Here is a 72,089-nt window from a genome sequence, read left to right on the forward strand (position 1 = left end):
TTTCCAAGATCTTAGCTGGTTTGTAATTAGCACACCAGCCGCTATACAGATTTGTGTGGTTTTCGTTGCATTTCGCGATGTTTAGATTATGTAGATATTTTTAAATTAATTTATAGGTAGCAAATATGTGGGATAATAATAAATATTATTAGTAATATTAAACCAGTAAGAAAACGACACATATTGGATGGAGTCAACTATATGATTCCGCACACCACTTTGGAAGCATACAAGAGCTGCAATATGAATCCCTTCTTTGGTAAATCATTTACATAAAATCGGAAAAAATTACATATGAAATTTAGTACGAGTGGATGATGTGGATTTACGAAATTCTAAAAATAATTTAAGGTTATTTACACCGGTTTTGACATAATTGCAAATGACTGTCAGCTGTTATTTGTTTACAAATTGTTACCACGAATTTTAAAACAAAAAATAAAATTTTAACTCAAATTTGTATTTGAAATAATTTGACATTTATTTTCCCAAATTTGTTTTCAATTAAGAAATTGAAAAATCAGCTGAAAAATGAAAAATTATTTCAGGCACTTAGTACACACATCGATTAACTCCATAAAAGGGAAAGTTGAGAAACACGATATTTGAAATTGTTTTTAAAATCCGTTTGATTATGTGAATTCAAATACATAATGTGAAGTGCATAACGGTGATAATCTTTATCTTAGTTGTTTACACATACCTTTATTCAGAATTTAAGTGCCAATCAGCTGGTGCATGTACACACACAAAATTTTAAATTTGTGCCAAAAATATTTGTTTGAAACAAAAACAATTGAAATATTCCCGAAATGATTTGATTGCTTGAAAAATATGCGCTAAACACTATGATTCTATTAATAATTGTTGTTTTCTTTCCTTATTGCATTTGGCAACTATTGAATATATAAAACCAAGATCTATTAATAAGGTCACCCAGCTAGCGAAAGTCAGTTGTTAATTGTCAAGTCTAATGTCAAAAATATGGACTTCGTTTATGTTTTCATAATGGAAGTAATTCACAATAACGGATTTTGACAGCAAACTTGAGAAGCAGCTGTTGTCCAGCTGGACTCCATGAATGACGTTATTAACATGTGAAAACAGTTCAAAATTTTGGTTCATTGTGAGAGAGATTTATTTTTTCATACAAAATCTGCGTTGTACCTCATTGGTATCATGATTTCGATTATGATTTAAAAAAACCCCTGATTAAAATGTGTATGATAAATTATGGTAATGACTTGTATTGCGTGTATTGTTGTAATGATCCTTATTAGATGAAATTTGGCATAATGTTCCAAAGTCCCAAAAAAGGTGTACAAAGTTTTGTCGAAATCGCTTCGGATTAGGTTATATATATTTGTCGGACTTGAAATCATTTTAGAGTTAGATATAGCTCCCATATATATTTTTATCCGATTTTATCTAAATGGTGCACCAAAATTTTTTTTCAATTGAAACAACATTTTGCACAGCGTATCGAATTAGGTCCATATTGTGTGCACGAAGTTTTGTGAAAATCGATTCAGATTTAGCTCCCATATATACTTTCATCCGATTTTTGGTAAAGGATGCACCAGCATACTGATTTCAATCCAGTTTGATGTCCATGAAGTTTTGTGGAAATCGGTTCCGATTTAGATATAGCTCCCATATATAGTTTCGTCGACATATAATATTTGTCCGATCGAGACAATATTTTGCACAGCGTACTGAACCAGGCCCAGTTTAATGTCTTTGGAGTTTGTTTTATTTCTTTTTAAAGGTTTAGATTTAAATATAGCTCTCATATATAGTTTCGTCCGATTTTATGTAAATGATGCACCAAACTCCCAAGTATTGTCCGACTGATACAAAATTTTGCAAAAGGTATTGAAATAGGTCCATATTGATGCATTTTTATTGATGTTCAGATTTAGATATTGCTCCCGTGTATAGAGTTTGGTCCGATTTTATGTAAATGGTGCAGCGAAGAGCCTGTGTTTATTTGATTTACACGAAATTTGGGAGAGGTGAGTTTAGAGTGATGTTTGGGTTTTTTAATTGGTTCAAATATCGATGTAGATCACACATTTTGTTTCGTCCGATTCCGTTTCAATGATCTTCTAAAGATTATATGTCTGTTCTATTGACAGGATATTGTATATATTAGCATGTCTTGTATGTATCCAAAGTGTATCATATAGTCGATCCCGTCCGACTTTTGAGCTTTCCTTACTGGCTTTAATTAGGTTTGAGGCTAAAAAAATACCGAACCCAACTGGTCTGTTCCCGTACTGCAAGAATCTACTAGATTTTACTATTTTCTTCGATATCAAATTATTATACCATGCTCTTAAATATTCCACCCTTATATCTTAAATCAATTTATTGAAATATATTTACAACCGACGTAAAGTAGCGTGTTCAATACAAGACCACTATCTGTTACTCAAGCCAATTGATAAGACCCGCAGCTACGCAATGAAAGAGTATTGTTTCGAAGTTAATATATGATACTCAACAGGAGCTGGCAAAGTAGAAATTGCTAACTGTCTCAACTACCAAAATTTTCTAATAAGAAACAGTATATCGCGAGCTGTCGCTCTTAACGGTTCTACGGAGATTCGGAAAGTTAAACGAAACGCAAAGAGAAAAGCATTTCCGCCATTTGCCATAGCGTCGTTAATTGTGTGTGAACGAAAACGTAAAGATAATTCCAATATCAGCCTATTTTTCTTTAAAAAATTTCAAATATTTTCAACCACTACAATAATAATAGCAATAATAACAAAAACAACAACAAGAATTCAAACAGAAAATTTATAACCGCTCTCAGTTAATGCATATCGCTTATCAGTTCCGATACAAAAATTGATGAGTAATTAAAATCGTAGCCAGCCAGCCGTTCGTTGTTGGTCTCGTCAATTACAAATGTAAAGAAGTGTAAAAAGAATGAAAAAAAAAACTTATTACGAAGTAGATTCACAATAAATCCCCCGATGATCTAAATTCAATGGAAATGCCCTCTCTACTCGCATTATTGAAGTGATGTTTGAGTGCGTGAGTCGAGACTGTCGATAATGCAACATGTGATGGCTTGAATGTCCGCAATGCTATTTAATCGAAAGAAAGTAATCAATTCGTTCGAAAACAATCTGAAAACAATATCTATATACATGTCAGATACGAGTGGGCCAACGAGGGCGGTGTGAAAAGTGTTGAATTATTGTGTGCTCTTGAAGGGATATATTAGCAAATCAATTCGTGTGTGTACAATTTTCAGAAATTTGCGATTTTTTATATTTAAATAAAATTTTAAAAATTTTAGTGCACATTTACAGTAAATTGGATGAAATTATATATGAGGCCAATATTTAAATCTGTAGTGGATTTTTTTCTATACTTTTCTATACAAACTAATTATTGTTAATTTTAATGGAACAATCTTTTTTCAAGTTATTAGAATTAATGTATTAATTCATGATAATCCTTCTATTACATTAGGGAATCAAAAATGGAATGGACCTGACCTTCTTTTTAATAATAAGGCAGAAAAAAATAATTATTTCTTTCAAAATTTTCCTGTGGTTAGTAAAAATGAAATTACTGCGAATAATAAAAGGAAGAAATTAATGCTTGGGTTAAAAAATATTTTAAAGATGCTTCTGTTTTTTATTATTTATGTTTGTAGCCTCCACCTTAAGGTGGGGTGTACTGAATCGGAAAGTCCCGAGGAAAGTTTCGTATATATTTGATGTCGTTTCTAAGGACATACCGCTAATAGCAACTAATTTCGAAAGTATTAAAAATTTAGTACTTTTCGTATTCATAAGTACAAATTTCCAAATGTACCTCAATCCTTCTTTCAAAAAGTAATCGTAAGTCCAAATTTGAGCATTCCAGCTCTGTCTGTTTATAAAAAAAAAACAAATTATACCAGATTTGGACCCATTCTGTACATTTCGTACCCAAATTACAAACCTATCTCAATATTCCAAACCTGCTTTCAAATAGCAATCATAAGTTCAAATTTAAGATTTCAGCTCTGTCTGTTCTCGAAATTGTACCAGATTTGGTACCATTCTGTACTTTTCCTACACTCCCAGAGTAACCTAAGTGACAACTTTCAGAAGTCGAGTTCCAAATTTGTGCTTTTCGTACTCATAAGACGAATTTCCAAAACTACCTCAGTCATGCACTCCAATAATAACCTTAAGTGCACATTTAAGGATCCCAGCTCTATCCGTTCACCAACATCCAAATTGTATCAAATTTAGTATCATTTATTACTTTTCGTAGACGTTAGTACGAGTTTCTAAAACTTCTCAATTTCACACTCCAAAACTATTTCTAATGACAAATTTCAGGATTCCAGCCCTATCCGTTCACATAGATCCATATTTAGTACTTTTCGTACTTATGAGTTCGAATTTCCAACACTTTTCGTACTTATGAGTTCGAATTTCCAACACTGTCTCAATCCTGTACTCTAACAGTAATTTTATTTTTAAATATACGTTTTCCATTTCTATCCTTTTACTCAAACCTAAACCATTTTTAAAATTAACTCCATGTCTCAATTCAATTCAAAATTTTATGATTCCCGCTCACACAAAAGAAATTGCACCATATTCCGTAATCTTTCATTCCAAATTTAAGTTTTCCATCTCTATCCGTTCACTCAAATCTAAATTGTACCAAATTTAATATCATTTAGTAGTAGTAGTAGTAGTTTTGAATACGTGTAGTATTACGAATATTCAAAACTACGGACATATCTCAATCCTGCACTCAAACTGTTATATTAACTCAAAATTTCAGGATCTCAGCCCTATCCGTTCACACAAAAACAATTGATAAACCCGTTGGTACCAGTTAGTACTTTTTTCCTACACTCCAACAGGAATTTTTATTCGAAAATTCTGGAGTTCAGCTCTATCCGATCACACATAATTAAGTTGTACCAAATATATTACCATTTAGTACACATAAGTACTATGCTTCCATATCTCAATTCTATATTCCAAAAGCAACGATTATTCCAAACTTTAGGTTTCCAAACCTCTCCATTCACCCAAATCCAAATTGTACCAAATTTAGCTCTGTTTAGTACTTTTCTTACACATAAATACGAATTTCCAAAGATGTGTCTATAGCTCAATCTTCAACAGTAATCTTACTTCCAAATTTCAAGTTTTCAGCTTTATCCTTGCAAGCAAAATCCAAATTGTACTAAATTTAGTACCATATAGAACTTTTCGTAGCAGTAAGTACGAATTTCTTAAAACTACCTCAATCCTACTCTCCAACAGTCATTTTAATTCTCAATTTGAAGACTTCAGCTCTATCCGATCACCTAAATCCAACTTGCACCAAATTTAGTACCATTTAGTACATTTCGTACACACATGTACGATTTTTTAAAGCTACCTCAATCCTGTACTACAATAGTATTCCTAATTCCGGTTTTTTGGCTTTCATCTCTATACATTCATTTAAACGCAAATAGTACTAAATTTAGTACCTTATATAAATATGTACTAATTTCATAAACCATTTCCATACATCAATACCATTTCCCAACCTTTATTCCATATAACATTTCAAGATTCTAGCTATGTATTTTCAATACATATACAATTAGAACTGAATTTAGTATAGTACTTTTAGTACACTTAATGGTCGAATTTCCAAAAACCCTTTTGTACATCTTTCTAACTTTCCATCAGTGATCCACATGCCAAATTTCAGAATTCTAGCTCTTACCGATCGCCTAATACAATGGGTACCATATTTGGTACATTTTAGTACTTTTTGTACCCTTCTAGTTCGAATTTCCAAAAACCCAGCCTTTTTGATTTTCTTTGAGTATAAAAATCTCCCTTTCAAATATTATCAATATTGATCGAAGTTTTTTTATTTTTCGGGTGGTGGATATAAGCCCAAATTACGCAAAATGTACACATTTCAGAACTTTATTTTGTCGGTTAACAGCAATTCATATTAAAAAAAAAAACTTAGTCGATTTTGCATTAGTCGCTAAAAGTCGAAAATCGATTTTGAACAGATTTGACAAAATCGAAAGATCGAAGAGTCGACTTTTTAATCAAAGGGAAAAATCGAAAAGTCTTAAAATCGACTTTTGATCAGAAGCAAAAATTGAAAAGTCTTAAAATCGACTTTTGGTCAGAAGCAAAAATTGAAAAGCCTAATAACATCAAAATATGATATGGGGGTACGAATTTGCAAAAGAATATAAAAAATAGCGGGTATACACAATAAGTTATTTCGATCAAAATATGGATCAATATTTTTTGAAAGTAAAATTTTTTATAAGTCGCTAAAATTGGAATATACACTTTGAACAGGTTTGACAAAATCGAAAGGTCTAAAAGTCGACTTTTGTGCTCGTCTATGTATCCCTATGTCACATATGCCGCGAAAGTTTGCCCAGACTCTGAATGTTATGAGTTATGGATCAGTGGAAATTGTATATGCCTCGTTTAGGGATAAGTTTGTGTTGAAACGTCTAAAAGTCGAAGTTGACTTTAGATCTATGAAGAAATCGCAAAATCGACTTTTCATGGTCGACTTTCGATTTTCTTCATAAATACTAGGTTAACTATTAAATTTTTTTATCGAATTTGAATTATTCGATAAAATTGGAAAGTCGATTTTGAGCAGGTTTGTCAGGACTATCGGAGAGTCCAAAAATCGACTTTTGGTCAGTGGCAAACATCGAAAAATCTAAAAGTCGACTTCTACCTCAACTACGTATCTCTAGTCCCGTTCGACTATTCTTCTTTGCTTACTGCTTTGGTGCACGCTGATTAAATAAAAATTAAAATAAAAACATGCTGTAGCTCGAACCCTATGTAACCAAATCCACATTTTCCAGAATATACATGCATGACATTTAATCTTAAAGCATTATATTCATATTTCAGACCTCCTTATCGATAAATGTCTGATAAACAGATCGATGGATATCACAATTTGCCTGTCAATTAAATCAGTCACTCACTGCTTTGATAATTACTGCTTACAGATAAAATGTGCCATGATTAATAAATTTCGTATTCGGTCAAAAACGTTGTTTAATTATGATTGCCTTGAATTCTCGACCTTCAACTAAAAATGTGATGTCATTTTGTGCTAAATATTTGCAAATAATATAAAATATCACAATGCAGTTTCGAAATTAATTTACTATTTTAGTCGACTTGAGGTTAAGAGATACAGGAGAAATTTAGAAATAATGTTATGTCTCCGTTAAGGGGACGAAGGTAGTATTTTAGATTTAAACCAAAAAATAAGAAACGTCAATGTCAAATTATGTTGGTAGCATGTGGATAATATCCTCTCTGTAGAACGCATACCTTTGATGGACCATTGAGATGAAATCAAACAAAATTAATCATAAAATCTATTAAGATATGAATTATTTTGAAATTGGTTTAAGTTCATTTTTATACCCTCAGTCATATGGCTAATGAGGGTATATACACTTTGATACGGTGAAAATGTGTTTCATCGGAATATTGGTGTTAGACCCCATGTTTCTTTAGACCAAATCCTTTTCAGTCAATTTGGAGTCGATTAACAAATCGGTAACTCATCATAATCATTCTATCAAACTTAGTTCAAGCTCGAAGATGGAGAATATCGGTCAAATGGTCAAAACTGTGCAAAAAATTTATTTTATATGTATGCGAACGGACGATCCGATATTAAGCAAACTTTATACAACCTATTATCTTTACCAGGCCTAAATCGTGTCCGCAGATAGGACCCATTGGTCCACTCCTAGTACCTCTCCCACAAATGGTCCAAATGTTTAGTATTTATAAATTCAACATAAGGCGAAAGGAATGTCCGATTTGAATTAAACTTTGCATAATCTATAATCTTTACGAATCCTAGATCAAGTCCGAAGGTGGGACTTGTCAGCGCTCTCCTTCTGGTACCTCCCCTACCGAGGGCAAATATTTTATAAAATTATACATTTCATTCGAAGAGAATTGAATAACCGATTTGGTCAACTTTAAATCCAAAACCACTTTGATAGAAACATTTACCGTATATAAATCGAATAATAAAACCTGTGCGTAATTTCGAAGACCTCCACATATCATAGGCTGAGGGTATATATCTGTCGGCAACATCGACTAACGTTTTTTTACTTGTTTAGTTTTTAGATAATCTTCCTAATAAAAATATTGGAGCAAATTTCCTGGTAGCCGTCATATAATGGCACCCCACATTATTCGGCATTTTATTAAGGATTTTAGCATGTTTTTCAGGTTATCTATAAAAATCTACTTCCAAAAATTATCAATATCGATTTACGTTTTGGCATAGCCTCCATAGTACTCCATTTTCGGCAATTAACCCAAAATTTGTTTATTAGCTCAAATTTTCTTTTCGAAGCGACTATAGTTTCCAGAAATCGTTCAATATATGTGTTTTAAAATAGCCACCACAATCCGAACCGGAGTGTCTTTAATTTGGAATGTTATGTTTTAAGAAATAAACATCCTATTTCCATGTAATATATGTATCGTGATTTTAGGATGGGACAGGGATAGGATGGTCCCTGCTTTTCCTCACTAGGGATTATTATAAATAGGGCTTCTATAAAACCTTCTCAAATAGTATGTATATCAATTTTTTTTTAATTGATTGAGTTGGGAAAATTTATGCCTCTTAATATCTATTCCGCATCATAGAGCAATCACGGAAGTTCACCTTGCAAATATGTGTAACCGTCACTACAGCAAACCTACTTCATATTGGAAATTTTTAACAAATTAATTACATTCATATAATTTCAAATACTTGAATTAAATTTTATATAAAAAAATAATAACAACAAAAATAATAACTGAAAAATTATCTTCATTCATGTGGCTGCCTAACAAAAAACAACAACAACAAAAAACTACACCTTTCATTTTGCTCTTTATCAGTGAACGACAGTTGTGAAAAACAATTGATTTGATTATTGTCGATTTGATGCGTTGTTTACTTCATGGGCGGACAGACATTTCAAAAAAAAGTATTGCCATATTCGCGTTTCATTAACTTTTGTCATGGATATCGACGTACTGATGAAATCGCCTATACGATCAAAGGCAAAATTGGTAGCAATGAACAATATTAAAAACAATGAGCGATTGTCGGACGTGACGGACTTTGGGTACATACAAGAGATGATCCTAAGGTTTTTATTGTAGCCCACAATAATAGTTAAAACAAGCATAACAAATGCCATCACAAACAATTTGGGTTGTATGTGTACCCTATCATTGGATGTCATGAATCGGACATTGCCGTGGAATCGGACGAAATTATTATTCGATGTATATAAATATATGAACCGGTTTTAAGCAATCCATATACAGGGTGAGATGAAACAAGTAAAAAAGCGTTAAGTTCGGCCGGGCCGAACTTTGGATACCCTCCACCATAGATATAATGACAGGTACTAGAAATGAAAATAATGGGAACATACCAAAAAGTGGACCTATACCGACATTTATATTATGTAAACCATAATAAAGAATTCAGTAATTTTTAATGGTTAATACACTGTGGCTAATTGAAATATCGATTCTAGACCCCATGTATCTTTGGACCAAATGCGCTTCAAAAAATTTAGATTTCATCCAAACTTTGTCCATCTTATTATTTCTTCCTATCTTGGTTCAAATTCGAAGATGGGGAATATCGGTCAACTTTGTCTGGAACCTCCATACAGGGATTAGGTCTTAATGCGGGTTATAGTTCATTATCGAACTGTAATTTAGATTAGAAAGTTATATGAGGCTATGCCTAAAGGGGGCCTAATATTGATTACATAGTATAGGAAAATGGTGAATATTTGGGGATATCATTATATGAGGGCTATGCCTAATTAATGACCGGTATATGCCAATATTGAACTCAATATTTTAATTGTTTATCTCAATTCTTTCCTTCAGGAGGTATCACTATATTGAGGAGATGCCTAAATGTCTGCCGATATATTTCATTATCGTCATGTTTGAGGTTTCTTTTATCACAATACCTTTAGAAGGCGGAATGCTTGCAACAGTTGGCAAAATAGTCTTTGTAGGGTAAAAATTGACTATTCCCCGTAACGACTACCCAACTGCAACACACGGAACAAATCATATAACTATTTTAATATAAACAAGTGAAAAAGCGTTAAGTTCGGCCGGGCCGAACTTTGGATACCCTCCACCATAGATATACTGACAGGTACTAGAAATGGAAATATAGAGAACATACCAAAAAGTGGACCTATACCGACATTTCTAAAAAGGGATTATGTAAACAAAAATAAAAAAATCAGACTGGTATATACCAATTTTGAACACAATATTTGAATTATTTATCTGAATTCTTTCCAGGAAGTATCACTATGTTGAGGAGATGCCTAAATGTCTACCGATATATTTCATTATCGTCATATTTGAGTTTTTTTATCACAATATCTTCAGAAGGCGGAATGCTTACAACAGATGGCTAAATAGTCTTTGTAGGGTAAAAATTGACTACTCCCCGTAACGACTACCCAACCGCAACACACAGAATAAATCAGATAACTATTTTAATATAAAACCAGTAAGGAAAGTAGTAAAGTTGGACGGGGTCCGACTATATGATACCCTTCACCACTTTGGGTATGTTCAACAGATGAATCTTAACAGACGTCGCATTTTTGAAGGGCAGTAAAATGAAATTGGGCCCATAAACATATCTTTCTGCAACCTATACTAATTTTTTCAGTTCAGATATAGAGTTGCTTCTTACAATGAGACAAAATTATGTACATCAATTTAAAGCATATGTCAGTCGGATACCCGTTGATTATTTAGATACATATCTGATAAACAGGAGGAGTTTGGTGCACTATTTACTTCAAATCGGACGAAAATATTTATAAACCAGTAAGGAAAGTAGTAAAGTCGGACGGGGCCGACTATATGAAACCCTTCACCACTATGGGCATATTAAACAGGATTATTAACATGAAATTGGATGAAATAAAATATGTGATATTTATCTAAATGTGAATCTACCTAGATCTATCCATAAAGTATGTAAATCGACTTCAAACAAATATAAATAGGTCATCCGTTGGGCTATGTCTGTACTTCTAGAAAACGCAACTACGTAATTCTATGCTCAATTTTGTACCTTGTGCAAAATTTTATGTCAATCTGACTAACATGAAGAGTTTGATGCACAATTTACTTGAAATCGGGCGAAAATATATATGGAAGCTCTATCCAAATATAGAGCAATTTCAAACAAACTTGCCACAGGTTAGGTTATAGTAATTTCAGAACGTTTTGTTCCTATTGGTTCCTTGGTGCGTCAATTACTTAAAATCAATCTATAATAAAATGGAGCTATATCTAAATCAGGACCGATTTTTATGAAACTTGGCAGACATCATTCTAGGTTCAATTAGGTACGTTATGCCAAATTTCCTGCAAATCGAAGGATATATAGGGACATTGGGGCACCATTTACATGAAATCGGACGAAACTATATATATGGGAGCTATATCTAAATCTTGACCGATTTTCACGAAACTTGGCAGACATCATTCTAGGCTCAATTAAGTACGTTATGCATCATTCTAGGCTCAATTAAGTACGTTTTGCAAAATTTCCTGCAAATCGAAGGATATATAGGGACATTGGAGGCACCATTTACATGAAATCGGACGAAGCTATATATGGGAGCTATATCTAAATCTGGACCGATTTTCTTGAAACTTGGCAGACATCATTCTAGGCTCAATTAAGTACGTTTTGCCAAATTTCCTGCAAATCGAAGGATATATAGGGACATTGGAGGCACCATTTACATGAAATCGGACGAAGCTATATATGGGAGCTATATCTAAATCTGGACCGATTTTCTTGAAACTTGGCAGACATCACTCTAGGCTTAATTCAGTACGTTATGCCAAATTTCGTGCAAATCGAAAGATATATAGCGACTGTGGGGCACCATTTACCTGAAATCGGACGAAACTATGTATGGTAGCTATATCTAAATCTGGACCGATTTTCCTGAAACTTGGCAGACATCATTCTAGGCTCAATTAAGTACGTTATGCTAAATTTGGTGCACCATTTACATGAAATCGGGCGAAACTGTATATGCGAGCTATATCTAAATCTGGACCGATTTTCACGAAACTTGGCAGACATCATTCTAGACCTAAATGATTAGGCTGTACCAAATTTCGTGCAAATCGAAAGATATATAGGGACCGTATACATTAAATCGGTTAAATATATATATGGGAGCTATATCTAAATCTAAACCGATTTTTCCCAATTTCAATAGGGTTCGTCCTTGGGCCGAATAAGTGACCTATGCCAAATTTCATCCAATTCGGATCATAAATGCGACCTGTACTTTGTTTACAATTTAACATGGACAGACAGACGGACGGACGGACATGCATAAATCGACTTAGAAAGTGATTCTATGCATATTCTCAAACGAAACTATGTGTCTATCTCGTTTCCTTTTGCCTGTTACAAACATATGCACAAAGACATAATACCCTGTACCACAGTGTGGTGAAGGGTATACAAAATATCGATATCTAAACCGATTTCATCGAAACTTGTCACAGAATATCGGCCACATTTTGAGTTCGTGGTGCATCATTTAGTTAAAAATATGATAGCTCTATCCAAATTTGAACCGATTACTTAAAATCTGACGAAACTATATATAGGAACTATATCCAAATCTGAACTAATTTCAACAAAACTTACCACATTTCGTACAAATCGAAAGATATGTAGGGACTTTGGTGCACCATTTACCTTAAATCGCGAAACTTAGCACACATCATTCTAGGCTTAATTCAGTTCGCTGTGCCAAATTTCGTACAAATCGAAAGATATTTAGGGACATTGGTGCAACATTTACCTTAAATCGGAAGAAAATATATATGGGAGCTATATATAAATCTGAACCGATTTTCCCAATTTCAATAGGGTTCGTCCTTGGGCCAAATAAGTGACGTGGAGAAAAAATCCGGTCAAAAACCCTCAAAAACTGGAAATTGGGAGGTACCCTTATATGGAGGCTACCAGAAAAAGTGGACCTATATTTATAATTTTTAGTGGGGACATTTGGTACCCAATAAGAATCCAATGTACCAAATTTCAGCGAATTCGGTTGAAAACCGCGCTCAGGAACCCTAAAATACCGAAAATTGGGGGGTACCCTTATATGGGGGCTACCCGAAAAAATTGACCTATATTTATAATTTTTTGTGTAGAGATTTGCTACCCCATAAGAACTCAAAGTACCGAATTTCAGCGAATTCGGGCGAAAAATGCGATCAAACCCCCCAAATTACCACATAATTGGAGGTACCCTTATATGGGGGCTATCCCAAAATATAGACCAATATTTATAATTTTTTGTGGAGACATTTAGTACCCAATACGCACCCAATGTAGCAAATTTCAGCGAATTCGGTTGAAAAATGTGCTCAAGAACGCCAAAATACCGAAATTTTTGGGGTACCCTTATATGGGAGCTATGCCTAAACGTGGACCGATATATCCCATCTTCGAACTTGACCTGCCTGCAGACAAAAGACGACTCTGTGCAAAATTTTGGCGATCTATCTCAACTCGTTTAGACGCTAGAGTGATTACAACAGACGGACAGACAGACGGACAGACGGACATGCTTAGATCGTCTTAGAATTTTACGCTGATCAAGAATATATATACTTTATAGGGTCGGACATGATTATTTCGATGCGTTACAAACGGAAAAACAAAACTAATCTACCCTCCATACTATGGTGGAGGGTATAAAAAGGGGGTTATATGGGGACTACCCCTAAAAAGGGGTGAATATTAATAATTTTTGGTGGGGAGATTTGTTACCATATACGACTACAAAATACCAAATTTCAGCGAATTCGGTTGAAAAACGCGCTCAAGAACCTCAAAATACCGAAAATCGGTGGGTACCCTTATATGGGGACTACCCGAAAAAATTGACCTCTATTTATAATTTTCTGTGGAGAGATTTGCTACCGAATAATAACCAAAATTACGAAATTACAGCCAATTCGGTGAAAAAATCCGGTCAAATCCCCCCAAAAACTGGAAAATGGGAGGTACCCTTATATGGGGGCTACCGGAAAAAGTGGACCTATATTTATAATTTTTAGTGGGGAAATTTGGTACCCAATAACAACCCAATGTACCAAATTTCAGCGAATTCGGTTGAAAACCGCGCTCAAGAACCCTAAAATACCGAAAATTGGGGGGTACCATTATATGGGGGCTACCCGAAAAAATTGACCTATATTTATAATTTTTAGTATAGAGATTTGCTACCCAATAAGAACTCAAAGTACCGAATTTCAGCGAATTCGGTTGAAAACCGCTCTCAAGAGCCCTAAAATACCGCAAAATTGGGGGTACCCTTATATGGGGGCTATCCGAAAATATGGACCCATATTTATAATTTTTAGTGGGGAAATTTGGTACCCAATAACAACCCAATGTACCGAATTTCAGCGAATTCGGTTGAAAAACGCGCTCAAGAACCTCAAAATACCGAAAATTGGGGGGTACCCTTATATGGGAGCAATGCCTAAACGTGGACCCATAAAGCCCATCTTCGAACTTGACCTGCCTGCAGACAAAGGACGACTCTATGCAAAATTTTGGCGATCTATCTCAATTCGTTTAGACGCTAGAGTGATTACAACAGACAGACAGACGGACATGGCTATATCGTCATAGAATTTTACGCTGATCAAGAATATATATACTTTATAGGGTCGGAAATGATTATTTCGATGTGTTACAAACGGAAAAACAAAATTAATATACCCTCCATACTATGGTGGAGGGTATAAAAACTGCAACCAACTTCAGACTACTGTCATTACTAAGCCACTCGTCCGACTGCTGTTAAAATTATTCCAGTGACAGCTCATTATATTGATTACAAGCGTACAGAAGCATTTTCGTGAGAATTTTCCAGAAAAAAAGTTATTCGTGATGGAATTCAAGCGTCATAGTGTGATTTCTTTGTATTTGAAAAACCATAAGTGGCTATCGTTAGAGCACTCCAGCGTTTAAATGTGAATAAATCTTTTGTGTCTCGTACAATCGCTGTGTTACCGTGATACTGGTAGCTTACCCCCATCGTCAAGGAAGTGGACAGAAGAAAACAGCAAGATCAGCAGAAATTGTTCGAAAAGTAAAGAAAGTCGCTTCTTTATCGATGGAAACCCGTGTCGTAGTAGACGGAAAATGGCTCGTGAACTGAACATATCGCAATATTCCATTTGGCAAATATTGAAAAATGCGCTCGGGGAAAGCCATTGAAATTCCAAAAAGTGTAAGAACTAACACCGCAACAGAAAGAAAATAGACTCAAAAGAGCTGCTTCGCTGGCCAAAAATGGTGAACTGCTGAATTTGGTTTTCTCCGATGAGAAAACATTCGTTGTCTAGCTGTTTGTAAACAAACAAAGGGATCGTGTTTAATTGCCAAAGAGGTCAGCAGAATATGTGCACCTTCGAGCAGCGTGTGTCGGTTTCATTATCCGTTTGAAGGCCATAATTCGCGCCAAAGGTGACCAATTCGAACAAATCTAAACTTATTCTAAAATTTGATGCTATTTCCGACATTTTTGCTTTCATTCAATAAAATGTAAAAAAAGTAATGTAAAAATTATGGCGTTTGACTTTGTTGCAGTTTTTATACCCTCCACCATATTATGGAGGGTATATTAATTTTGTCATTCCGTTTGTAACTCATCGAAATATTCATTTCCAATCCTTGATCAGCGTAAAATTCTATGACGATATAGCCATGTCCGTCTGTTGTAATCACTCTATCTTCTGAAGGAATTGAGATAGGGTGCTGAAATTTTGCATAGGGTTGTATTTTTTCTGCAGGCAGGTCAAGTTCGAAGATGGGATATATCGGTCCACGTTTAGGCATAGCTCCCATATAAGGGTACCAGCCACATTTCGGTATTTTGGGGTTCTTGAGCGCGTTTTTCAGCCGCATTCGCTGAAATTTGGTACATTGGTTTCTTATTGAGTACTAAATGTATCCACAAAAAATTATAAGTATAGGTCCACTTTTTCCGGTAGCTCCGGTACCTCATAATTTTCAGTATTTTGTCGTATTTTTCCACCGAATTGGGTGTAATTTACTATTTTAAGTTCCTAATAGGTACCAAAACTCTCCACAAAAAATTATGAATATTGGTCCATTTTTTCGGGTAGCTCCCATATAAGGGTACCCCCTATTTTCGGTATTTTGGGGTTCTTTCAACAGATATCACTGCAATTTGGTATTTTGTAGTCGCATATGGTAACAAATCTCCCTAACAAAAATTTTTAATATACCCTCCACCATAGTATGGAGGATATATTAATTTTGTTTTTCCGTTTGTAACTCATCGAAATGATCATTTCCGACCCTATAAAGTATATATTCTTGATCAGCGTAAAATTCTATGACGATATAGCCATGTTCGTCTGTCTGTTGTAATAACTCTAGCGTCTAGATAAATTGAGATAGATCGCCAAAATTTTGCATAAAGTCGTCTTTTGTCTGCAGGCAGTTCGAAGATGGGCTTCATCGGTCCACGTTTAGGCATAGCTCCCATATAAGGGTACCCCACCATTTTCGGTATTTTGAGGTTATTGAGCGCGTTTTTCAACCGAATTCTTATTGGATACTAAATATCTCCTTAAAAAATGATAAATATAAGTCCACTTTTCTGGTAGCCCCCATATAACGGTACTCATAATTTTCAGTGTTTTGGCGGTTTTGATCGTATTTTTCTGCCGAAATAGCTGTAATTTAGTATTTTGAGTTCTTAATAGGTACCAAATCTCTCTACAAAGAAATTATGAATATAGGTACATTTTTTCGGATAGCCCCCATATAATGGTACCCCCAATTTTCGGTATTTTGGGGTCTTGAGCGCATTTTTCAACCGAGTTTGCTGCAATTTGGTATTTTGTAGTCGTATATGGTAACAAATCTCCCTACCAAAAATTATTAATATCCGCCCCCTTTTTGGGGTAGTCCCCATATAACCCCCTTTTTATACCATTCACTACACTGTGGTATATGGTATTATGTCTTTGTGCATATGTTTGTAACAGGCAAAAATAATCGAGATAGACCCATGGTTCCTTTTGAGAATAAGCATAGAATAACTTTCTGAGTCGATTTATACATTTCCGCCCGTCTGTCTGTCCATGTTAAATTGTAAACAAAGTACAGGTCGCATTTATGATTCGAATTGGATAAAATTTGGCACAGCTCATTTGTTTTGCCCAAGGACGAACCCTATTGAAATTGCGAGAAATCGGTTCAGATTTAGATATAGCTCCCATATATATTTTCGTCCGATTTAAGGTAAATGGTGTACCAAAGTCCCTATATATCTTTCGATTTGCACGAAATTTGGCACAGCGTACTGAATTAAGTCTAGAATGATATGTGTTAAGTTTCGTGAAAATTGGTTCAGATTTAGATATAGCTCCCATATATAGTTTAGCCCGATTTTAGGTAAATGGTGCACCAAAGTCCCTGGAAATCTTTTCATTTGCACGAGTTTTGGCATAGCGTACTGAATTAAGTCTAGAATGTTTCCCTGAAATCGGTTCAGATATAGATATATTAAAGACGCGACGTCTGTTAGGATTCCATTTGTTGAATATACCCAAAGTGTTGAAGGGTATCATTTAGTCGGCCCAGTCCGACTTTACTACTTTCCTTACTGGTTTATATTAAAATAGTTATCTGATTTGTTCCGTGTTTTGAGTTTGGTTCTAAGACTCTGTTGTAATCATTTCATCTTCGGAGGATAGCGAATTTAAATATTAGAACGTAAGGTTCGATAATGAACTATAGCCGCATTTAGACCTAGCCCTTGTGTGGAGGTTCCAGAAGGAGTGGATATTCCCCATCTTCGAATTTGAACTAAGTTGGGAAGAAATAATAAAATGAGAAAAGTTTGGATGAAACCTAAATTTTCTGAAACGGATTTGGTCCAAAGAAACATGGGGCATAGAACCAATATTTCGATGAGGCACATTTTCACCGTGTTGAAGTGTATACACCCTCATTAGCCATAAGGCTGAGGGTATAATTATCCTTTGCAAATTTCTGAAATTTGTATTATGGTTTACGTAATCCGTTTTTAGAAATATCGGTATAGGTCCACTTTTTGGTATGTTCCCTACATTTTCATTTCAAGTACCTGTCAGTATATCTATGGTGGAGTGTATCCAAAGTCAAAGTTGTTTTTATCTCACTCTGTATATGACATTCTGCAATAAATTCGAGCATAATTATTAATGAGATCTATCTTAGTCGGACAAACGATGGTTATTTGGTGAACAATTATATGTCGTCGAAAGAAATTATATAGGTTATTTATATATCTCAGCCAATTTCAGTAAAACTCAATAATCTAATCAACTCCATGCTTAATTTGGAACACTTTACATAATTTAATCGCAATCGGAGAAAATCAAATGAAAATATATATGGGAGCTATATCTATACCTGAAATACAGTCGAAATAGTTTACAACGACACCATTTATAAATTATATTTGAAATAAAGGTCGTTCTCTCTGCTATCAATAAACAATGTGATTCGTTTAATTATTTTAATAATTTATATAAACATTATTGTTCTGTTCCCGTACTGTAAGAATATACTAATTTTTACTACTTTGTTCCATATCATAAAGGAAAATTTGTTATCGTAGTAAAAAGTAGTGTATTCTTGCAATATTGGAACAGACCACATACAAAATGCGATGTGAGTAATTTTCCCAAAATTCTTTTGCTGCAAAATATGTTATATTCGAAAGGAAATTATTATTTCAAATAAAATAAAAGTGAAATCAGAATCTGAGACTGGATAGTGTCCATAAATGGTGTGATGAAAAAATTTCGGAACTAGTTTGTCCGATTTGGATTTTTATACCTTATGACTAATTAGGGCATATACACGGTGAGAATGTGCCTCATCGAAATATTGGTTTTAGACTAGAGGTGTGAAGAGAATAAATGCTCAGAGAGTAAATGAGAAACCACCATGTGAAATGACTTACTAAAAGAGAACGTAAAGAATGAGCTTATTCATAAATGTAAACAAGGGCAACAGTTCCTATGCTTGCACAGGGCTATTTTAGACCCCATGTTTCTTTGGACCAAATCCGATTCAGACAATTTGGAGTCGATTTAAAAATTGTTCAACAAAATTGACTGTAATATGGTATTTGGAATTCTAATTGGGTGTGAAATATACTTACCAAAAACTATAAATATTTTTTAGTAAATACCTGCATGTCATAGATTTGGGGAATATAATTGCATCTTGTAATTTCCGACAAGTTAATATTGATAAATTAGTGTGTAGATGGCGTTGAAAAATTAAAATAAAGATTAGAATGTTTGTTGCTATTTAACCTATAGATGCCGCTAATAAAGCTTTAAATTGGAAAACAAATACATTGATTTTGTAATTTATTTCTATGAGTGCAGTTCGGAGACTTCTTAGCCTATCAATGAAAGATAATAGTTAGTTTTCATAGTTTATTTTTCAATATAATCTCCTGAAACGTCAATACACTTAGGCCAACGCTTTTCTAACAATTCTATCCCCTGATTAAAATTGTTTTCCTCAAGGTCTTCAAAACAGTAGTTTACTACTGTAATTGCATCTTCATTTGAGGTAAAACGCTTGCTAGCTAGGATTTTTTTTATTTGGGAGCAAGTAAAAGCCACTGGGAGCTAAATCAGGAGAATAAGATGGGTGATCAAGCAACTCGTAGTTTAATTCGTTGATTTTAGCCATTGTTTAAACCCTCTTGTGTGCTGGTGCATTGTCTTGATGAACCATTTTTTTGTGTTGTAAGTCAGGACGTTTTTCTCGAATTTGTACATTTAATTGATCCAAAAGGTTACAATAGTACTCGGAATTTATGGTTTTACTCTTTTACAGATAGACAATCAATAAAAGTCCCAAAAAACCATTGCCATAACCTTACCAGCCGATTGAATTGTTTTTGCCTTCTTTAGGGCACTTCCTCCAGCTTCAGTCTATTGTTTGGATTGTTTTTTGTCTTTATATAGTGGTGGATCCATGTTTCAGCAACAGTTATGAAACGACGCTTAAAATCCATTTTATTTCCAGCATTCCGTTAGCTAAAATGCAAAAAGGCGTAACTAAAAAAAAATTGAAAATTTATTTTTTGATATGAAGGAACACTTTCACCTAATAATTCACCATATCATTATTAATATCTTGTCCCGATAAACCTTTTTTATGTAAATATTTAATCACATAACGCATTTCTAATTTTTCCATTGTAAAAAAATTCGGATTCATCTTTTTTGAACATCTGTTTCTATATGAAGGATTTGCCGGATTGAAACAAAATGTAACATGTGTTCATAACGGAGATGGAAGTTTCCAAAACACTTATGTTAGGCTAAAAAGTCTCCGAACTGCCCTCTTAAATCTGAAAACATAACACACGCCATTTTACACGTATTTCGGTTTGATACACAGTGTCGAAATCAATGATTAAGCGGCGCAAATGAATGTCTCTTTTGGAGATAAATACCCCGACATATTTTTCATAATTATATGACTTTTGTTGCAACTTCGTTACTGTAGCATATAACCAAAGGTGTTTTTTGAGAGATGAGATTCACTGGAACCCTCATATAACTCCTAGCACAGAACATAGTGACGGTGACATGCTTACTTCCACATCCTTAAAGCTCGCCGGTATAAGGTAACTCCCATATAACGGTACCCCCATTATTTGGAATTTTGGCGATTCTAGACACACGAGAACGACGAGAATTTTTATTGTGTAAAGAATTATTTTTAACTAATTTTTTAATATTTTTTACATTATTTACAATCATACAAAACGGTGTTATTATTTGTTTTCAGGGGTAGGGCTCTAGAGTTTCCCCTTTTGTAAAATAGGAGCGTGGACAAAATGTTCGAAGAAGAGGAAGTCTTTACTCTAAGAGCGAAATCGACTGGAAATATAAAATTTATTTTTCCCGAGTTGTGTGTTCGTTTGTGTTTCTAGAGTAGCAAACGGGTGTCGATGTTGTTGTACTGATCTGGTCATATACCAAATTTACTTTATACAATAATACAAGTAGTTTGATTATTTAATATTTCACAAAAGGTCAAAATGACCACTTTTAGGCAATATAGGTATAGCACATATGAATACGGGGAATCAAAGGTAGCAGCTACTATGATTAATAAACGTAGTTCTAAGTGGTACAAAAAGTCACCAAATTTTAAAAAGCTGGGTCATAATATACACAATTGTTTTTGTACTTGAAATTGAAAAACGGTCAAAATGACTGCCCTCGGCAATCTAGTGTTAAAAAGATTCAGCTGTAATTAAGAATTGTTGATTCATGTTTGGTATTAGATCTGCCTACGAAAGCATATTATTTGAAAGCAGAAATTAAAATCCGATTTTCCTACCATTTTTATTAATTAATCTAAAACAAGTGAAAAAGCGTTAAGTTAGGCCGACCATAGGTATACTGACAGATACTAGAAATGAAAATAAAGGGGACATACCAAAAAGTAGACCTATACCGACAATTCTAAAAACGGATTATGTAAACCATAATACAAATTTCAGAATTTTTTAATGGATAATTATACTCTCAGCCTTATGGCTATTGAGGGTATATACATTTTAAAACGGTGAAAATGTGCCTCGTCGAAATATTGATTCTAGACCCCATGTTTCTTTGGACCAAATCCGATTCAGAAAATTTAAATTTCATCCAAACTTTGCCCATCTTATTATTTCCTCCAAACTTAGGTCAAATTCAAAGATGGGGATTATCGGTCCACTCCTTCTGGAACCTCCACACAGGGGATAGGCCTAAATGCGACTATAGTTCATTATCGAACCTTACTTCTGATTTTTTATCTCGCTATCCTCTGCAGGTGAAATGATTACAACAGAGTCTTAGAACCAAACTCAAAACGCGGAACAAATCAGATAACTATTTTTAATATAAAACCAGTAAGGAAAGTAGTAAAGTCGGACAGGGCCGACTATATGATACCCTTCACCACTTTGGGTATATTCAACAGATGAATCCCAGCAGACGTCGCATTTTTAAAGGACCAGTAAAATGAATTTGGATCCATAAACATGTCATTCTGCAACCGATTCTAAATATTTCATTTGGTCAGATATAGAAGCTATATCTAAATCTGAACCGATTTCAGGAAACCTAACACATCATTCTAGACCTAACTCAGTATCCTATGCCGAATTTCGTGCAAATCGAAAGATATATAAAGACTTTGGTGCATCATTTACCTTAAATCGGACGAAAATGTATACGGGAGCTATATCTAAATCTGAACCGATTTTCACGAAACTTAACACACATCATTCTAGACATAATTCATTACGCTGTTCCAAAGTTCGTCCAAATCGAAAGATATTAAGGGACTTTGCTACACCATTTACATTAAATCGGACGAAAATATATATGGGAGCTATATCTAAATCTGAACCGATTTTCACGAAACTTAACACACATCATTTTAGACCTAATTCACTACGCTGTTCCAAATTTCGTGCAAATCGGGAGATATATAGAGACTTTGGTGCACCATTTACCTTAAATCGATCCGATTTTTCCAAATTTCATCCAAATCGGATCATAAATGCGACCTGTACTTTGTTCACAAAAATACATGGAAAGACGGACATACGTAAATCGACTCAGAAAGTGATTCTATGCATATTCTCAAAAGGAACCATGTGTCTATCTCGTTTCCTTTTGCCTGTTACAAACATATGCAAAAAGACATAATACCCTGTTCCACAGTGTGGTGAAGGGTATAACAAGGGGGGTTATATGTTGACTACCCCAAAAAGGGGGCGAATATTAATAATTTTTGGTAGGCAGATTTATTACCATATACTACTACAAAGTACCAAATTGCAGCAAAATCGGTTGAAAAACGCACTCAAGAACCCCAAAGTACTGAAAATTGGGGGTACCCTTATATGGGATATGGGGGCTGTCCGAAAAAATGCACCTATATTCATAATTTTTTGTGGAGAGATTTAGGACCTATTAAGAACTGGAAATACTAAATTACAGCTAATTCGGCGGGAAAATACGATAAAAACCCCCAAAATACTGAAAATTAGGAGGTACCATTATGGGGGCTACCAGAAAAAGTGGACCTATATTTATAATTTTTTTGTGGAGACATTAAGTACCCAATAATAACCTAATGTACCAAATTTTAGCGAATTCGGTTGAAAACCGCGCACAAGAACCTAAAAATACCCTGGCTCCCTTATATGGGAGCTATGCCTAAACGTGCCATCTTTGAACCTGACCTGCCTGCAGACAAAATTTTGGCGATCTATCTCAATTCGTTTAGAAGTTAGAGTGATTACAACAGACAGACAGACGGACATGGCTATATCGTCATAGAATTTTACGCTGACCAAGAATATATATACTTGATAGGGTCGGAAATGATTATTTCGATGAGTTACAAACGGAAAAACAATATTAATATACCCTCCATACTATGGTGGAGGGTATAAAAACGGTAACACTCCATTTAACACTATCTTATGCTTCAAAAAGAAATGTTGAATAAAGTTTTCCAATTTTTTTTCTCTTTCCATTGTTGTTGCTGTAATTTTTTTTGTTTTGTTTATGCAAGGAATTCTTTCCTATATTTTAACTGATTACAAATTTTATTTGAAGTGTTTAGATGTTGTCGTCTTGTTCTAGTAGTGTTTCCATACTAAGGTATTTTTGTTGTTGTTGCTGCTGTCGTTTATTCGCCAACATTATTTATCAATAAATATAGAAAATAAAAGAAAAAAAATATACATGGGGAAGAACAAACTTCCATTGTATGGTATACGTCACGCTTATATGGCGGGGACAATAAATACGATTTATGAGCTAAAATATAATTACTAACGAATACCATATATAAGGTGTCGGATTAAGTTCGGTATGCAAATGCTAAATTAATTTATTTTAAATTTATTTATTTTGGCTGCTTACCTAAGTGACTGTAATTTGGCATATCGTGTTTTTGGATGGTTAAAACATTTTTGCAGAAAATGTTTGATGTAAACCTATGTTTTTAAATAGCCCCCTTACAAAGGGCAAAGTGTATGTTCCAACCTGAGTGGCTTTAATTTTCTTTGAGCCTAAACAACCTTCCATTAGACCATTTAAAATGCCTTGTCAGTATATAAAGAATCCCACATATTTAAAATTAAAATTAGAATAATTTGACAATTTTAATCCCGTGGATTTACCAAATCCAGGGCACTGTAAATGTACTATAACACTCACCGGGCAACAAAAATAAGTGACAAAACAAACGAAATAAATAAATTAGATTGTGAAAAATCTGCAAAAAAATTAATATTAAAAAATTTTTATAACATTTCGTTTAATCGCTCATATTTTACAGCTCGCAAACAAAAATGTTGATGATTTGATGTTTATAAACATAACGAAGAGCGCGATTTGATGTTTAGTGTTCCTTGAAGGTGTGTTTCGTAAACGAAAAGCTGTCAAGAACAAAATATGAACTCATTTCTTGAAGACTCAACCGAGTGTATCAGTCGCATTAGCAGTGAGACCCGTCACGATACCTTGATTAATGAGAAAAAATGGGAATGGGGCTTCTTAAGGGTAAGTGCAAGAATTCAAATAATAATCTTAATTAATTGATCAATAATAAGGTGTCAACGATGCTATATGTAGAACACAACATAAAAAGCACTATGGAAAATATTATAAAGTCAGACGGGACCAATTATATGATACCCTTCACCACTTTGAATACATACAAGGAATGCTCATATGTACAATAGAATAGATATATCATCTTTGAAGGGCCATTGAAATGGAATCGGACAAAATTAATTGCGTACATAGATATTTGAAATAAATTAAAACAACACATATACATATCAATCTGAAATTTATGAAAAATTTAATGCCAATGCTCCATTTACATAAAATCGGACGAATCAATATACAGGCGCTATATCTAAATCTCAACAGATTCCAACACCACCTCGCATACATTACTCTGTACCAAATTTAGTAAGCTGTGCAAAATTTTGACTTAAGGGGACCCCCGCCATTCTAGAGGTCAAATTTTTTTTGATTTAATTCGAATCTACACTAATTCAAGAATGTCCCTACAAAATTGCAAGTAAACATCTCAAGAACTCTTGAAAATATAGCCGATTTATTGTGTCAGCATCAAGTGACGGCTAAAGGGCTTCTCAAACTTTAAACGCGTTTTTCTCTTTTGCGAATGGCGGGCACGATAACTCAAAAACTAATAACCCAATCGATTCCAAATTTTTACACGTTTCTCTGTAAGTGTATAGCTTTCGTATGAACTAGGATAAAGCCAATCGGTGAAGATCTTCCTTATTTATACCCTTCACCACTCTGTGGTACAGGGTATTATGTCTTTGTGCATATGTTTGTAACAGGCAAAAGGAAACGAGATAGTCACATGGTTCCTTTTGAAAATATGCATAGAATCACTTTCTGAGTCGATTTATGCATGTCCGTCCGTCCGTCCGTTCGTCTGTCTGTCGATGTTAAATTGTAAACAAAGTACAGGTCGCATTTTTAAACCGAATTGGATGAAATTTGGCATAGATCACTTATTTGGCTCAAGGACGAACCCTATTGAAATTGGGAAAAATCGGTTCAGATTTCGATATAGCTCCCATATATATTTTCGCCCGATTTAATGTAAATGGTCCCTATATATCTTTCGATTTGCACGAAATTTGGTACAGCGTAATGAATTAGGTCTAGAATGATGTGTGCAAAGTTTCGTGAAAATCGTTTCAGATTTGGATATAGCTCCCATATATAGTTTCGTCCGATTTAATGTAAATGTTGTACCAAAGTCCCTATATATCTTTCGATTTGTACGAAATTTGGCACATCGTAATGAATTAGGTCTAGAATGATGAGTGTCAAGATTCCTGAAAATCGGCTCAGATTTGGATATAGCTCCCATATATATTTTCGTCCGATTTTAGGTAAATAGTGCACCAAAGTCCCTTTATATGCTTCGATTTGCACAAAATTTGGCTTAGCGTACTAAATTTAGTCAAGAATGATGAGTGGTGAGTTTCGGGAAAATCGGTCGATATTTCGATATTGCTCCCATATATATGTTCGTCGGATTTTATGTAAATGATGCACCAATGTCCCTATATATCCTTCGACTTGCACGAAATTTGGCACGTACTGAATTAAGTCTAGAACGATGTGTGTTAAATTTCGTGAAAATCGGTTGAGATTTAGATATAGCTCCCATATATATTTTCGTCCAATTTTAGGTAAGTAGTGCACCAAAGTCCCTTTATATCCTTCGATTTGCACGATATTTGGCATATCGTATTGAATTGAGTCTAGAATAATGAGTGGTGAGTTTCGGAAAATCGGGGTAGATTTCGACATATCTCCCATATATATTTTCGTCCGATTTTATGTAAATGGTGCACCAAGGTCCCTATATATATCCTTCGATTTGCACAAAATTTTTCATAGCGTACTGAATTAAGTCTAGAGAGATGTGTGTTAATTTTCGTGAAAATCGGTTCAAATTTCGATATAGCTCCCACATATGGATTCTATTTTTAACAACGCGGCGTACCGAATAGCGTGTATCTATTTTGCTATTAATCGTTTTCCATAAATTTTCCCCATGTTACGCAAGCGGCTCTACATCTGCTCGAATGAAGTTAAAGTTAGGATAGGTTGGAGAAAGATGAAACATAGACATTCAATTGTTAGGATACATATGTACAATATACCCAAAGTGGTGAAGGGTATCATATAGTCGGCCCAGTCCGACTTTACTATTTTCCTTACTGGTTTTTAACTCGGTTTTTGGTCAAAAATCGGCAATTTTCCAAAAATATTTTTTCAAAGGTCCGTCATTTTGTTAATTTTAGAGCGAAGTCAATAATCCTATTTCATACGAGAGCCAGAGATGTACTCTTTCTAACACGGTTGTAATTTTCGGATTCCGATGTTCCAGTGAGGAGTTCTCATTTCTCATTTACATCTTCAAATATATATGTGCAAAGTTACAAACCTTAACAAGCATTGGTATTGATTTACCAGCCCATTGAAAATCTTGAAAAATTAAAATCGAGAATGGGTGGGGTTCCCTTAATCGGAAAAAATTAACAGTATGGTGTTCCATTTACATAAAATCAAACGAAAATATATATGGTTAGTTATAGCTGAACCGATTTCAACAAAATTTCGCGGACGACAATCTGCAGTAATTTCAGTACGTTGTGCAAAATATTGTCTCAATCGGACAAACATTGAAAGTATGGTGCACCATTTACATAAAATCAGAGGAGACTATATATATGATCTGTATATATATCTGAACCAATCCCAACGAAACTTCGAATACATCTATCCAGACCTAATTCAGTACAAATAGTGGCAGTATGGTGTTTCATTTATATAAACTCGGCCGAAACTATATAAGAGATTCTTTTAAATCTGAACCGATTTCCGTTTGCCTGTAACTTTAATACGATAGCAAAATTGTATCTCTATTGTACAAACATTGAAAGTATGGTGCACCATTTACATAAAATCAGAGGAAACTATATATGGAAGCTATAAGCTATCTAAATCTAAACCGATTCCAGCGAATCTTCGTATACAGAAATTTGGACATAATTCCGTATGCCGTGCAAAATGTTGTGGCAATCGGCCTAAATTAGATTCTATGGTGCTCCATAAAATCTGACGAAACTCTATATGGGAGCTATATCTAAATATAAACCGATTACAAACGTCAATGTAGACCTAATTCAGTAGGGGAGACTGGGGCACCTTCGGCACTTTTTTTTTAGAGCTCTATATCTCAGTACTTATTCAACATATATAACAACTTTATGGCTGATTATTGTCCTCAGACACTTAATTATAAAAAATAGTACCAAAAAGATATAAAAAAATAGTATTAGTTAAAAAATTTTACAGTTTTGTAAAAAAAGTCAAATTCGCCGAATGTGCCCCAACCCGGGGTAGCTTCGGCATTTGATGGGGCACATTCGGCAACATAGTCATAGCCGGGTAATTGTCATCGCTATCAGTCTGGTTGAAATTCTGATCCTCTAAAGGCTCTATTTGGTTTTAATACGCCACACAATGTTTGAATTATAGGGCTTTATTTTCTAACGGCGTACGTTTACATCTCAAGCTCGCACACAACATCAGAAATAAGGGTTTTCTATCGCATTTTCGTCAATACAAGTACGTTTGATATTATATATGCAATTTCGGACCATATTAAAGGATTAGTTTTAAAGACAAACTCAAAAACATTTTAAGGAAATAATATTGCACAATCTGTATATGGCCGAATGTGCCCCACTTTAAAATGCCGAATGTACGCCGAATGTACTTTTTATAGTTTTTTTCATTTTTTTCGATCAGTTTTTAAAAACATTATATTTTTAAACATTTCTATAATAATACACATCGTAGTTAACCACTATTTAATAATATTGTCTTAAAAATTTAAAAAGTTTTATACGCGAAATACTTACGAAGTGGAATTGAAATATTACAGAAACATCTATAAAAATATAAAAACCCATGTATCTAAATAAGTTTATTAGCTAGAAATTTCAAACTTTGTGTCAGTTATTTATTTCGATATTCGATACCTATGTATCGAAACTAGTGATGTACGGTGAGAGCTTCATATCGAAAACGCGATTGCCGAAGGTGCCCCGATGCCGAAGGTGCCCCAGTCTCCCCTACTCTGTGAAAAATTTTGTCTCAATCGGACCAATATTGTCGGCAGTCGACTTCCAACTTGAATTAAGTTTGAACGAAATTTTACGGCGTGCATATTTGGCATCAAATCGGTCATACCATTCCATAACATTTTTATTGGGCTAAGAAATTTTAAAAATTTTGAGTCATTGTGGGGATGTATCTACCGGAAGGAGATGGGTCCCAACGCCGGATTCGGTCTAGACTAGGTAAAAATATTACGATTAGCAAATTTGGATATTCCGTTCATTTCATATAAGATTTACAGAGTTCCAAATGTTCACCCTTTGTGGGGGAGGTACTAGAAGACTAAGGCTGAGGGTATAAAAATTCAGGATGCACCCCGGCATTTGATCAAACACGATTTTTTTGGACTTGAATCTTCTGGACGTTCTTTGTAGGCAATATTGGGGCGTGGATTCCATGTCATTATTATACACCCCATCTTAGACATAGTTTCCATACAATTTCGTCCGTTTATGTACCAAGTCTGTCCGATTGATACGAATAAGACAAGAATGAGATGATTCAAATCCGTTTAGCTTTCATATATTTTTGACGTATGGTATTATATAGTCGGTTGCGTCCGACTTCACTACTCATTTATACTTAAAAAACAGTGAGCGGAGCAGTATAGTCGGACGGGGCCGACCATATGATACCTTACACAACATCCACGAAAATCTTACTTTGTGCGGTTCCATATTCTGAGCTTGGATCCTCATGGAAAATTTCAAATCGATTAGCGCTTTATTTCCGCCCTCTAGTTTGGTAATGGTTTACTAAATAATATGCGAATACTTAAGCACCTGTAAATATTTAAGTGTAACTCCCACATCCGAGTACATGCGACAATATAAATGGTATCAATATAAAGGTTAACCACTCCTCTTGGATATACTATCAACTTCTCGGGCCTATGTCCTTCAGGAGTAAATATAAACAACATAGAATACAAGTTTTATAATTTTTCACACAAAAGTCGGGGTCCATTTGAATCGTTAAAAATATTGATGGATCTTTGTCAAAACAGGCATGCTTATTATTTGGTACTATCCCTTCTCCGTGTAAAAATTTCGCGATGTTCAGACTATAATTGCGGCCTTTGGAGCGACCAGAAAATCAGACAAAAATTAAGTTTTTGGTCCATTTCATGCCCTATATATTAATCTTTATTGGCCAGAAACCATCCGACATGCAAAATTTCGTGAAGATTGGTCCATAACTGTGGCCTGTATCGTGTTTACAAATTATAATGAACAGACGGACGGACACACATGTCTTGATCGACTCAGCTAGTCGAGATATGACCGGTATACTTAAAGGTGGGCCCAGGACCAATGTTTCGCGGCGTTACAAACTCTTGGGGTTGCACAAATCTATAATATCCTGACAACATAGTTGTGTAGGGTATAAATACTTTCTTAATTTCTCTAAAAATACTTTCTGATTTTGTTTGTAAATATTCCTATCTTATAAATGTTTTCAATATTGTAAATGCTTAAATCCTCTCCCTCTTAACTTCCGTTTTTTGGTTTGTGCTTTCAGAATCAATGTCGCAACCTAGAATTGGAACAATTCTATCAATCGTATATGCAACGATTGCGTGTCAGTTACCTGTCGCTATTTGTCATCATAGAACTGCTGGTGGTCGGTGTGCATTCCATCATTCTCCTGTCTACGATTGGGGTAAATATTGTGTTTCGTTTCAGTAATCTCACCCCGGGTTATAACTCACTCACAACACATTCCATTCCATTCCATTCCATTCCATTGTTTTTCAGAATCTCAACAATGTGTCAACCGATATCTTTGCCTATCTCACCTGTGCTCTGTTGGTGTGGGGTATTCTGGCGCTTAACTTTCGCACAGAACTCATCAAACGATTCACATGGATAATGTATGTCACCTCCTGGCTGGCCGTTTGTATATTGGCCCTCACCGATATTGGCATATCTATCTATCATGCTGTCATCAATTTGGATATATTGCGCCCGGCCTATGGCAGTTATATCTTGTATGCGGTCTATATATTTATGCCATTGCCCGATAATGTTCACGCCTTTATGCTGGGCATGGCGGTGACCGTTTCCTATCTGATTGATTATGCCTTTGTGACATATCGCAAACATCCGGATGGCACATATCGGCTGGACGTGAACAAACTGATAACGGAGGGTATATTCTTGGTATCGATCAACATGTTGGGCATTTACTTTCGCATGATGAAGGAAATAGCGATACGTACCACATTTCTGGATCGTCGTCAGTATGTTGAGGAAAATTTATTGCTGCGTCATGCCCGCGAAGAGGAGGTAAGATTAAAAGGGAGAATGTATAGAATATATATTTTTTTTGAAGGCTGTTATCAAATTTGGATTTTCTATTACAGCGAAGCCTTTTGCTGAGTATTATTCCGGCGCATATTGTTAGTAGAATTGAAGATGATGTTAAAGCAAGATTGGAATATAAACGGGCAAAGAGACGATCATCGCCTCATACTCAGGTGTTAATGTAAGCCAACATTAAAGTTTTGGGACTTGAAAAAATGATTTTTTTAACCTTCTATTTGATTTTTATAGAGAAGAGCCGGAGCCAATAAGACGCTGGCGTCAACCTGAAGCAGAGTAAGTAGATAGTTGTAGTTCGCAGAAATTTCCAAAAGAAAATACATGAAAAAGTAGAAAGCACTGCTTAAAATGTTTAACATTTTTATAATGAACTAAAGTTTATTCCTTTGCTGCTAAACAGATTTTGCAGGCGTATTAGTATTTTAACAACTCATACGCCATCATACGCAAATAATTTCTTAGTGTGTTGGAGAATTACTTATTTAACTCAACAAATTGAGTAAAGACAACTTCTTTACCAACTAAAAGTTTTTGATTTTTTTCCATATAAAAGTATAGATCTTCAAAAAAAAGTATTTTTAAAGAAAATGTTTCTTGACAACCTGATTTTGTTTAAACATATTTCATCAAATGGGTATGCATTTGTAAAGTTAATTTTTTGGGCACCTAAACAAGTGTGGATGTTCTGTAAATATGTTTTCAAAGTACACAGAAAAACGTATTTTAAAGATTGGGTTTTGGTCACAACATATAATTTTCCTTGAGGCGTATGAGTATTGTCAGAACTTATACGAGAGCCAGGTCGTCTACATGCTACAAATAATTGGATACCTTCAAAGTCTTAAAAAATGCGTGGATTAAAAAAAATATTTATTCCAAGAATACAATTATCTTGGAATTTTTGTAATATTTTTACGACAAACAAAAATGTTCTTCATGGTCCACAACTGAGTGTGCCAGGGACGTACGCAGGGGGGCGGCCCGGGGGGCCCGGGCCCTCCCCGAAATGAAAAATGTTCACAGTAAATTTATGTTTGCAACAGCGATTTTTTTCCATTTTGTACTACCGGCCCCCCCCCCCCCCCCCGAAATGAAATCCTGTGTACGTTGCTGGAGTGTGCATTTAATGCTATTTTTATGGCATCCAAAAAAAGTGTGGATTTGCTGAAAATATGCTTTCAAGGTCCACAAACGGTGTTTATAGGTCATAAATAATGGTTTTTAAGGGAAACAAATAATGTTCCTTGAGGCGTATGAGTACTATCAATACTTATACGTCAAAATATACAATAATTGTTCAAGGGGCTGGGGAGTCACTAATGTAATGGAACAATGTAAGCAAGGGCACCTTCAAAACAACTAAAGAAAAGAAAGTCGACCTAAAAGCTTGGATTAAAAAACGAATGTTCAAGGTCCACAATTATGTGGCGATGTTTTAAAATATTTTAATGGCAACATGATTTTTTTTTATATTTCATCATTGTCCACAACTGGGCATGTATTCGTAAAGACATTTTTTATGGCACCAAGTAAGCACGGATGTGCTGCAAATATGTTTTCAAGTCCACAATATAGGCGTGTTTTATATTAATTAAATAAATTGTTCTTATAGGCGTATAAGTAGTATCAGAACTTATACGCCATAACGGAACAAGGTGAGCCAGATCACTGCTGAGCATGCAAATAAACGTGGATGTTTTGAAAATATATATTTCAAGGAAAATCACCGGGGCACAAATATCTAACTATTTTTTTCTACTCTCTAAATTTCATTTCAGAAAATTATTTATAGAACCGCATGAAAATGTTAGCATACTTTATGCCGATGTTGTTAATTACACCCACCTTACAACGACGTTAGATGTCAAGACCCTGGTGGAGACATTGCATGATCTATTCGTGAGATTCGATACAGCATCTGAGGTATTGTCAGACATTACAAATTATTTTGCAATAACGACGATGATCCATCTTAATCTAAATTCCCTCTTACAGGAATATAATGTTTTGCGTATTAAATTTTTGGGTGATTGTTATTATTGTGTTGCAGGTGTATCCATACCGAATGAATATCATGCCAAGTGTTGTGTGGACTTGGGATTGCGTATGATTAAGGATATACGTGAAGTAAGGTAACCATAAAATGCAAATAAAAAACAACAACGACAACAGAAAACCAACAATGGAACGCTGGATTATTTAAAAGTGATATATTTCTCTATTTAGAACTAGACGTAAATTAAATATCGATATGCGTATTGGTGTGCATACGGGTCGTATATTATCCGGTGTTTTGGGTGCCTGTAAATTGCAATATGATATTTGGTCTAAAGATGTAGATATTGCCAATCGCTTGGAACAAACCGGTATGGCTGGCCGAGTACATGTCAGTGAACAGACTTTGCGAGAGCTTGACGGTGAATATATGTACGAAGAGGGTACAGCACAGGGACGTACAGATCCAGTTTTAAAGAAACACGATATTCGAACATTCCTCATAAAGCCACCAAAAGTGAGTAGATTTTATTATGGTGTTTTTGGTATTTATTGAAATAATTTATTCTAAATTGTTCTGCAGTATGCCTCATACAATGAACATAGACGACCCTGGGCCGGCGTAAAGCGTCAAATAGAGCGTATACGTTCAGATACCACCACGGATTTTATGCAAAATAATATCCAGCAATTTAATCAAATTCGTACCCAGGCGAAGTTGGAAATGAGCCGGGAATTGGATAAAATGCCCATTGGAAGAATTCAGTAAGTTTAACGATTTCGAAGGTATTTGCACATTTTGGATATCGAATATACATATATAATATCAAATGATAAGCGAACAGCTCCTAAAATTTGGGACTCATATATGGTGGTTATGCCATTGTAAATTGTTCGCTTATTTACCCTCTAAAAAACGAAACACCCATTGGAGACATTTAGTTGGTTTGAAATTTTAATATACGGGAAATAGAATGGGACCTTAATTCGAGCGTTATGTCAAAACATAGACCTATATTGAAAATTTTCTACGAAGAGATTTCTTAGAATGCTCAATTACAGTCTTTTTGTTTGATAAATGAGTCTAGAACCCTAAAAATGCCGAAAATGTCGGCACTCTCAAAACAAAACAGCAAAGATTACATAAATTATATTACATTTAGTAACGAGTCAGAGTATTTTCATTGACCACCCTAAAAGTGATAAGGCGAAAACGAGCATGTTACGTTCCATCATAGTTCTCCGCGCCAAAGAAATACCACCACATTTCATAAAATTTGAAAATATTATTCGTCAGCAAAATCGTTGGGCCACTCTATGGGCTAGGAATCCAATTTTATACCCTCCACCATAGTATGGAGGGTATATTAGTTTTGTTTTTCCGTTTGTAACGCATTGAAATAATCATTTCCGACCCTATAAAGTATATATATTCCTGATCAGCGTAAAATTCTATGACGATCTAAGCATGTCCGTCTGTCTGTTGTAATCACTCTAGCGTCTAAACAAATTGAGATAAAGCCCCAAAATTTTGCATAGAGTCTATTGTCTGCCGGCAGGTCAAGTTCGAAGATGGGCTATATCGGTCCACGTTTAGGCATAGCTCCCATATATGGGTACCCCCAATTTTCGGTATTTTGAAGTTCTTGAGCGTTTTTTCAACCGAATTCGCTGAAATTTGGCATTTTGAGTTCTTATTGGGTAGCAAATCTCCCCACTAAAAATTATAAACATAGGTCCATTTTTTATCACAGCCCAATTTTTTACCCTACAAAGAATATTTAGCCATCTGTTGTAAGCATTCCGCCTTCTAAAGATATTGTGATAAAAAAAACTCAAACATGATGATAATGAAATATATCGGCAGACATTTAAGCATATCCTCAATATAGTGATACCTCCTGAAGGAAAGAATTGAGATATACCGGTCATTAATTATGCATAGCCCTCATACAATGATATCCCCAAATATTCACTATTTCCTACACTATATAATCAATATTGATCCCCCTTTAGGCATAGCCTCATATAACTTTGTAATCTAAATTACAGTAGTTTGAGGATTTTATACTCTACCATGCGTTATCAGTATCAGTCCACTTTTTGGATCTTACAGATTTTAGGAAAAACCCCCATTAAAAATTGCTGAAGTTTGTATTTGGTGTACATAATGGTTTACATAAATCGGTTTGTAGAATTATCGGTATATGCCCACTTTTTGGTATGTTCCCTATATTTTCATTGTATGTATCTGTCAGTACAACTAGGGTGGGGGGATCCAAAGTACGGCCCGGCCGAACTTAACGCTTTTTCACTTGTTTTTTTTTTGCAAAAGGTCCATTTCAGGTAGAGCAGATAAAACGTTATATATTTTAAATCTGGGGACTTTGAGCTTTACACTGGTAAAATGTTAAAATATTGTGGGTTACGATTTATAAATGGCATGATGTCAAAGTCAAAATAAAATCGATATGCGTAAAAAAATGGTCACAAAATGATGACCAATTAAACAGATAGAACTGGCGATTAAAATGACGTTATGATATTCGATGATATAGAAAAGGCCAATTTTGAAACATTGGATAATCAACCGTTGGTCTGTTCCCGTACTGCAAGAATCTACTACTTTTTACTACGATAACGAATTTTATTTTATGTTATCGAAGAAAATAGAAAAATCTAGTAGATTCTTGCAGTACGGGAACAGACCATATATGTATGTATATGACTGACATCAATATAGTGTGAGTGAAGCAGACATTTCGAAATCACGGGTGCCTTCTTATAACAACAAGGGAAGATCGAAGATCTTAGCCATCGCCATCAATGATGTACCTAGATTGGGGACTTTGGACACGTTGTTCAACAGAATTTTCTCCAATTTGATATTTTGGATTCTCATTGTGCCTACCAAAAATTATCAATATTGGTTCATGTTTGGGGGGAAGGCCCCATAGAGCGGTAACCCCATCATTCGGTGCGGGCCTGGTATTACAAAATGAAAAAATTCGCTATTGCAAACAAAAATTTACTGTGAAAAAATTTATTTTGGGCCGCCCCCCTGCGTACGGCCCTGCTTCCATATATATTTTCCGATTAAATGTAAAGGTTGCGTCAAAGTCCCTATAATCATTTGATTTGCACGAAATTTGGCATAGCGTACTAAATTAAATTTTAAATTATTTGTGTTATGTTTCCGGAAAATCAGTTCCGATTTAGCTATAACTCCCATATATATTTTAGTCCGATTTAATGTAAATGGTGCATCATAATATATATCTTTCGATTTGCACGAAATTTGGCATGAATATCGGTTCAAATATAGCTCCCATATATATTTTCTTCCGATTTTATGTAAATTGTGCGCTAAGGACCTAAAGTTTGTTCGATTGTCAAAGTGGTGAAGGGTATCACATAGTCGGCCTAGTTCGACTTTATACTTTCCTTGCTGGTTTTACACGTTTAATAGATTAGAATGTATTTTCCAATGTTGGTTCCTTCCAATGTTTTCCTGTTGTTGAATCGAATTCTGTCCGTTCTGAAAGGTCGAAACATTTTTAAGACTACACTGTTCTTAACTAATACTACTTTGTGCTATTGATGAATGTTGTAATCAATCTAATTTTTTTCCAGAGTTTCAAAGTTCTGTTTCGATCGTTCAAAACGTCTAACACAAGATGAACAAGAGGAGCAGAATTTTCGACGTAACATTACCTCAGTGGGTCTATTTTTCAAGGATTGGCGCTGGGAAATGCAGTTTCTACAAGAACCGGATGATATGCTGAAATACAGTGTAATAATGGGTGTTATTATCTTCTTCGGTATTATGGCCATACAATCGATAAATAAAGTGTGAGTGTTCTCGGCTTCCATTATAGTTGCTTCCTCTTTCTATTAATTTATCTAATCTATTTGCAGGCAATCTTCAAATTTTTGGACCACAAATGCTCTATATATTGTTCTTATAATAATCGTGATATTTCTAACATGGTTCAAAAAATTATGGATAATGTTTTGGGCCGAGACACTGCAATCGGAACCTGAAAATAAATTTATTTTATTTTTATTTGACGCCTCGAAGAGGGTACAGAGTAGTATAACGGCACGTGTAACAATTTATTTGCTTATAATTGTTATACATTGTTCGGCGACGTTTATACAATTGGTAAGATTTTATTTATAGGTTTGGTTTTGAATATTATAATACTAATGACTTTAATATATTTTTCATTCTCCCTACTTTAGTTAGATTGTAATAACTGGCCAGTACTTGCCGACGGTGATGGTAAAAATATAACCGATTTTGTTACGGATGATCGTTCATGTGATGTGGGCTTCAATCCTTGGGTAAGTTAGGTCATTCAAAAGCCAAACTGAAAATTGTACCACAGATCTTTCTGAAAGAACGGTTTTTTATAAAAATTAAAATTTGTGTGCCACAGTTTTGATATTTTTTGTATGCAAAGAATTCACAGTCCGACAAGTGATTTCTTAAGAAAATATTTTCGAACAAGGTCCAGTACATCCATAATGGGATAAACTATTGAATCAAATCAACCTTTTAATAACTATGCTGTATCAGATATAATATTTCAACTCAAATGTTCTTGAATTTTTAACTATTTTCTATTTCCCCTTACAGGCCATCACCGAAAGTTTAGAGTTAACAATTTGTATGGTCTTCCTATTTTCGCGCATTCCATTTATTTTGAAATTCACAGTGGGTGTACTCATTTCGGGCATATACATTATTATCATCTTTGTCAGCTATGCACCGATCTATGAATCGAGTCCGGCAACAAATGTCGGTCTGCGTGCAGAATTTTCCCATGTTATGGTTATAATTATAACGTTGTGTATATTTCATTTGATGGATCGCCAAACGGAATTTATATCGAAAGTGGATTATAAGTGAGTATTTGTTCGCCATCTAAAAATGTTGTCTTTAATTTTATATTTTCTATTTTTCAGTTGGAAGCGGCAGTTACAAAGAAAACAAAATGATGCCAAAGTTACAAATGCCTCCATTTCGTTATTGATACGAAATATATTACCATCACATGTGGGTAAGTACAGTAATAGCTGTAGTCCCGTAATTTTTGCATCGTTCGCCATGAGGTGGAGAGGAAATATTAGAGGAAACTTGGTCAAAAATATAATTCTCTTTATCAAACTTCAGTCCTTTATGGGCTGCGTCCATACAGAGAAAAAAAAATAATTCGTATATTATATGAATAGTGTGCAGAAAGTGTAGTCCATGTCGGAAATTCTGCATTTTATGAAAGCAATTCATAAAACTTAAATACTGCTTTCTTGTCAGAGGGAGAGAGTGAGAGTGAAATTACAACTTTGGGTGTGTGTGTGTTTTGGTGGTGGTATCGAGTTTCCATGGCCCAAAAAATCTTTGTTGTTTTAATTTTTCTATTTTTATTTCATATTTTCTTCTTCTCCGTATGTCTTGCTGTCGTTTATGATTCTTTACAACGATATAAAATGTTAAACATATGGTTGGGCTTGTTGTTCGTATCAATAATTGTTTGATATATTGTATTTAGCATTTATATCGAAATAATTTGGAAAATACATATGCGAATTTGTTAACACCAATGCAGAGTGTCTGAAATAAAGGAACAATGGAATGCAAAAAAAGTCGCAATCGAGTGAGTGGAAAGTCAGCGGTTGTTAGCTACAGAAATATTTACATTTTTTTTTTGAAAAAATAGTGGCTTACTCACGATTATAAGAATTTTTACTTGTATTAAAAAAATCAATATGTAAAAAAATAACTACAAATGAATCTATGAATATATTTATTACAATTTTTTTTGTGTAGGGAATTTGTGGTCGTAGTCCACATGCCTACGCATGCGTAAGGTATCGAGGCATCAATACGTATCCAAAAGGAAATAAGAAAATCTTGACTACTCGTGTTTGTCTTTGTAGCTGCTTCTCATCAGCTGCTCATATGGATGACCTCCGGTATGGTTCCGGATGACCTCCGGTAGGGTATGGTTCAATGGTGGGCAAAATTTCTCTTAAAATATTGTTAAAGGAAAATAAAAACTTCAGTAGTGTTTGGCGGGTTATTTGGGATACCATTTGAATTTTGTTTTTGCAAAATAGTCAGGCTTAATCCCAGTTTGTTGTTTTTATAAAAAACAACTATTTATTAGTGGGGAATGTATGGCATTGTCCGCCGAGGGGTAAGGCAGGGAAGACTATAGTTTCGGATCTCGCCACTGATCCTCATCAGCTCCCTTAGTTTTTTGTTGGGATATTCTCCCCAGAAGCTATTAATAGCTTCTTTACAAAAAACCTTTCAAACCCAAATGTCAAACACTACTGAAGTTGTAGACGAGGCACGGTCATACTGTTTGGTTTATTACTTTAACTAGCAATACCAACAATAACGTTATGTGCATTCGTCACAAAGTGACGACACATAGCAGTGGGAAATGTATTGTAGTTGTCTGTAAATGCCTTGTTGACCACGAAGTCAGGCGCCAACGAGACGAACTTCTCATTGGGGTCGTATCGCTGGTAACGAATAACTTCGAATTGTCACAAGAGACATTTGGGTTTGAAAGGTTTTTTGTAAAGAAGCTATTAATAGCTTCTGGGGAGAATATCCCAACAAAAAAACTAAGGGAACTGATGAGGATCAGTGGCGAGATCCGAAACTATAGTCTTCCCTGCCTTACCCCTCGGCGGACAATGCCATACATTCCCCACTAATAAATAGTTGTTTTTTATAAAAACAACAAACTGGGATTAAGCCTGACTATTTTGCAAAAAGGAAAATAAAAACATTAATTATTCTGCGGAAATTAATTATTTTTATATTTTTAAATCATGAATAACATCCCAGGAAGTAAAAAAAAATAAATTCATTAAAAAAATTGTGGATATTTTTTCATTAATGTTAATTTTTGTTTTAACATCAAAAAATGTTAAGAGAATGCATCAACGCTGGTGTGCAAGTCTGCCCAACTATGGTATGGTTGTACTCCCTAGGCGACAATATCTGTATGAACTCTATTGATAATTGCTTGATTTGCCTGTTGATCTAGAGGTTCCTGATCGTACCTTTGAATCTCTCTCTTTACCTAGATCATGAAAATCCCAACCCTAAATATGCAGTAGAGATGCAGGAGCTTGGGATGACAGGTGACTGTAATGTCATTGTTTTATATACAGGTTTTTCAAAGACATATATGGGAGAATGTGGCCAAGGTAGAGAGAGCAAATATTTTCATATTTCTATTGACAAGATCAGCTATTTAGAAGTTTATACTCTGACATGGGATCCGACGACCCTATGTTCTCACTTCAAAAACTTTCTCTGGAGCACATTTTTAAACCCCCCAAAATCCTTCATCTTCATCTTAAAAAAAGAAAAAATCATGGAAACCGATTTTTCGATTGATGTTGATGTGGCTTTCTTGGGACCCTCAGTCCCGAACTCTACAAGTTCACATCACTATCAATATTCACAAACGATGACGACCAATGCCTATGTACCGGAGCAATCTTCTTTTTTTAACCTCTTTACTTTGAACGATGCCTGAGGAGGCAAACTGACCGCCTCCTCAGGCTTACGACCAAATTGAAGATACCGGTTCCTTCCGCCTTAGTCAGGAGAGTAGCAAGCGGCAGCAGTATTGAAAATTTTTCAGAAATTACTCTCTACTATGTTTGGATTCCGAAGTAGGGGTTCACAATCTCTTTGAAATCCTCTTAATCGGCATTCCCACGGCCGAGGAAAGTACGGCGTAATATTATGAATTCGAAGGAAATGACCGGTTGCCGGGTTACGTCTATTACCAGACCTCGTGTAATAATGGTGTTGTCTGGCTAGCTGTTGCAATCTCCCCTAGTACGTGTGGACCATCCTCATTTAGCGCTTTAACGCTCTGATCATGGCCTATGAAGGAAAGCCATGACTCATAAATCATGAGTCATGATGGACATTGAAATCCCCTAGTAACGGCCGATATTTGTATTCTAAAAGTGCTATTCATCGGCGCCATGTATACATTAATGGGCCATAAGAATCTAGGGTAAGAAGAACATGTTTGTACTGGATGCTTCTGGTACTATTCTTCCGTAAGCTTCGCAACGCTGTAAGCTATAGTTCTCGGTTTCTTGGATCGCAGCGAAATAAACTCCACTATTTCGGTGATCATGTTGTCGAGACTTCGATGAACTTGTATTTGTTGAGATACGAAATTTCGGTACCGGACATAGCACCTACATAAAGGTTCCGCTCAACTTTCGTTACTTCGTTTTCCTAGAGGATAAACAAGTTCCTGGCAGATACACACAATAGATGTCCAGGTTTTGATATAGTTTTGAAATACCTCCTTATCGTGGACCTTATAAAATCTTCGACCTGATCGAACTTTACCACGTTTTCAGTTCCTTCATTAATCGACTGTCACACTTTTCTTTCAGCCGATATTTATATATCGAAACAAATGAAGAACGAACTCTATTATGAGGAGTACGACAATGTGGCCGTAATGTTTGCAACAATTAAAAATTACGACATTGATAATGTGGGCTTGAGGGTGTTGAACGAGATCATTTGCGATTTTGATGAGGTGGTAAGTAAAACAAATCTCGCGAATTATATTTCTATAGGCAAAAATATATATTGCATATTTTTCCAGCTCAAACTATTCGAATCGGAGGGTATGTTCAAGGTGGAAAAAATCAAAGTTGCCGGTTGGACTTATATGGCAGCATGTGGCTTAGATTTGGCTCGATCGGAAAACGTCAACACGCAAGGAAATTTTCGTAATTCATCATTGTTGATGAATGGACGGCGTAGTCATTATGATAGTAATGGAAGATCGCCGGCCAGACATTCGCGAAATCAGCTAGATATGGGTCCCTCGACATCGACAGCATCGAATCAATACGAAGGCCACAATAATACGGCGAACGCGAGTACTCAAAAGAATCGGAAAATCAGTTCACCCAATCAATCGAACGTGGTGCATGTGATGGCTCAATTTGCCCTGCAGCTTATGCGGACCATGCATTCCTTTAATGTGGAAAATTTACAATGTGAAGATGGTAGTGGTGACAATGGAATGCTGAGAATCGGTAGGAGCCATAATACATTTAAATCCTAATAGGTTTAAGTTCATCTTGAAATATTCTCTTGCAGGTATTAGCAATGGTGCCATTATGGCTGGTGTTGTTGGTTCTTCGAAGCCTCACTATGATATTTGGGGTAATGCCGTGAATATGGCATCACGCATGGATTCCACGGGTATGCAAGGCCGCATCCAGGTCACCGAAGAGACAGCTGATATTTTACGCACATTTAATATTAAGTGTAATTTCCGCGGCATGACCTATGTTAAGGGTCGCGGAGAAATTCCCACATATTTTGTGGGTATCGATGAAAATTTAAATTTCATACCAGAGATGGGTACAAACGAAACAAATGAAAATACTGCGCCATCGTAAAATTAACAGTGATGATTTCCCGTAGCAGCAATCATGAGACAAAATTGAGAAATTGAGAATCACTTGGACATTTCTTAAACCTCAAAACCGAGGTTTCAGACAGCCAATGAAAAGGGTTCCTACCTTTATAGAGGCATATAATTTGTTCGTGGTTAATCATAACCTTCGAATTGGTGCATTGATTTTTTATGAAAAAAACGAAATGTTTTTTTATATTTTATTTTTTAATTTATTTCTTTAAGTGTTGAACTAATGTTATTAAATAGGAAAAAGAAACATTTTCAATAAATACTCTGTATATTACTAATGTAGGCATTAAAATGTATTCCTAAGAGACGGTAATTTAGGATTTCGGATTTTTGGGAGGGTGAATATCATATTTGCAGATAAATGGGTTTATGTTTTGATATAGCTACCTTACTTCAAATGGAATATATCGGCCCACGCATTGGTGTAGCCCCAATATAACAGTACCCCCCAGTATTCGGTATTTTGGAAATGTTGGAAACATTTTGCACCGAATTGGCTGTAATTTGGTATTTTGTAGTCGTATATTGTTCCAAATCTCCCTACCAAAAATTGTTAATATTCGCCATCATTTTGGAGTAGTCCCCATATAACCCCCTTTTTTATATTAAAATGGTTATCTGATTTGTTCCGCGTTTTGAGTTTGGTTCTAAGACTCTGATGTAATCATTTCACCTGCGGAGGATATCGCGATAAAAAAAGGGGAACGTAAGGTTCGATAATGACTATAACCCGCATTTAGACGTAATCCTTGTAATCCCCATCTTCGAATTTGAACTAAGATTGGAAGAAATAATAAGATGGACAAAGTTTGGATGGAATCTAAATTTTTTGAAACGGATTCGGTCCAAAGAAACATGGGATCTAGAACCAATATTTCGATTAGCCATAGTGTATAATTATCCATTAAAAATTACTGAATTTTTTATTATGGTTTACATAATCCCCTTTTAGAAATGTCGGTATAGGTCCACTTTTTGGTATGTTCCCTATATTTTCATTTCTAGTACCTGTCAGTATATCTATGGTGGAGGGTATCCAAAGTTCGGCCCGGCCGAACGCTTTTTCACTTGTTTAATATTGAATCAAGTTTCAGGGAAGATCCTATATAACTGTACCCCCGAACCGTTATTGCCTTAAATTTGGTATTATGGGTGCTCGTTGAATAGCTAATATCCTGTAATATGGAACCCCCCAATAAATTTTCTGTAATTTGGTTCTCAAAACGGTATCACCACATTTCCGCACAAAAAATTATTAATATTGTCCCAAGTCGGAATTTTAAGAATTTGGGATTGGTTGTAACTTCCAAAAAATATCAAAATTGTTCTCCTTTTTATTATAGCCCTATATATCGGTAGCCCCACTATTAAATATTTTGAGTGTTGCAATCATTTTGTTCTGTCATCCTTATGGTGAAAGGTATAAATAATTCAGCCGGGTCGAACTTAACATAGTCCTGATTTAGATTAGGCGAGTTTACTTGCGGCAATTCTTATCGTTCTCTTTTGAACTTGCTTCATGCGTCTACACAAGGCAATTCGGTTTAAAAAATATTATTTTTTTCGACATTTTGAGACAATGTTCTGGATTGGTATTTCAAATTACTGACACTAAAAACAAAATATACAAAACCAATTGCCGGTACCAGCAATTTTTTTCAATTTATGTTCCCCTTGTCCCTCTCTCCTGCAACAAAGACTTCCCGCAAGTAAACTCGCCTAATCTAAATTGGGACACAGATTTTGCCTGCTTTTTTAATTTGATTTTTTTTTCACTTACTCGAGATAGGACCCTATTAAATTCTGACACTTTTCTAAAAAAAAAACAATATTAATTTTTTGACTTTGATAAATATTTCATAAATATCAATTATAAAATCAATACCCAAAAATATGTTTGGATTTGGAGATGAGTTAAAATCATCTAAAGAGCAGCTAAGAAGTGAAATATACTTACGCCATTCAATAGATCATCAAGATTTCTTTTTGGAATGGACGGAATTGAAGGTTTTAAACACATACTACATTTTAAAAATCAATATTCTAATCCATATCCGTATATACATACATGTATGTGCATACATATTTTATGAAACAGGCGAAATGCAAGCGTCTGGATTTGGAAGAAACATATCAAGCCTATTTAAAAACAATTTTTCGCAATTATTTAAAATCGTTCATGAAAATTCATATTTTTATTGCAATTGTCCATAGTTTGGCGGTCAACGTTGGAGATGAGGTAAGTACAAAAAACTAACAGCCAAGGACTGCCAATGATAGTCATTCAATTCAATATAAAAGAATTTTCAATACACAAAACATCTTGGAGGATATGAGAAGTTCGGACCGGCGGAAAATAATGTTGTTTTTTACAATTTTCTTTTTCAAATTATTTTTTAACGTGTTTTGCAGGACCCCGATTCTTCGCCCATTGACGGCTACATTTATATGTGTGGAGCAATAATGGCTTGCCTTTGTTCCTCAATATATTTGAAAAAGGATTTCGTTAACCAACATTCCTATATCCAGTATCTAGTTTCATGGTTGATTAGTTTAATTATGAGTCTTACAGGTACTTATTCTAAAATATACACATATCATAATTTTCAATAAATATTGTTTTTCTTTCAGATTTCATGATTGGCATTTTAGCCTATACGCTAAATGATGACATTTTGCGCCCATGCTATTGTGGATACACCATATCCTGTATATATCTTTTTATGCCCATACCAAGGGTTTTACCACAAATGCTCTTAGCATTTGCCATTAGCGTTTTGTATGGGCTTTGTTCGACGTTTGCCGCCTTTACAAAATCGACAGAAAATGAAAATATGAATGTGGACTTAAGAACTCTTTTACCAGATCTAATATTTATTATTGGTCTTAATGTGATAGGTTTGTGCAATCGAATTAGACGAGATTGTGCCGCAAGGAGGGTACTACTAACACGTCATCTTAATGTTCAAGAAAATTTTTTGCTGAAATTTGCCAAAGATCAAGAGGTAATAACATAATATATATTATTAATTGACCGTTGTTTTTTGTTGTTGTGATTTCTAGCACAGCTTATTAATAAGTATTATACCGGCTCAAATTGCTGAGAAAATTGGCCAGGAGATTAAGACGCGAATTGAACGTTTTAAACTGCCACGAATGACCAGGCCTCAATATGCTAGTGAATTTGCAAGGTAATTGTCTGAAAACAAATTTCAGGTGGGAATTATGTACCTACATATAGTCGAAACCGTTTATAAGGACATTGTTTTTATATATAACGCTTATAACGACAGTATCCAAAAGTCCGAAACAAATTCCGCCCTTAATTTGATGTCGCTTATGTTCCCGTCGTTATAAGAAATTTGAACTGTATTTGAGTGCAATGACACGGGAGTAAAGTAGAATAAAGTTGGTGAAATAAAACTTTTAAGGAAGGAATTTATGCCAGACGTGGACAACTACATGTAACCAGTCTTCAATGCTTATTTTGGCTTATTCAACTGTCTTTAGGGTAGATTCTTCTTTGTTATGTAAAAGTTTGTGTATAGGGTAATAACCGTTTATTATAAAATGGGCATAATTTTCTATACATCATGTAGTGATATCATCGTATCTCAATATCAGTTATGCCAAATCGTTTGGGAGACAAAGTAAAAATTTCGGTTTTTAAAAAGTCGATAAAGGTTACATTATAGACCCTCACCAATCCTGACTCAAAATGTAAGTCCACACTTTCCAAAATGGAGCATTACATGTATAAATATATATATATATATATATATAAACCCTTTATGTAAACCATAATGTACACCAAATACAAATTTCAGCAATTTTTAATGGATATTTATACTCTCAGCCTAGACCCCATGCTTCTTTGGACCAAACCCGATTCTTAAAATTTGGATTTCATCCGAACTTTATACATCTTATTTTTACATTCAAACTTAGATAAAGTTCCAAGATGGGAAATATCGGTTCACTCCTTTGGTACCTCCCACACAAAATGGTCAAAATTGTGCAAAAAAATAATTTTATTTTATTGACCACTAAAGGTCAAAATTTGGAGGCTATACCTTAAGCGGGACAAATGTTTATTACATCGTGTAGGAATTGCCGAATATTTATAGTTATCATTATATGAGGTGCTCTATTTCGAAACTAAAATTTTTGCATCAAAATACATTCCTTTACGCTAAATACAAAAAATACCGGAAATTGGTAGATATCATTATATGGGGGCTAGGCCTAAATGCGGGCTATAGTTCATTATCGAACCGTACGTTCTAGTTTTTCATCTCGATATCCTCCCCAGGTGAAATGATTACAAAAATTAAATTATTATAATAATTTTTGGGGCGAATATTAATAATTTTTGGTAGGGAGATTTGTTACCATATATGACTACAAAGTACCAAATTACAGCGAATTGGGTTGAAAATGCGCTCATGAACCAAAAAAAGGAAAATACTCCATTATATGGGGGATATCAGCAAAATTTGCCCTATATTCATAATTTCTTGTGGAATGATTTGGTACATATTTCTAAGTCAAAAACCATCAAATTACCGGAAATTAGGGGTATCGTTATATGAGGGGTACCAGAAAAAGTGGGTCTATATTTATATATTTAGTGGAGAAATTTGATACTCAATAATAACCCAATGTACCAAATGTAAGCAAATTCAGTTGAAAAAAGTGCTTAAGAACCCCAAAATACCGAAAATTGGGGGGTACCCTTATATGGGATCTATGCCTATACGTGGGCCGATATATCCCATCTTCGAACCTGACCTGCCAGCTGACAAAATTATGAAAATATTCATTAAATTTTAAGCTTTTCTTCACTTCGCTTTCACTAATTTCAATTTATTACATTAGAAAACTTTTTATAGAGTCACATTACAATGTCAGCATTATCTTTGCGGATTTAGTCAACTATACACATCTGACGACAACGCTGGATATCAAGACCTTGGTGGAGACATTACACGATCTGTTCCAGAGATTCGATCAGGCCTGTCAAGAATTCAATGTAATGCGCATCAAATTTCTGGGCGATTGTTATTATGGTGTTACGGGTATGCCACAGGCGCATCCATTTCATGCACACTGTTGCATTGAATTCGGTCGTGCCATAATCGAACAAATATCTGATGTTAGGTATGCGGATTTTTCACCTACATACCATATGTATAATTTTTGTATACTTGACATTATAGAAATGTACGTAATCTGGATATTGATATGCGCATCGGAGTACATTCGGGAAATATTCTTTCGGGTATTATTGGTGCTGCCAAATGGCAATATGACATTTGGTCTAAAGATGTCGATATTGCATCACATTTGGAACAGACTGGTGTTGCGGGAAGAGTTCACATAAGCAAAAATGTTTTGAAATATGTCGAAGCATATTATGAGTATGAAGCTGGAACTGAGAGTGCCACAAGGGATCCACTACTAATAAGGGAGCATATTAAAACCTATTTGATCATTAAACCAAGTGTAAGTATTTGTGATTCGCAGGGAAGTCTCATCGATAAACATTATTTTTTAAATATGTGTATAGCCATTTGACATGACTTTCATTCCCCCTATTGTAGGAATTTATGACCCAATCCAAAGAATGGAAAACCTATAAGAATCGAATAAAAACGAAACGCAAACCACACACATTTGCAGATGCCAAATATACTGACGTTTCTAAGCCATTGGACTATAACTCGATAAAATCCCAGGCAAATTTACAAATGTCCGGAGATATTAGAAAATTACCTATCTATAAATTAGGGTGAGCCGAGTAAGAGTACATTTCTTGGGAAATGCGATTTCGTTATTGACTATTTTTTCAGCATAAAGGAACATCTATTTGTGCGAATGCCCCGCTTAGATGCTTACGAAATGGAAGATTTTACAGCAAATCGTAATATTAGCACATTTTGCCTATGGTTTAGCGATTGGAATTGGGAATCAGTGTACAACTCAGAATTTGATGAATTCTTCAAAATATCCATAGCGATGTCATATGCGATACTAATTTGTATCATGATCATGCAAGGTTCGAATGAAATGTAAGTACATATTTTTAATACCCTCTACCAGTAGAATTAAAATGGGTTTGAGGGATTTAATATGGGTGTGGACATGGTAATTTGTTGCAAGGAGAGATCGATATATTAAACTATAGATTCTAAGGTAGGAAAATTTGGCTGGGGCCTTGAAATCCATGAAATACAAGTAAAAAAGTTCACACTCAAGTTGGAAAACCACAGTATTAACTTCAAAATACCGAAAATTATACGGGACATTTGTATGAGGGCTACTTTAAAATATTAACCTAAATTGAAGAATTTCTGCAAAGTAAGTTTTTTTATTCACCGGGAAACCGATATGCTAAACTTTGAATACTTCGATGAAAAACTTTGGCTAAAAAATTGAAAAAATGCGGTTAAACCTTCAAAATACAAAAATATACCCCACGAGAATCCAAAAAATCAAATTAGAGCGCATTCGATCGAAAAACGTGTCCAAACCCCCAAAATACAGAATAATGAGTGTTGCCATTATATAAGGGCCGGGCGGAAACGTGGGCCAATATTGATATATTTTTGTTGAGGTGACAGGTACTAGAAATGAAAATATAGGGAACATATCAAAAAGTGAACCTATACCGACATTTCTAAAAACGGATTATGTAAACCATAATACAAATTTCAGAAATTTTTAATGGATAATTATACCCTCAGCCTTATGGCTAATGAGGGCGTATACACTTTAACATGGTGAAAATGTGCCTTATCGATATATTGGTTTCTTTGGACCAAATCCGTTTCAGAAAATTTAGGTTTCATCCAAACTTTGCCCATCTTATTATTTCTTCCAAACTTAGTTCAAATTCGAAGATGGGGACTATGGGTCCACTCCTTCTGGAACCTCCACACAGGGGCTAGGTCTAAATGCGGCTATAGTTCATTAACGAACCATAATTTCTAATTTTGTATCACGCTATCCTCCGCAGGTGAAATGATTACAACAGAGTCTTAGAATCAAACTCAAAACGCGTAATAAATCAGATAACTATTTTAATATAAATAAAAGGGGGTTATATGGGGACTACCCCAAAAAGAGGGCGAATATTAATAAGATTTGTTACCATGTACGACTACAAAATACCAAATTCCAGCAAATTCGGTTGAAAAACGAGCTCAAGAACCCCAAAATACCGAAAATTCGGGGTACCCTTATATGGGGGCTATCCGAAAAAATGGACGTATATTCATAATTTTTTTGTGGAGAGATGTGGTACCTATTAAGAACTCAAAATACTAAATTACAGCTAATTCGGCGAAAAATACGATCAAAACCCCCAAAATACTGAAAATTAGGAGGTACCGTTATATGGGGGCTACCAGAAAAAGTGGACCTATACTTATAATTTTTTGTGGAGACATTTGGAACCCAAAAGGAACCCAATGTACCAAATTTCTGCGAATTCGGTTTAAAAAGTACTTAAGAACCCCAAAATATCGAAAATTGGGGGGGGTACCCTTATATGGGATTTATGCCTAAACGTGGACCTATAAAGCCCATCTTCGAACTTGACCTGCCTGCAGACAAAAGACGACTCTATGCACAATTTTGGCGATCTATCTCAATTCGTTTAGACGCTAGAGTGATTACAACAGACATACGGACATGGCTATATCGTCATAGAATTTTACGCTGATCAAGAATATATATATATACTTTATAGGGTCGGAAATGATTATTTCGATGAGTAACAAACGGAAAACAAAATTAATATACCCTCTATACTATGGTGGAGGGTATAAAAAGAAAAAAAAACAAATACAGCCTGTTTGGTTGAAATACTTACCCCACACTTAGTAGGGGGTACTGTTACATGGGACAAAATTGATAGGTTTATGTAGGGAAACTCTCTGTTCAAGGAGAATCACTAAAACTTGACACAAAAGCTACAAAATGTCGAATGTGGGAGACACTTTTTGTGGGAAGTTATTCTACTCAGTAAGAACCCAAAAGCTTCGAAATATCTTAATTGGGGGTGAAAACGTAAAAAAGGGCTGAAATATTTCACTTTCAATATCAAATATACTTCAGTATGCAAGGGCTATGCAGAAAATCGTAATCGTGTTCGACGTTTACAGGGTGACAAATTATAGCTAATTCGGTTAGAAAATGTGCCTATGGCTATAAAAATTCCGAAACTTATGGCGCGACCCTTATACGAAGGCCTTTTCAACACATGAACCTATTTTGAAAATCGTCTACATATTCTATCTTATCCTTCAATACATCAAGACGACAAATTATAATTACATATATACTAGAGATCTTTAGATGGTGGTTTTGATTTATATGGAAAATGTTTGACATATCTCTTTTTATAGCCTTCAGGTACACGGTGTTATGGCTTTGTGCATATGTTTGTAACCGGCAAGAGAATCGAGCTAGACTTATGGTTACTTTTGAGAATATGCATAGAATCACATTCCGTCTGTTTCTCCGTCCGACCGTTCATGTATTTTTGTGAGCAAAGTACTGGACGCATTTATCATCCAAATTGGATGAAATTTTATACAACTCATTTATTTGGCCCAAGGACGAAAAATATTTAAATTGGAGGAATTCAGTTCAGATTAAGAAATAGCTCCCATATATATTTATGTCCGGTGCGTAAAACTCCCATTATTTGTCCTATTGAGACAATATTTTGCACATCGTATTTAATTAGGTCCAGATTGATGTAGGCGAAGATCTGTTGAAATCGTTTCTGATTAAGATATAGCTCCCATGTTTTGAGCGATTTAATATAAATGGTGCGCCAAACTCCCAATATTTGACCGATTTAGACATCATTTTGCACAGCGTACTGTATTAGGTCCAGATTCAGGTATGTGAAGTTTTGTTGGAATCGGTTCAGATTTATATATAGCTCCCATATATAGTTTCGTCCGTTTTATGTAAATGGAACACCATATTGCCAATATTGGTCCGATTGAGACAAAATTTAGCACAGAGTACTGAATTATGTCCAGATTGATGTATGCGAAGTTTTGTTGGAATCTGTTCAGATTTAGATGTAGCTGTAATGTTATAGTCCGATTTTACGTAAATGGAGCACCAAATAGGCAAATTTAGGTCGATTGGCATAAAATTGTGCATACCGTATTGAAATTACTACAGATTCACATCGGTGAAGTTTTGTTGAAATAGGATAAGATTTAGATACATTTTCGTCCGACTTTATTTAAAGGGCGCACCGAGAAGTCTACGATTGTTCTATATTCCCGGAATTTAGCAGCGGGTATGAAATTTAGTATAGAATGCCTTGTTTGAAATCGGTTCAGATTTAAATATAGCATATATATATATATATATATATACATTAATCCCATTTTATGTAATTGGTGCACCATAGATCCTGTTCTATTTGCACTATATTTTGTTGTTGAAATCGGTTCAGATGTAGATATAGCTCCTCATATATTTTTATCCGATTTTAAGCAAATGGTCCAAATGGAGGAGCCTATACATAGCGTAGTGGATTGAATATGTTTCAGGTTTAGATATGGCTTCCATATATATTTTCATCCGATTTCATCAAAATGATGTACCAAATAACTAAAATCTGCTTAGGACGAATTAGTGTACAACGTACTAAATCGAACGTAGAATATCGTGAATTGAATTGTGTGTCGAAATAAATTTTGTACAACGCACTGTTGCAGCATACCAAATGGTGGATCCCACTATTGCTCAAGTACGCCGATCTTATACAAATTTTGCTCGATGTTTGACATTAATTTTTTCATAAATTTCATATTGGTATGTGTATGGGTTGTTTTAATATAAAGTAGACCACGGATATAAGAACATCAACAAAAATCGAGAAATTTGTTCTTATAGGCGGGTTTTTCTTATATGAATTTATTTTATATAACAAACTGTTTTCATTTATGGGAGAAACATTTTCTTATATCCGCGTTTTTCTTATATAAGATGTTCTTATATCCGTGGTCTATTGTAGTTCAAATATCTATATACGCCACGCAGTTAATTTCGCCTGATTTCATTTCAATGGTCGTCCCAAGATGCAATGTCTATTCTATCCAAAGGATATGGTACATATGAGAATCTCTTGTATGTACCCAAAGTGATTAAGGGTATCATATAGTCTGCCCGACTTTTGAACTTTCCTTACTGTATTTATTTTTTACAAAAACAATATCTCTCTCTTCCATTTATTTTTCAGCATTCACAATGTTCAATCATTCATTATTTTATACACTGTTATATTTTTGTATACAAGTGTTATATTAATATTGGTCTGGTTAAGACCCATGATGACAAAGTGTTCATCAAATAATCGGCAACGAAAATTGGTAATGGCTATGAATCGAATTTCGGAAACTATTGAGAAAAACTCAATTATTCGTATAGGCATTTTTATATCGTTAATTTTATGCATACTTTCTATCGCCCTTGTTCATTCGGTAAGTTATATTTAAATCAAAATTCCGTAGAAAAAAATTACCAATTAATTATTTCACATCTCAGATGTTTTGTGATCCCGTGGCTCTGGAAAACGATGATGATTTGATGCATGAATTTTTACAAGGCGGACATCGTACGTTGTGCTTTAATTCATGGGTAAGATAGTCATATAGTCATAAGATAGTCAATAGATGTCATTTAATTGCGATTTATTTGATATTTCTGTATTCATTTTTGATAAATCCTAATAGAAGTTCGTTTTTGCATTGTTTTAGGCCATTACCGAATGCATTGTGCTCTGCATGGCCATGATCTTTACATTCAGCCACATTCCCTATTGTATTCAAATGGTTGCGGGATTTGCTATTACCACATATTATATGCTGATAATATTCATTGAATTCGATTTGGTATACGAATGCAGTTTGGTAACGAATAAAACAATACGAGCCGAAGCCAGTCACGTGTGGAATATTTTAACGGTCTTAATGATCTATCAACTGATGTCACGTCATGTAGTTTATGTTTCGAAAATTGAAGCTATGTTAGTATGTTTATGCATATATTTTCCTGACTATACCCTTTACCACGCTGTGGTACAAGGTATTATGTCTTTGTGTATATGTTTGTAACAGGCAAAAGGAAATGAGAATATCCATTCTGAGTCGATTTATACATGTACATTAGTAAGCAAAAGTACAGGGCTCATTTCTAATGATGAGATGAAATCTGACACTGACCAATTATTTGACCATTGACGAACCCGTATAAAATTGCTGCAAATCGGTTCAGATTTAAATATAGCTCCCATATATATTTTTGTCCGATTTCATGTAAATGGTGCACAAAACTCTCAAGGGTTGCCCTATTAAAACAAAATTTGGCAAATTTGCGTGACCCCACAATAAACATTGAAGGTCCTATAACAAAATATCGAGACCATCGTATCTCTCATCGAAAGACTTCCATTATTTGGCCAATGACGGACCAGTATAAAATTGCTGCAAATCGGTTCAGATTTAAATATAGCTCCCATATATATTTTTGTCCGATTTCATGTAAATGGTGCACAAAACTCTCAAGGGCTGCCCTATTAAAATAAAATTTGGCAAATTTGCGTGACCCCACCATAAATATTTAAGGTCTTAGGAGAAAATATCGACACAACTGTACATGTCATGCTCTTTCAGTCCATCCATTGTATATCTCATCGAAAGACTTCCATGGTAGTACGACTATAAAACAGAAAAGAAAACTCTTCCGATACCCCTCGACGGCTTCTTTATGATCGTTCCTGCTGCCAGGATGATCACAAGGCCCATATTTGTAATAAACGGATACTTTGTTCAAAATTATAAAAGTGTTTATTTACGAAAAAATGACCAATGCATTCTCTTTGTTATAAATATAACATGAAAATTTTCAGCTTTCGCCTTGAATTTAGGACCGACTAACTCGTGATTAACCACTGTTCACATGGAACCTTTCCCCACTTCGGTCCTTCAAGTTCTCATTGAAGTATTTGCTACTACCACCAAGATCTGTGCCAATGGCGGCTCCATACAGGCTTACGCCAAACATTTCCATGCACACCATTGTACACCTACTCTACTCACTAAAGTTTCAAAGTTTAAGTTCCAACCGAAATTCAATATAAACCATTTACTTTAGCGGTAATGTATAGGTATACAACTTAGGCGCCATCCATTTTAATAGATAGTTGCTTCGGCAGGTGAGTTGTTACACACCGCTTGGCGGATTATGACATCCACGTCCCCGTACTGCTGTTTTAAGCAATTAACGCCTTTCATTGTATCAGATGAATTGTCAATTTGGGCACCGTAACATTTGTTTCATCCCACAGCGCCAGTTCTGCTTACCAATAGTGTCCCACTGGTCACATTATATCATAACCACACCTTCATACCAAGAAAGGTGTGGTTCTTACCCATTTAAAGTTTGAGAATTTGTTAAGGCCGATTCGACCCTATGGCCTCTACTCCTTCGCTTTACCAGATATGGTTATTTTACATAATTTTTAAATGCACCAACTATCCTGAGGGAATCTTCGGAGGGAACCAGCTTCTAGGTGGTCGATTGGTCTTCAGAACTGTTTCGGTCTTCCATCAGGGTTTCCCCTGACTTCAACCAGATCAAGTATAGTTCACCATCTTTCGGGACACAGCATAGAGTGTGTTTTGTTTCATTGAAATCGGTTCAGATTTAGATGTAGCTCCCATGCAGTAAAGACACAAAATTAGGATATTTGAATGGCCTCTATTAGGATGCATCTATTGAATATACCCAAAGTGGTGAAGGGTATAATGTAGTCGGCACCGTTCGACTTAACTACTTTCCTTACAGGTTTTCGTTGTGTTTTATCGAAATCGTTAATTTTTTGTTGCAGTTCAAAATGGCGCTTAGAAAAGAAACAGGAAAATGCACGTGTAACGGAGGAATCAATACGAATATTATTGCATAACATTTTACCAACCCATGTAGGTAAGTAGGAAATACATCTTCAGGGCGCCTTTGCTGATTGGCGATACTCCACCTAAACCAATAGATAGGATCCTGATATACTGACAGTCCAGCCCAGTCTCTGATATACTGACAGTCCGGTTGAGTGTGCTAAGTTTCAAATAGCATTTGATAGATGTTCCAAAGGGGTGTTTGAAATTCCAACTATAGGTATCCGAAAAGTACTTAAATGTACTAGATTTAGTACAATTTCGTAGCAAGTAAACGGATAGAGCTAAAAACCTGAAATTTGGAATGCGAATCAATGTTTTGAAGTGTGTACTCATGTATACGAAAAGTACTAAACAGTACTAAATGTGGTACAATTTGAAGAAACTTAGATAAACGGATGGAGGTGGAATCCTGAAGTTAGAAATTACCGTCGGATTTTGGATTTGTTTACTTATTTGTACAAAGAGTACTAAATCGTACTATAATTGGGTACTAAATTTGGTACAATTTTAAAATTGGGTGAACCGATAAAGGTGGTATTCTAAAATTTGGAGTTAGGATCATTGTTTAGGGATAGGATTGGGGTTATATAGGAAATTTTGGAAATTTTCGTACTATTATGTACTAAGTGGTACCAAATTTGGATTTGGGTGAACCGATAGAGCTGGAAAACTGAAATTTGGAAATAAGATTATTGTTTGAGTGTAGGATTGGGAGTATGGATGTAGTTTTGGAAATATATACTTATGTGTACAAAATGGTAGGTACTAAATCCGATACAATTTGAATTTAGAGCTGGAATAGTAAAAATTTGAAAGAAACGATAGAGCTGGAATTCTGTAATTATACCCTACACAACTATGTTGTCAGGGTATTATAGCTTTGTGCAGCCCCAAAAGTTTGTAATTTGTAAACACGATACAGGCCACAGTTATGGACCAATCTTCACGAAATTTTGCATGTAGGATGGGTTCTGACCAATGAAGACCCCTATTGTTTTTGGAAAAGATCGGTTAATATTTAGGGGATGAAATGGACCAAAAACATTATTTTTGTCGGTTTTTCTGGTCGCTCCAGAGGCCGCAATTATGGCCCAAACACCGCGAATTTTTGCATGGAGAAGCGGATCGGGCCAGAGAATAAGCATGCATGTTTTGATAAAGATCGGTCAATATTTAGTGGGTCAAATGGACCCTGACTTTTGTGTGAAAAATGACAAAATTTGTATTCTATGACATATATATTTACTCCTGGAGGATGTAGACCCGAGGAGTTGATAGCATATCCAAGAGGGGTGGTTGGCCTTTAAATTGATACCAAATATAGTGATGTATCTACTCAGATGTGGGAGTCACAGTCAAATATTTACAGGTGCTTACGTATTCAGATATTATTTAGTAACTCATTACCAAATTTAAAGGGGGAATATCGCGCTGATGGCTTTAAAATTTTTCATGAAGTTCCAGTTATGGTCAAGAACAACGCCTACAATTTTCGGTGATGATCAGATTGAAATTTTGGGATGAAATGGACCGAAAACTTAATTTTTTGTGTGTTTTCGAGTCGAGTATAATCCGAAAATCACAACAAAAACCACAGTGAAGGTAATCTGGACAAGTAATTAGAAGGACTGTACTGAATATTCGAAAAAGTAAGGAAGAGGTGTTGTTGACCTCTAATCGGGCATGAGGGGGCAAATATCACGAAATATTACTCAGAATAAACATCCTTAGAAAGTTAGAGTTCGTGGTAGTTGTGTAGGGTATCGTATGGTCGGCCCCGTCCGACTATACTGCTCCGCTCACTGGTTTGGAGTTAGGATTCTTGTTGGGGAATAGGATTGGGATATGTAGGTATGTAGGATATTGGAAATTTGTACTTATGTGAAATTGTAATTACTGTTGGAGCGTGGAATTGAGTATGTAAATAATTTTGGAAATTCGTACTTATGTGTACTAAATTTTGTACAATTTGGATTTAGGGTAAATCGATAGATCGATAGGAATCTTGAAATTGGGAAATAAAATTCCTTTTGGATTGTATGATGTAGGTAGTGATGGGAATTTGCACTTATATATATTAAGTGGTACTCAATTTGGATTTAGGTGATCCGATAGAGCCTAAATTCAAATTGAGGTATTTGTAATTATAATTACTGTTCAAGTGTAGGATAGGGATATGGGTGCAGTCTTGGAAATTTTTTACTTATGTGTACTAATTAGAGCTGGAATCCTGATATTTGGAATTATGATTGGGGTATGTGGGAAGTTTTCGAAATTTTTAACCAGTGAGCGGAGCAGTATAGTCGGACGGGGCCGACCATATAATACCCTACACAACTTCCACGAAAATCTAACTTTGCGTTATTTGCACCTTCTTGACACTAAAGGTCAACAAATATTAGCAATATTCAGTAGACGAGGGCTGTACTTGTCCAGATTCTCTTTACCGTGGGTTATGTTTTGATGTTGGGCTTTCAATTGTGGCCTATGACAAGTCAAAAAAAAAAAAAAAAACACACACACACACACAAAAACACAAAAAGTTAAGTTTTCGGTCGACTTCACCCCAAAATTATTATCTGTCATCACCGAAAATTAAAGGCGTTGTCCTTGACCATAACTGGAATCTCATGGAAAATTTCAAAGCGATCAGCGCTATATTTCCGCCCTCTAGTGTGAAAGTCAGGGTTCATTTGACCCCCTGAATATTGACCGATCTTTATCAAAACAGGCAGGCTTATTCTTTGGCCCGATCCCCTTCTCCATGCAAAAATTAGCGGTGTTTGGGCCATAATTGCGGCCTCAGGAGCGACCAGAAAAACCGACAAAAATAAAGTTTTTGGTCCATTTCATCCCCTAAATATTAACCGATCTTTTCCAAAAACAATAGGGGTCTTCATTGGCCAGAACCCATTCTACATGCAAAATTTCGTGAAGATTGGTCCATAACTGTGGCCTGTATCGTGTTTACAAATTATAATGGACAGACGGACGGACACACACACATATCTAGATCTACTCAGCTAGTCGAGATATGACGATCGGTATACTTAAAGGTGGGTCTAAGACCAAAATTTCGCGGCGTTACAAACTTTTGGAGCTGCACAAAGCTATAATACCCTGACAACATAGTTGTGTAGGGTATAATTATGATTGTTAAGGTTGGTAGCTATCGAAATTTATATTAATGTGAGTTGGATTTTTTGGAAATAAGTATTACAAGAGTACAAAGGTTAATGAATGATATGGAGGTAGTTTTGGAAATACGTACTATAAGAGAACATAGGTACTAATTATGCATTGGTACCAATTGCGGCATTGGTTTTTAAATAATTCCCACATTCGCTGTCGAAGTAGCGGGCATATGCTAGTATGTTGTCCTGTTTTTACGATAACAAAGTTTGTCACTGTAATGTCCAATATTTTTAAAGTCTTTGAATTTGATATATTTACACGAAATTAATATTGAACTCTTTCAGTTAACATTTATTTATCAAATCGTTTGCGCAATGAGCCTTACTATGAACAACATGAATATGTTGCCGTGATGTTTGCCACAATAGTATATGCTCGGTCCGGTAGCATTGAGCTAAAGCTGCTCAATGAAATTATTTGTGATTTCGATGAAGTGGTAAGGAATACACATCATAATATAAATATAAAATAATAATAAATATTTTTTCAATTTCTTTTGTCTCCCCATTGCCAGCTTGGTTACTACAAAACTCCCATAAAGGTGGAGAAAATTAAAGTGGCCAACTGGTCATATATGGCTGCGTGCGGTTTCGATATTCCCTTTGGTGATACCGTAAATACAGGTGCGGGTCTACCATTTAAATCAATGTTCTTACTAAACAAGCGTCCATACACGACCTCATTGTCCGGCGGACATGTACCACGACCGAGTGGTAGTAAACAACGTATAGAGAATAAAGAGATGGCTGAAAATCGCAGTTCGGAAACTGATTCCGATGAAAATTCCAATAATTCGACATGGCAAAAAAGACAAGTTGTTATGACAATGACACAATTTGCTTTGGATCTGTTGGCAAGTATGCATTCATTCAATGTGGCAAATCAATTGGAGAGGGGCAGTGAAGAGCCGCCAATTATGTTGAGAATTGGTAAGTTTTGTTTTTGCCATTTCTTAACTTTAGTCCTACACCGCACTATGGAGAAGACATAAAACCCTAAATATCGGAGTTCGTTCGGTTAATTTTAAATGCTCCACCAAAAATGCTACGTCAGTCCGATCGAAGATTTTTTTATATGTTAACAGAATATTGTTAACATATTACAAAAATCTTTAGAGGCTTAGAGGTTACAATACGAATCTTATGATCATATCATGTATATATCCAAAGAGGTGTAGGGTATCTTCATTACGGGTTGAAAATTGAAAGTGTTCAGAATGAGTCTCTTCGTTTTTTTTCGTACGTAGTCAGTTATTTCATATTCAATTCCCACGTTTTGTAGGCATAAGCAGTGGCGAGGTTATGGCTGGCGTTGTTGGTTCTTCCCAAGCCCATTACGATATATGGGGCAATGCAGTAAATATGGCGTCTCGCATGGATTCAACCGGTGAAGTGGGTTGCATTCAAATTACCGAAGAAATTGCTGAAGCATTAAAATCATTTAATATCAATTGCAAATATCGTGGAATGACTGAGGTCAAAGGTCGTGGCAAAATACCAACATATTTTATAACGATAACGGACAAATTTGAATTTGAATATTTTAAAGACAATGAAAAACTTCATCAAGATTAATGCCAATAACATGTATGTATGTAATAAAAAAACACTAAACAGACATCGTTGAGTTCCGGGGACGAACTGAACTTTTTATACCCTTCACCATGAGGCGGACATTTAAAATACCTTAAATCTAGCAAAGTTTTTATAAAGAGTGGAGAAATGCAATGGTAAATTTCTGCCAGGAAAAACGAATACCAAAATACAGAAAATTGGGCTAGAACCTTAAGCATACCTAAATTGACGAATGAGATTTGTATGAGGGCTAGAAACATAGATTTAAATTGGGAAGTTGTTTACCAATAAAAGTTCCGGAATGCCAGCGATACCATTACGAAGTGGCTGTGGTTTTGCATTGTCATCTGTTGTAAAATTCATCTAGGGTCATCAAAATACCTGTAAGGGGTCGGATTTTTGTATGGGGGTATTTCCAAAAATCGACGATATTTAATATTTTTGGTAGGAACAATGGAAAATCAAAAATCAAAATATAGTATTAGAATTAAGTTGTTTCAAAATACGTCTGAAATCAAAATTAATGAACGTTAGGGTACATGGGTAATATACCTGCTCATGGACCTATATTTGTATTTATACCCAAAATAACTATGTTATAAGTTTGTAACACTTATTACGCATGGAATATTGGTAGAATTGAATTCGTCCATTATAATTTGTAATTAAAACCAGTAAGGAAAGTAGTTATGGTATATTGTACCCTTCACCTTCTACATGTGATCCTAACAATTTTGAACGAATTTAAATATGTGATCTTTATCTATAACTGAACCGACTAACATCAATCACTACACATGACTTTCTGCAACCTATTCTAAATTCCATTTCATTCGGGCAAATTTAGAGTCGTTTTGCGTATAATACGACAATGGTATGTAAATCGATTTATAACACAATTGATACACGCTATTCGACCGCACGGTACAAAATCTATTCTCAATCATACACCCGTTCGCAAAATCGCAATAACCTCATTCTAGTCTCAATTTGATACGTTGTGCTAAATTTCAAGTCAATCGAACAAACATTAAGAGATTGGTGCACCATTTACATTAAAATCGGAAAAAAATTGGAACCGATTACTACAAAATTTGGCAAACGTTAGGAAATATAAATTTCTGTACGTTGTGCAAAATTCTGTAGCAAACGGCTGAAACTAAATCTAGGAGCTGTACCTAAACTGAATCGATTTCAAGAAAACTTGCCACACGTTATGTTGTAGTATCTTCAGTACGTTGTGCAAAATTTTGTGCCAATCGGAACCACCTGGGGAGTTTGGTTAGAATTTATATCTAACTTCTAGGTTATACTAACTTCAGTACGTTGTGTCAATTTTGTGTAAAATCGGACGAAAATATATATGTAGAAGCTATATCTAAATCTGAACCGATTTCAACAAGACTTGTCAGAGATTAATTTATATTAACTACTACTGTTAATTTATATTAACTACTATTGTGCAAAATTGCGTGGCAATGGGACAAACTTTAGATTTTCAGTGCACACTTTGCATAATCTGAACCGAAACTTGGCACACATCATTGTGCATATAGAAAGATATATAGAGACTTTGATACACCATTCACATTAATCATTAGGAAATATTTATGGGAGATATCTTTATCTCTGCCCCGATTTTCACGAGACATAATACACAACATTCTAAATCTAATTCAGTACACTATGCCAAATTTCATGCAAATCGAATGATATATAGGGACTTTGGTGCATCATTTACCTTAAATCGGACGAAAATATATATATATATATATATATATCCAAATCTGAACCGATTTTCAGGAAACTTGACACACATCATTCTAGACCTAATTCATTACGCTTTGCCAAATTTCGTGCAAATCGAAGGATATATAGGGACTTTGTTGCACTATTTACCTTAAATCGAATGCAAATATATATGGGAGCTATATCTAAATCTGGACCGATTTTCACGAAACTTAGCACACATAATTCTAGACTAAATTCAGTACGCTGTGCCAAATTTCGTGCAAATCGAAAGATACACAGGGACTTTGGTACACTATCTACTTTAAATCGGACGAAAATATATATTGGACCTATATCCAAATCTGAACCGATTTTCAGGAAACTTGACACACATCATTCTAGACCTAATTCATTACGCTGTACCAAATCGAAGGATATATAGGGACTTTGTTGCACTATTTACCTAAAATCGGATGAAAATATATATGGGAGCTATATCTAAATCTGGACCGATTTTAGGGAAACTGAACACATGTTATTCTAGACCTAATTCATTACGCTACACCAAATTTCGTGCAAATGTATGTGATGTATAGGGACTTTGGAACGCCATTTTCTTTAAATCGGGCGAACATATATATGGGAGCTATATCTAAATCTGTACCGATTTTCACGAAATTTAGCACACATCATTCTAGGCTAAATTCAGTACGCTGTACCAAATTTCGTACATTAAATCGGACGAAAATATATATGGGAGCTATATCTAAATGTGAACCGATTTTTCCCAATTTTAATAGGGTTCGTCGTTGGGCCAAATAAATGAGCTATGACAAATTTCACCCAAATCGAATTATAAATGTGACCTGTACTTCGTTTACAATTTAACATCAACAGACGGACCAACGGACATGCAAAAATCGACTTAAAAAGTAATTTTATGCATATTCTCAAAAGGAACCATGGGTCTATCTCGCTTCCTTGTGCCTCTTACAAACGTAGGCACAAATACATAATACCCTGTACCAATGTGTGGTAGTTCGTATAAGGTATATAAATATAGGGTCAATATTGATTGTTTTCGGTACGAAGATTTTCCAATTTGCAGCAACATACCAACTGTTTTTTATAACTACCCAACCAAACTCACCTTAGCCAATGTGATTGGAAAACTTGTTCAAATTTCGTAAAATAATGATAAAGGGTTTTTTTTCAAAGGGGAAACTTTTTTTGATCAATAATCGTCAGAGACACCATATGGGGAAATTTTTTTCTGATCAAGAACTGTCAGAGACCCCATATGGTGTATAGACCGTTGAGTATTTCGTGGTGATGCAAACGATATGACAAATTTAAAATACCCTCTACCGTATGGTGGATGGAATGAAAATGCCTTGATAACTTGACATGATACTTCGTGAACTCTGTTGATAAATTTTGTTATCACATGGTCCATATATTTGTTTATTACATGTGTCTTTACATTTTTACAGTACAGTACGGAAAACTTGATTTACTATAATCAGCGATTTCTTTCATAATCATTTGAATTGTTAACTGTACTACACTCAAATGAAATTTCGAAATTACGGAGAGTTTGTATGATCCAAGACAAACACCATAAAAGTCGTAAAATTGTGGTACTGTATAAACGAAATATTTATTGGTATTGCTAATATTGAAATAAAGATGGCGCTTAGCAAATATTTTTCCATTTTTTTAAACCCTTGTGGTCCAAAGTTGCGATTTTGATACAAACATGTTCAATAAGTGAACGTACATCGATTTCGTAAAAAATCTGCAATTATGTTTTCCGTTGTTATTGTTTTGTAGTGAAGGGTAGGGTCAATAATGGTATTGGACTGTTTTCAGGATGCGAGTAATAGTAAATCCGTAGGTAATAGAAAATAATGGAAATCGGTTCAGATTTATATATAGCTCTCATAATATATAAATCTGAACCGATTTCAGCAAAACTTTACAGATATCTAAATCTGAACAGATTTCCACAAAATTTCGTGTACATCAATATGGACATATTATAATACGCTGAAAATAATGGGTTTATTGTCGATTACTAGCAAAATTTAGATATTAAAAAAAATCAAAAATTTGCTTTAGTTTTGACCGGGCAGAAACTGAGTCAACTTAGTTTTCCATGCAGAATTTTTCTATTTTCAAATTAACTAAAACTTCATTTTCGAAACAGTTACTTCACTTGGTTTAGTTCTGGCCACCTGTATATATACAATAAAATCCCGAAAATTCGTAATCGTGCTTATTCATAGTCCACTTTTATTCGTAACATTATTCACGTTCTTTAAAAAAATCGCGATAATTCGTAAAAATCCATACATTTGCCAAAATTTTTCGAATTTTTATGTAGCGGGGGCGCAGGATTCTTTAGAGAAAAAATGGGTCTCTGGTATTCATCGTTCGGCATCAACGGTAAACCATTGACTAGTTATCCGATAGCATGTCAATGATCCGATTGCATGTAAAGGAGCTATACCTAAATCAGATCCGATTTTATTTCGAATACGCCTATCTGTACAATATATGCCCATCTGGACTTGGACTTAAGTCTGTACGTTGTGCAAAATTTTGTTTGAATCTGTCAATTATTGGGAGTTTGGTGCACCATTTACCAAAAATTGGACACATGGAAGCTATATCTAAATCTGAACCGATTTCCACAAAACTTCGTATACATCAATATGGACCTATTTCAATACGCTTTGCATTTTGTTTTTGAATCAACCGGACAATCTTTTACATAAAATCGGATGAAACTATATATGAGAGCTATATATAAATCTGAACCGATTTCAGCAAAACTTTACAGATATCTAAATCTGAACAGATTTCCACAAAATTTCGTGTACATCAATATGGACATATTATAATACGCTGTGCAAAATTTTGTATCAATCGGATAACCCTAAAGAGTTCAGTGCACCATTTACCAAAAATCGGACGAAACTATATAGGAGCTATATATAAATCTGAACCGATTTCCACAAAACTTCGTATACATCAATATGGACCTAATTCAGTACGCTGTACAAAATATTGGTTCAATCGGACAAATATTGGATTTTTGGTGCATCATTTAGATAAAATCGGACGAAAATATATATGGGAGCTATATCTAAATCTGCACCGACTTTTCCAAATTCAATGGGGTTCGTCCTTGGGCCAAATAAGTGCGCTGTGCCAAATCTCTTCTAAATCGATTCACAAAAATACATGGACAGACGGACTTGACTAAACCAACTCAGAAAGTGATTTTATTCATATTCTCAAAGGGACCCATGTGTCTGTGTCGATTCCTTTTGCCTGTTACAAACGTATGCACCAAGACATAATACCCTGTACCACAGTGTGGTGAAGGGTATAATAATAAGCAGGTGAATTCGTGGAGCTTGTCAAACTTTACTGTATAGGGTTTGCTTCATGAGATGTGGAATATTATTAACAGATTGGAGTTTACATTATCAGGACATTACGACTTTGTGTATATGTTTGTAATGTGCGAAATGATACGTGATATACCCATAGTTACTTTTGAGGATATATATATAGAATCACGTTCTGAGTAGATTTTTGTTAGTTAATCCGTTGTCTGTTCGTGTATTATTTAAAACCGGCCCATTTATGACCCGAATAAGATGAAATATAGTTCGTCAAGGGATGCATTTTATTTGGTCCAAGGATGAACCCTATTGTCAAAGATTTACATTGTATCTTCATTCTACAATCGAACGGCGAAGTCCTAATGTTCGTCCGATTGAGACAACATTTTGCCTGTCTGTCAATATATTTGTGTAAAAATTCCATGTTGCATTAATTTTCCAATTTCAGTGGAATTTGGTAGAGCTCACCAATTTCAAGACGAGCTGTCTTGAAAATAGTCTAATTTAGGTATAGTAAAATCTATAAATAGGAAAAATATCCCACTCTTGTCATTGTTGTTGTGGTCATGCATTTAAAAATACCACTTGGTTGGCGAAATTTTCAATTTTGATGCAAGGCATGACATTTTACAATTTCAATTGTTTCTTCAACATTTCTAATCTACTAGAGTGTTATAGAAAATCCCTTGCCTCTGTAGCAAACACACACACACACCCCTACATGCATACATACGTTTTATTGTATATGTTTGTGTGTTGTGGTATTTTCAATTGTTGTTAACATTATTACATGGCATGGTTGCGGCTGCCGGTCCATGTCGTTGTTTTTGGCGCATTCAGAGCCCCTTTTAACTCGGATAGCTGTTGACTTTAGTGCTTTCGAAATGGTTTTTTAATTAGTTCTCCCTCGTCAGTGCAATAGCTTCGGGGGCATCGTCAACCTCTTGTACATACAAAGTATGTGACAAAATGCATTTGTATACTTGTGCGAACACACGTACATATACACATATAATGTTGTACTTGTAAAGCATGTGTTAAATAAGTAAAGTGTATGGTACTTTACTTCCTAGCATTTACATTTGAGGGCTGTACATTCGGCATGAACAGACAATACAAGTGGAAGTTGTGCACTTAAATATAAATCCAGTAAAAAACGATATGATTATATGGAAATACACAAGCTTCTGAAGAAACATTGATAAGCGTTCAGAATTATTATCAGTAGGGGATGATAGATACCAAGCAACGGCTCTGATTGGTTTTAATATGGCAAAGTCTAGACTTATCATGGTCCCTCATTCATCTCAATTGTGGACACTGACCTCCTCGCGGTGTCACGTGGGGTAGCTATTTTCATCACCCGTTGAAATAGTGAGCTGAGTTCACCAATAAGAACTATAAAAAATGGGTTGAGGAGTCGGGTTAATTGCCCACACTCAGAAAAAAACAATACTATAAAAAAGCAAAAAAAAAAAAAAAAGAATGATTTTTTGTTAACAGGAGAATAAAAAAATTCGTCTCCAGATTCATTCCAGTAGAAGAGTGAATTGCTATAATCCGTATAAAGACGGAAGACAAAGGTGAGTAGACCAAAGACATACTTTACGAGCGCGTAGAAACAGCATATGACCGCTGCGCTGGCCATGACATTAAAATTCTGTTAAGAGATTTTAATTCAAAAATCAAAGGGTAAATATTTTTGGCCCCACCGTCGGAAAATTCAGCCTCCATGAAGAAACATCCAACAAAGGCATAAGGTTGTTTGACTTCGCGGCAGCAAACAACATGGTAGTTAACAGTGCCACCTGAATTTCCCCTGATCAAGCAGAGAGAAATCAAATTGATCATTGTGTCATCCAGTGTATTAGACGGTCGATCGATCCGAAGAGTGAACATCGATTCGGACCACTACCTTGTAGCAGCCATGATTCGCACTCGTCTTAATGCAGCAGCAAAGGTGCGAACTAACACAACACGGAACACAAACTTTAATTCAAAAATCGCAAGGGCAAATATTTTTGGCCCCACCGTCGGAAATTCAGCCTCCATGAGGAAACATCCAACAACGGCATGAGGTTGTTTGACTTCGCGGCAGCAAACAACATGTTAGTTAACAGCGCCACCTGGATTTCTCCTGATCAAGCAACGAGAAATCAAATTGTTCATTGTGTCATCCAGTGTATAAGACGGTCCGAACCTTGTAGCTGCCATGTTTCGCACTCGTCTTAATGTAGCAGCAAAGGTGCGATCTAACACAACACGGAAACTCGACGTCAAAAGGCTGAAAGGCCTACTCCGCTCAACTTAACCACCTACTTGAAAAAAGCACGTCTTGTCCCGATAATAGTATTGAAGCACAATTGCAAAGTATTGTCCACTCCCTACAAGCTGCAGGAAAAACAAACAACCGAAAACCACCATCAAGAAACCAGTGGTATGGTCAGGACTTTGGTATTGCTACTGAGGCGAAAAACGCAGCGTATAGGGCAATCCTGCAGACAGTAGCAACACGGAGAATTATCGGGAGAAAGGATCCGAAAGGAGCATTTTAAAAAGCTTCTGGTATCAAATAGTGGCGGTGAAGAAGATACCACCTAGCCAAGATGAAGTGAGAATAGCAATCAATCGGCTGAAGGGTAATAACGCAGCATGATCATTGCACCAGCTGATTACTACAATTTGGAATTCATGCCCAATGATTGGAACCTCAGCGTACTGTGTCCCGTGCTCAAAGAAGGAGACAAGACGATATGTGTCAACTACAGAGGAATTAGTCTTCTTCCATCATATATAGTGATATGTGTGAACGACTGAAGCCAATGGTCAATGAACCATACAAATGCGGCTTCAGACCTGGTACATCCACCTTTTACCAGATTTTCACACTGCGCCAAATCTTGGAAAACAAAGCGACACATTATACCGATTCGTCAACTATAAAATCGCATTCGACAGCCCTATCCGTTCAGAGGCATTTAAAGACATGTCCGCATTCGGCATTCCTGCAAAATTAATACGGATATGCAGGATTACTTTAAGTGACACAAGGTCAGCAGTATAAACCGATAGGTCGGAGCCCTTCAATACCGAACGAGGATTCAGACATGTTGGCAGTTTATCGTGTGACCTGATTAACATCCTGCTGGAAAAGGTCATACGAGATGCAAAGGTGAACAGACGACATCGACATAATGGATAGAACATTGCGAGCGGTAACAGTCACCTTTAAACGAATTGAGAAGGAGTCTGTCAAAGTGGGTTTGGCAGTAAATGGCGAGTAGACCAAGCGAATTAATGATAATGCTCAAGCTCAAAATGCATATAAAAGCATGATGGTTCACGCAGAAGTGGAAGGCCACGAATTAGATGGAAAGATCAACTAGAAGACAACATCTCGGTACATGGTATTTCAAATTGGAGGAGATGCGCACAAGACCGACGCGCAAGATAAGGTTTTAAACGACATTTTGAAGCAGTTGTCGATGCAACGACTTCCTTGACAAATGAAGGCAATATTGTCCGTTAATGAGGACTGTCATGAAAAATTTTCATCGATGTCGGACAAGATTGCGGATAGCAGTGAATCAAAATGTGTGCAGCTTTTCTCAATCGAGCTCTCGTTCTGAGGAAATTGAGGATAATTTACGGACGCACGGCACACAGATAGGTTCGTTCAGGAAGTCAATGAGCCGTTGCAAGTCATTATCAATGAATAGACGTCCAAATTGCGGAAGCATACATAAACCGTATTGCTGGAATCATTTCCTGGAATTTTTTCGAAAAAAGTCTGCAACTGTGTTGCCCCATGCAATTAAAAGGTCTTTGGTGACGGATGAATGTATTCCAGAGGCATAAATCGAAAATTAGGTATTTATTAGATACGGAAAAAGATTTAACTGCGTATCCTGTGTACAAATTCATGCGCAGTAAACCTCCTAGTCAGGATGTTTTGTATGCCGCAAACCAAACGCCGATCAGTACATATGACACAAAAACCCTCTAAATAGTTTTGGAAATTAATCGATTATTTAAATGGAACTTCGTAATTGCTGATTTACAAAAACCTACTGTTGGATCAGATGTTTTGGATAAACAACTTATCGATATCAAGAATAGTACTCTTATAAACCCCAACAACAATCGGAGATTTAAGGGTCCTGTAGCAAGTGTACAAGATTCCCAAGTTAAATGTATTTTAAGATCATTTGGAAATATTTTCACAAAATTAAGGGTTTTCTTACTCCTATGTAGAGTATGTAAAAAGTTCGACCTGACTGAATTTATGCAGGATATTCTTGTATCTCTTTGTTGTGGTAAACTTTTTTAATTTTTCACATGCATACATGTGTGCTCAAGGAACTCCGAACAACAAGAAACCATGAAAAAATACGACAACCATAGATGAGAATAAATGAATCGCTAATAATAAACAAAACATTTAATTTGATGTAACTTATTTACTTTTGTTGCACTTAGCCCTCGGTGACGGTAGCCGATGACACCACCTACAAAGCATCCTTTGTTTTCCGTCGCCTAGTGCTGCTAATGACAGGTGATGTTTTCCGTTACGGTTTATATTGTTGGCAACGTTAAGAGAGGTGAATTTAGAGGTGCAGCACAATGTCGTAATCTACCCAGTAGGAAAAAAGATGGACATAATTTTTATTTTCTCATAAAATTTGGTTGGTTGTAGTTTGTCAACGTCCCGAATTTTTCATATCCTTCACAACTACCCTTCACAACAAACTCTTGAGGCCACACACACTTTTAATACCTTCACAATGTATTAAAAGTGTGTGTTTAATTTAGATTTTTATAAATGTATTCACGTTTATTTATCCCTGTTTTGGTTCTTAATTATTCGTTAAAATGTAGAACCTTGTGTTACGGCTTTTGACGTTTTCACGAATATTTATTGCCACTTGTTTTGCCGCCTCCTTTAAGCATCGATTAGTATCAAACTGTCAATCGGACAGACAACACGCATATCGTTGCGAGCACATATCGTTGTGCATAGAAATGTAATATCGTTACTCAACCTATCAATAAAAATTGAACTATATACTATTAAGAAAATTCTTGTGTTTTTATTCTATTCTCTATTTTCGGTTTCACTACACCCCTCCCCTACGGTCCACTGCTCGACGTATTCAGCGTATCGACTCCTATCGGCGAAGCCCCTCTGAGCTAAACATTTGGTCCTTCGATCCGGATAGAACTATCGAATTGGATATCCTACTGGATTTGGAAACATTCATCCGAACATAGTATACAGTCCACAATTTGTTAAATGTACGTATAGTGCAGTGTTTGTGAGCCCGCGAAAGTAAATTGTTCTGTCAATAACAAAACACTCGGTTTTGTTCAAAGGTCGTTTTGCAACATCGCATAACCCCTATCGTTTGTTTCTCGCCAATCGTGGCTGCTAACTTGGATGCTTCCATTCGGCAGCATCATAATCAAAACAATAATTCCATAATCCCATTCATTGTTTGCATGGCCATCGCTCCTTTATTAAACTTCATAAGTGCTTCTGACGCACTCGTAGAATTTGGTGCACAAGTCGGTGCCAGAAAATCAGAAGATTTCAGTCTTATTGGGTTAGAGGAAAGGAAGAGCAAGTTAGAAGAATTATGGCAATCGGTCCAGAAGTTGTTGCAACACTTAAAAAATCGAAAATCGGTTACAAAAGACTGTCTAAATTTGGCAGATAGTAAATATAATGATTCTCTAAAAATGTATTCGGATACAATGGCAATATTAAATAGGCGAATTTCAAAAATTCGTTCTTTAGAGAAATTCAATAGTAAAACTGTGGACAAAACTAACGAGCAATCTGCTCAATCTTTGTTGATTCCTAATTCGAAGGAAAACATTACTTACGCTTGTGATATCGTTCACAATATGCAATTGCCCCCAATAGATATTGATGTTTTTGATGGGGATTATTCAGCTTGGCCTTCCTTTCGGGATTTGTTCTGCGCCATATTCATCAATAATACTCGGTTAACGTGTGTCGAACGTATGTTCTATTTGTTGAATAAAACTACGGTGGAAGCTCGGGAAATTGTTTCGCAATTTCCTCTGACTCAAAAAGGTTTCGCTCTTGCATGGAAGACTCTACACGACGAATTCGACAATACTCGGATTTTTGTAAATCGACAGTTATCATCATTGTTCAGTCTTCCACAGCTCGATAAAGAATCGATATCTGGCTTAAAAGATATTCGACAAGGTATTAATAGCTGCATATCCTCTATGTTGACTTACAATGTCCCAACGGATCAATGGGATCCGATTCTCGTTTTCATTTGTCAACAACGTTTACCTAGAACTACTCTGGAAATTATGGGAAG

General features: G+C 35.3%; 2 protein-coding genes across 2 annotated transcripts; both read left to right on the forward strand.

Moving 5' to 3' along the window:
- Positions 1-24,695: 24,695 nt before the first annotated feature.
- On the forward strand, positions 24,696-42,793 carry LOC133322406 (adenylyl cyclase X E). Its single transcript, XM_061531401.1, is given in 17 exon segments — positions 24,696-24,806; positions 30,516-30,656; positions 30,752-31,282; positions 31,360-31,497; positions 31,557-31,594; positions 33,097-33,241; positions 33,314-33,450; positions 33,545-33,830; positions 33,897-34,078; positions 36,947-37,165; positions 37,232-37,478; positions 37,559-37,660; positions 37,956-38,224; positions 38,285-38,379; positions 41,768-41,919; positions 41,986-42,424; positions 42,489-42,793. Coding segments are annotated over 17 exon segments (3,534 nt in total). The 5' UTR covers positions 24,696-24,698.
- Positions 42,794-45,285: 2,492 nt separating this feature from the next.
- On the forward strand, positions 45,286-60,583 carry LOC133322407 (adenylyl cyclase X E-like). The gene is made up of 15 exons (XM_061531402.1): positions 45,286-45,394; positions 45,454-45,827; positions 45,886-45,961; positions 47,519-47,543; positions 47,683-47,982; positions 48,042-48,327; positions 48,426-48,613; positions 48,675-48,893; positions 53,099-53,228; positions 53,404-53,496; positions 53,616-53,884; positions 55,748-55,842; positions 59,294-59,445; positions 59,524-59,938; positions 60,291-60,583. Exons 1-15 carry the CDS (start codon positions 45,286-45,288, stop codon positions 60,581-60,583), a joined length of 3,024 nt encoding a protein of 1,007 aa, XP_061387386.1.
- The last annotated feature ends 11,506 nt before the right edge of the window (positions 60,584-72,089 follow it).

Source organism: Musca vetustissima, unplaced genomic scaffold (assembly GCF_032173495.1).
Source record: "Musca vetustissima isolate MV318-11 ecotype Yass unplaced genomic scaffold, APGP_CSIRO_Mvet_v1 utg13489, whole genome shotgun sequence".
In the NCBI taxonomy this organism is placed as follows: domain Eukaryota; kingdom Metazoa; phylum Arthropoda; class Insecta; order Diptera; family Muscidae; genus Musca; species Musca vetustissima.

Excerpts from the sequence above, each read along its gene's own strand:
- LOC133322407 (XM_061531402.1), top strand. The coding sequence starts at position 45,286 with ATGGCTTGCCTTTGTTCCTCAATATATTTGAAAAAGGATTTCGTTAAC. Across the intron at positions 47,544-47,682 it reads AAGAACCCCAAAATACCGAA|TTCAATTTATTACATTAGAA; the intron begins AATTGGGGGGTA and ends GCTTTCACTAAT. Across the intron at positions 48,894-53,098 it reads ATGCAAGGTTCGAATGAAAT|CATTCACAATGTTCAATCAT; the intron begins GTAAGTACATAT and ends TTTATTTTTCAG.